The 72,089-nt window shown below is 47.6% G+C and overlaps 1 protein-coding gene, 1 long non-coding RNA gene and 1 pseudogene across 2 annotated transcripts; 1 reads left to right on the top strand and 2 right to left on the bottom strand.

The window, feature by feature from the left end:
* Positions 1-11,799: 11,799 nt before the first annotated feature.
* Positions 11,800-36,337, top strand: LOC136525948 (uncharacterized; annotated as a pseudogene).
* Positions 36,338-57,823: 21,486 nt separating this feature from the next.
* Positions 57,824-60,348, bottom strand: LOC136525178 (uncharacterized). Its single transcript, XR_010776450.1, has 6 exons — positions 60,082-60,348; positions 59,572-59,792; positions 59,219-59,493; positions 58,931-59,149; positions 58,533-58,847; positions 57,824-58,447 (listed from the first exon to the last, which is right to left on the bottom strand). It is a non-coding gene; the product is annotated as an uncharacterized lncRNA (long non-coding RNA).
* Positions 60,349-60,478: 130 nt separating this feature from the next.
* LOC136525947 (probable flavin-containing monooxygenase 1) lies at positions 60,479-60,978 on the bottom strand. Its single transcript, XM_066518763.1, has one exon. The coding sequence runs from the start codon at positions 60,956-60,958 to the stop codon at positions 60,479-60,481; it is 480 nt and encodes a 159-aa protein (XP_066374860.1). The 5' UTR covers positions 60,959-60,978.
* Between the last annotated feature and the right edge of the window lie 11,111 nt (positions 60,979-72,089).

The raw sequence follows: 72,089 nt of genomic DNA, 5'->3' as shown, positions 1-72,089 counted from the left end.
GAGGCAACAAATCACGAAAAGAGCGAATAAACACTAAAAGAACACTAAAGGAAAAGGACTTTGCCCTAGCGGAGGATGTCCGAACCTTGGGCTTGAAAGAGGCAGGAGTGATGTCTGCTAAGCACAAGCTTGAGTCATAGCCTAGCAAGTACTTCCTAGGCCGATCGTGTCGACCTATACGACTTCACGAATAATGGCCTAGACCCTAGCTCGACTTAAGCAAACACCACGGAAAAACTAGGCTAGCACTCACGAAGCGAGTCCGTTTTCCTCGAGCTTAAAAAGCGGCGAGGGAGAAAGTCGGCAAGACACGTCCATGTCACATCCTCGGTAGAGACTGCACTCTAATGGTCGATCGAGTCGACTCACATGGTTCCAAGAACACGACATAGACACTAACCTTGCTAACTAGAAGTGGTCGTCCTGCCTTTGATCCGATCGTCATGGCAAAAGACGGGATCGAACAGAGCGGGCTAAGGAGGAGGGAAAAGGGTTCTAATCTCTCTCAATCCATATGCCACTGTAATTGACAAGAACCGAAGAAAGGGTGGAACAGAAAGAGAAGAAGAGGAATGGTGGTCTGCTTCTTCCAATCCTCAAGCCATGGTAAAAGACAGGGCATCAGAAGGGAGTGACACAGAGAAGAACACCAACGAAAAGACAAACACCTGATTCCACTTGTAGGGTACCATGACATCGTTGCGCTAAATGGCACTAGACACCCCTAGGGATCTTAGCGGTGCGGTTGTCATCGCGAGAACCTAAGGAATGCTATGGTCTAAAATAGGTACAACCATACAAGGGGCTCGAGCACAAAAGAGCCAAAAGAGGGGAAAAGATACGGGATTCACCTTCCTTTGATCCAATCGCCATAGCAGTCGATGGGAATCGAAGAAATAGAATCAAGAAGCAACAAGGAACACCAAGGGGCACAAACAAGCGAAAAGGAACTGGTTCCATGGTACTTCGATCCACATGTCATGGCCAAAGACATTAATCGAAGAAGTTGGAACAAGAGGGCTCAATCCACATCTTACTGGACCGATGAGGATCGAAAAGAGAAAAACAAGAGAAGACAGAAGAACGGTCCCCGTATTCTCTCGACCACACGCCATGGGAGTGGGCGAGGGTTGAAAGAAAGAAGACAAATCCTACGGTCTCTCGATCCTCACCATCTCGTAGGGCACCACGACCTATGTGCAACTAGATCGGCACTTGCAATTCCCAGGGTTCATAGTGGTGCGGTTGTCACCGCGAGAACCATAGAAATGCGATAGTCTAAGTGGCACAAGCATACGAGATGGTTAGGAAGAACAAAAGAGCAAAGGAAAGGAAAAGTGCAAAAGAGCAATGGAGCAAAAGAGGTAGAGCACGATGATCATAGCGAGGTAACTCGCGGTCATGAGCTTTTCCCACACGAGTTGGCTTCCGTAAGTTCCATAATGGTTGTCCCCTAGTTCGTCTTCTATAGACTAGGTCATGATGGGCTCGTCGTGTGTGGGTAGGAAGCACACCGATATCAAGCCCATGATGGCCACGTCCTAGAGCCGTAGAAGGGGCCGATGCTCATGGTACTAGAAAGTCAACTAAGAGCGAGGGTTCAGGTTACGCTCGACATCTCGGCCACGGGGGGACGAACCCATGACCGAAACATTCGAACGAGGCATGAACCCTCAACCGGCTCGAAGGCTCAGTCCACATACAGACGACACCACACAAAAGAACCGACAACCCGAACAACACAAGAACAAGAGCTAAACTGACACGACGATGACTAGACGGAGTTGCATATATCCATAGCATCACGAGATAGACCGGCGGCGAAGGCACGGCACAGGCATAGATATAGATGACAAAAAGAGGGAGATAGACCGGTGCGAAGGCACGGCACATGCACTGTAGACATAGATGGATGATTATGTACCAAGTATGAACAATGATAGGGAGATTCATAGATATGTATGAAATGGCAAGTACAAGAATGGAAAACAAGTGATTTGCCGACGTCGGGAATGGCGCCGGTGAGGGTTCAAGGGTTCGACCTTGCGGTGGAGCTGCTGCGGCGTACTTCGGCAGGCTACAGCTAGTTGTGGCTTGCTGCGGCCTGCTGCTGCTCCTTACGAAGGGCAAGGACAGGGCGAACTACAGGGCCATGGCCTTTCGGCGGCAATGAACGAGCTCTGGCGGGTGGCGGCGTCGTCCAGCTCCCCTGCGACGGTGGAAAACACGGCACGAAGGCCGGTTTCAGACATGGACACCGGCGAGATCATTGGGGAGAAGGAAAAGGCAAGGATTTTAGGCGTTGGTGGCTCACCGGCTGTTCGGGCAAGGCACGGATTAGCGGGGAGGTGCTGCGGGACGGCGACGATGTACGCGTCCACGGCTCGAACGAGGAGACAGAGCACAGCGTTGCGGTGGCATGGATTCAGTGAAGACGAGGCATTGCAGTATGCGCTTATGCTTGTCGTCACGGGGTTGAGGCTTGGCGCAGCCATGGCCTAGTGGTGGCGCTCCAGCATGGTGTAGCAGGGCAGCGAGGCCGATAAGGTCGAGGTCGCAGCTCCGGTCGTGGTTCCGTGTCGAAGCAGGGGCACGTCGTGGTCGGCTTCATGGTCGAGGACGGCATCGGTGGTCGTGGCCGCGGGCTCTGCTGTGGCCGGTTAACGCTGTGTCGCGCCCTGTCGAAGCCCTCGTGGTGGTGAGCGGTACCATGTAGAGGAGCCCGACGCGGTGCAGCTCCTAGAGATGGGTACTACAGAGGCGGGGCATAGAGGCCAGCGAGGCGTGGTTGGCGTGGCTCGGCGAAGGAGAGGAAGGCGACGGTGGCTCATGGCGACGCGGTCGTGGCCGTGGCATGTCGACGTCATGGCCACGCTGGTCGTGCAGCCGCACGGCGAGGACAGGACGGCATAGGCGGGGAGGACCATGGCGTCTGCGACGAGAAAAGGCGAGGCTTGACTGCCACGGCGAGGTGCTCGGCGCGGTGGAACACGGCGTGGCGGATCGGCTTGGAGCAGCGACCGGTAACGAGGCCGTGGTCTCCACGTGACAAGGGGGTTGGCGATGGGGCTTCAGCAGGGGCACTCGGCGTGGAGAGTAGGGTCAGCGGCCGTGGCTACTAGCAGGCCGGCGGCTTGGTGCTCGGTGTCGGGGCGTCTGGGAAGGTGAGGCCCGGAGAGCGCGGCGTGCACGGACGACGTCGCGGCTTGGCGAGGCGGCTCGCAGGGGAGGTGGCGGTGGAGAGCCGGGCGGTGGCTGGAGGTGGTGGCGCGGTGGCCCGGCAAGGACGGAGCAGGGGCACGGCCATGGACGAGGAGAGCATAGCGTCACGGGCTTGGTGAGGGAGCACGCGGTGGTCGTCGTCGCGGCTGCGCGGCCGGTTCAGAGAGGAGGCAGAGGTGAGCTCCAGTGGCGCGGTTTGAAGAGGAGCTCGGGGTGGCGCAGCCAGACGACGGCGTGGTCGGGGTAGCTCAGCTGGAGGCGCTCAAGGTGGTGCGATGGCGGCTACAGGGAGAGACCGAGCGGGCGGCGGCGGCTAGCTCCTTATAGGCGCGCGCGAGCTAGGGCTTTAGGCGCCGACGGTGATGCCTCGGCGTCCGTATCGCGGCAGGGCATGTGGCGAGCATCGAGCAGAGGGGCGCGGACGGCGAGGGCGCGGGGCTCTCCCACCGAGCGGCTGCGGCGGCTCGGGAGTGCAGGGGCACGCGGCTCCTAGGGTTAGGCAGGGGTGCGCGATAGGCCTGCGGGGGCCGATGGGCTCGTGGGCTTGCAGGGGCTCGCGGCTGGGCCGATCAAGCCGGTGTGCTGCTGGGCTGCACGACGGTGGGAGGTAGCTGGGCCTCACGCGTGGGATGGGCCAGAGGAAGGAGGGCGCGAGCTGGGTTGCTGCAGCTCCGAGTTGGGCCAGCGGCGTGAGCGGGCCGGCGGGAGGACGACCGAGGCCCAGCTCTGAGTTGGGCTGGATGAAAAGGGAAAAAAGAAAATGGGTTTTTCCTTTTTGGCTTAAAGAATTTGGCGGGGGAAATTCAAAGGGATTTGAGATGGATTCAAAGGGAAAATTTGAGAGGAATTCAATGAGAGGAGGAGAAGGGATTTTTCTCCAATCCTTGCTAGGGAAAATATAGGAGGTTTCCCATTTATGATAAAAAGGGATTGAGAAAGATTAATTTTTTTAGATGGATTCAATAGGAAGTTGGGATGAATCCCAAAAAAGATCCAAGGGGAATTGCTACGAATTTGTGCACTCCAAACTTTGAACAAGCTCAGACACAAAACCGACTCAACAACGACACACACCGAAAGTTTTTAAAAAGCTCGTATTTTTTGATGCACGAAAACCTAGGTTGTTACGCGCCCCCCACTGGGGCCCGAGGCTCTTGTCCAAGGAAGAGGCGACGAGAACGTGGCGGAGATGGGTGCTGCGGGTAGGACGGATAGTGGAGCTTGCCGCCCTTCCCTGGAGATACCCGAGGGGGAGGACCCGGACCTCCTTCATAGCCTCCTTGCTAGCACGGTGGCTGGGCCCCCTGTGTCCCTGGCCTTTCGTGTGGAGACGCCAGGACCCAGGGAGGTAGGGGCCATCGGGGATCACGACACAGAGGATGCCAAAATTGTCGGTGCTATCGGGGGCGCCTCACCGGCCTTTAGCTTGCGGCATCGACGTCGGCGCCTCCTGCCGTGATCCCCTCTTTTGAACTGCGTGCAGAAGGGCGGATTGCCCTGCCCTTGGTGGAACGCTCCACTAGGTACGCCGTTCTTCTGTTTTTTTCCATGCTGTGCTTGTCGACATTGTCTAACTGCCTGGGCTTTGTTAATCTTCGTGATGCAGGGAACCCCTTCCGGAGCTTACGGTCCTGAGGCCCTCGAGAGGCGATGCGTGCCCCTCCGCGTGGCCGGAGTTGTTGGGGGATGGTGTTGCCTTGGGGGCGATGGCCATGTAGGCCTCTGTTGTGGCCTTGTGCTCACCCCTTGCGGATGAGCTCGGACTGGGTGAGGACCGCCTCTCATGGCCCCATCCGACAAATTCTGTTGAAGCGCTGCTTGTGGTGGATGATGCGAGTGAGCGAGCCATGAGGGAGGTTGCTTCCTAGAGCCACGAGAGGATTTAGGCGACCATGGCTGAGATGGGCGACGCGGCCGCAACGGTCGCTAGACTGAGTGCAGAGGCCCATCGTCGGATGATCGATGAGGTAAAGGTTCAGGCGCAAGTAAGTTTTCTGGTCCTCGGTCTCTGCCATGCTTGTTCCATTGTTGTTGCAGCCATCTGATTGCCCTTCTTTTCTATAGGACTAATGAGGACTTCGATGGAGAAGTCTTGATTCTTGCGCCTGGCTTTTCAAGCACAAGCACATGGTGCCACCAACCATGACCATCTGGCCATGGCGAAGGCCGAGGTGCAGCGCTTGCACGGGGAGTTGGTGGCCTCCTAGAGATGTGGGGAGGAGCTAGCCCGCCGGGAGGCATAGTCTCGGTCTTAGGTTGAGGCTTTGATGTCCTAGGTAGCCGGTCTCAAGGATGTGATGGCTATCTAAGAGGCCGAGCTTACCTCGATTGGCGTTGCCCGGGAAATGGCTGAGCAGGGGCATTAGCGCCTTGAAGCTGAGTGCTAGAAGCTATGCTCCACTTGTAGCGGCAAGTTCCCTTCTGTTATGCGTTGTATTTTTGTTTTGTCATTGTGTCTGGTTGTGAACCAGTTATCTTTTCATAGGATTGCGCATGAAGGCGCTCTCGGATCAGGATGAGAAGGTGACCATGAACCAGAGGATGCCGGAGATGCACAACTAGCTGGCCATGCTGACTGCCTCCGGATGGGCTCTCTATGAGGTTGTGATCGACGTCGGTCGAGGGAGGGCCCTGCTGCCACTTTGCCTCGATGAGGCCCGCCTCCATGTGGATTCCTAGATTTCCAAGGGATTTTGCCATGGTGCTCTTACCGCCTTGACGTTGGTCGGCTCGCACTACAACGGTGTTGATTTTGAAGTCGTTGGGTGAGGGCATGCTCTAGGGAGGTCCAAGAGCGAGGTCCTTGCCATCAAGAGTGCCACTGCCCAAGGCATGGAAGCCTTTGCGAGCAAGATATCGGATGCAGGCATTCACCGTTAGCATCAATCTTTTAGGGTGTAAGGTTTTGTCGAGGACTCCTATGGCTTTTTGGTTGGCTGACTTGTAATGGACATGTTTGGTTTTTGTGCGGAGGATAGGTGATCAGCACATTCTTTTGTCATCTAGCTGCCTTTTCGCTTTCCTTTTCATTCAAATTGGAATGTGCTTCGTCCCCTTTGGTCCCATGCTCATGGGTGCATGTTTTAGCCTAGGGGTTGGCCCGTGAGGCTAGAATAGTGCATACCTTGTTGGAGCGGTGTGACGTCGAGGGCCGGTCACAGATCCGGCTTGATGCGAGAAGAAAGTGGGCAGGTGGCTCGTGGCCCTTTCCCTCCTACCCCCTTTTCCTTGAGCAAGCAAGTTCCCTGTTCGTGCTAATGAGAAGTCGAGGCTCGGGTCATCGATTCATCGCGGCGAGGGGCGTTGTCTGAAAAAAGTTCATGATGGATGGATCGCTGGGACGATGACAAATGATGTTGCGCCATGGATCATGTGTGTGCCTATGAGTGTAGCCCTAGTGAGTGAGTCATGTTCGGCCACGAGCGCAAACCAGAGTGAGTCACTCGGGAGTCGAGCGCTACTAGGTCATGCTGCATGGATATCATGTTACCTTGTTTGCTCTATATGGGTTGACCATGGGTTTCTACGGGTATTGGTGAGCTCGTATGTGTATGTGGACGTGCTTGGGTGATGAGGCTAAGGTTAGGGTTGAAAGGTTCTTATTTGGTTTTGGTAATTGAGTGACAACCTAGGTGGACTAATTGTGTTTATGTGAGATACACAGGTGATTAGTCCACAGGTACATATGTGTGAGCAACATATGTCATGAAGGTGAAAATAGCTTGGAGATGTTGCAAAGCTCACACATGTGATGATGAAGGAGCTCATTGCACATGAGACATGACATTGAGTCATGTAATCAAGGTGGAGAAGATCAAGACAAGACTTGGCTTGATGGACCGGTTGCAAGCGTGAAGGACAAGTCGAAGGCTTTGGAGCGATGGACCGCGTGGCGGTGAAGCTTGAGCAAGACTTGGCGTCGATGGACGAAGGCAACGGTGAAAAGTAAGTGAAGTCAAGATCAATGAACCAATATGATCACGTGATGATATGGAGTGGATCATATCATTGTTGATCGTGTTGGCGCATGTGTTGCATCGACATTGGAGGAGATGGAATGGAATACGCAAGACAAAGGTATAACCTAGGGCATTTCATTTCACCAGTCATAGGTGTGTAGAGAAGTTTATGACCAGGTTTAGGATAGATGGCCATACTATCAAGAGGGGCAAACCTGTTTGTATATCGGTCATCTAGTGCCACTCGAGTGATCTAACTTTGCATCGTCGCTAGGATTGAGTGGCGTGGCAAGTTGAGTGGCTAATCCTTTGAAAAATGATTGTGAAAATGCTAACACGCATACACATGGTGGTGTACACTTGGTGGTGTTGGCACATTTATAAAGGAGATGAAGTTGGAGTTGATGTGGTTCACTCGATGATGGAACGGAGTGGAGAAGGGTTCGAAACTCCACCGGCGGAGTGTTCGCCCGTAGAGTGCGGACAGTCCGACGGTGCCACCGGCACCCTATATAGATAAGATAGGGTCTCACAGAGTGGACCGGACGCTGGTCACATGGTGACCGAATGCTGGGGTCCTATGTTCGGTCAGTGGCAGCAGAGAACGCGCAGGCATCGGTCTTCGACCGGACACTGGCGCTGAAAGTGACCGGACGCTGGCACGGTGTGTCTAGTCAGGCTAATGTACGGTGACGTAGGCGACACAGAAAAGTTGGAGAAGGACCGGACGCTGACGCTGCATCCGATCATGACCGACCAGACGCGTCCGGTCGTGACTGGTACCTTACTGGAAACGACCGGACACTGGGGTTGCTGCGTCCGGTCAGTTTGAGTAGTTGCATCCGGTCATCTCTTGACTATTGAGATCGGATGAACAGTGTTTGAAGCTAGTGACACGTGGTAGGTATCGGGCGACCAGACGCTGGGGTCCTATGTCCGGTCAATACGACCGGAGCGTCCAGTCGTCCCGAGTTTTGCCCAATGAAGGGGTAACGGCTAGTTTAGCCCATGGGCTATAAATAGCTGGTGGCCTCGACCATGGCTGGTGCTGAGCACCTCGAGGGACTTTGTGTCTATGCTTTTGAGTGTTTGGGAGCCCTCCATCTCACATATGCTTGATAGTGGTCATCCGATTGTGTGAGAGAGCGATTCTAGTGTGATTGCATCGTGAGGTTGCATCGAGTGGCACTAGGTGATCAAGTTGCAAGCCGGTAGTGTTTGTTACTCTTAGAGGTTGCCACCTCCTAGATGGCTTGGTGGTGGTCTCCGTCGAAGCCCGCAAGAAGCTTGTGCAGTGCTCTGGAGAAGAGATTTGTGAGGGGCATTATGCTCGCCCCACGGGAGCCGCAAAGAGCAACTCTAGTTGAGCGTGTCATTGAGCTACCCTCACTTTCGGGGTAGGTTCTTGCGGTGCCTGACGTGTGGGCTTGGCGGGTGATGCCAATTAGCCGCCGAACCACCAAGTGAGCGGTCAACACAACGGGGACTAGCGTGTTGGCAAGCACATGAACCTCGGGAGAAAAATCACCATGTCAACCTTGTTCTTCCCATTGGTTTGCAATCCCCTTTCACAAGCTTGTATTTATATTTCATATACATTGTGCTTGTATAGTTGCTCTTGTAATTAGTTAGCTTGTGTAGCTTACTAGTTACCTTCTTGCTTGTGCAGCATAGAAGTAGCTCCTTTGCATGGCTAATTTGGTTTGTATAACCTTGTTAGTCACATTACTTATTTTGTGTAGCTAAGTAATTGCGCTCTCTAATTTGGCATTGGTTGTCTTGTTATTGAGCATTGCTAGTGAGCTTAGGTGGCTTTGTGCTTTGGCTTACTAGCTTGTGTAGGAGCTCTCTTGTTGCTTGAAGTACTAGTGGCATAGGTTTATGTGACCTTGCTTCTAGAATTGGTTAGGTGAGCTCTAGATAGCCCAGCACCTTTGTTGCTTAATTAATATCTTTGGAAGGTGCTAGAGAACATAAATAGAGGGGTGTAGTCTTGGCTAGACCGATAGTCTTAATTCCACACTCGGTTAGTCAACGCAATTAATTTTAGAAAGGACTATTCACCCCCCTCTAGTCCACCATCTCGACCTTACAAGGGTGGATATCACTGACCGATGTACCGGAAGCTAACAATGAACTGGTTGTCATAGCTCGGGGCAGAGTTGTTGCTCGAGCCGCTACAAGCCCCTGAGCGTTTGCATGTGATGGAGTTGTCGTAGTCCCTAGGCCACGAACTGAGGGGGATACTTCTTTACCACTTTGAGCGGTCGCTAGCGTGGGTCATCCTTTTGGGTGGCCTTGGGCCAATCATTGCTAGCTTGACTTCCTCGAGGGGCCTATGAGCCCTCGAGGGCTTCTTCACACCTGGCTCATTATAGCCTCTGACTGGGAGGGCTCACGCGTTTCAGCCCTTGAATCCTCTTGGTGCAACGGCGTCATTGTCGCCATGACTCCGCTTCTAGGTGGAGCTACCGCTTATGATGAGGAACTGCCATGACCTATCACTGTGGAAGCTAGCCTTGAGCGCAACGCGGTTCGATCCACTTGTCGCGGCATGTGGTGCGCTCGGGGGGCCTGCTTCCTAGGATGCACGTGCCTTCGAGCAACCGCTGACATTCCTCTGAAGTGTGTCACATAGCTTGCCCATTATGCAGGATCAGATCCTGGTTTTGGGCTTGACCCTGCATGGTGTGGTGCCGGTTAGCGGCTCGATTACTAATGACAACGCCACATGGCGACAAGTAGCTTCATTGTTCATGCACGCCCTGGCTCATCGTGTTTCGATGGTAGAGACACTGTCTGGGGTGAGATTCTTTTGTAGTGTCTAGCTCTACCACGTGGCGAGTCTGGACAGGGTATGAGAGGATGACAGGCGTTGCCCTATCGGTTCGGGCAATCTCGTGGTTCCTTAAAAGGATGTGGCCTCCGCGGGCCATTCCTTGGGTGAGATCGTAGTGAGGCATGGATGTTCGGCTTCCCAGGTGGAAGTCTCGGCTATGGCCAGTAATGAGAGGGCATTAGGCCCCTCACGCAAGTGCACTATGAGATGCAGCCCCTAAGGGCAGTTCTGAGAGTGTGTTCGTTGTGGACCACAGGATCCAGACCTACGGGACGGAGGTCCGAGTCGCATCTGAGGGTGAACATGGACGTTGACCCTTTGATGCTGATGAACTCATAGTTTTTGCGGTGGATATAGACGTCGTGGGCCATTCCACTAGCGATTTCACTGGCAGTGCGAGGAGCCATTGCTTCCTTCAATAATCGAGAGTGCGCGATGGTCCCCTACCTAGCGCGCCAACTATCAGTTTTTTATAAACCAGACTAGTAAAACTTATACGATTGCCACGCTACTCTAGGAAGATGATGGCAACATTCAATAGACATGAGGATTTATATAGGTTTAGGCTAGGAGCCCTACATCTAGGTTCAGATATGATCAAGTGTGTGTTCCTCGCTTGAATGCTCTGAAGTTCTCACAATAGGGGGTGCAAGAATGGTGAAAGAGATGGAGGGACCTATGCTAGGCGAAGGGCTACCCGAAGAGAAGCTCCAGGAGCCCTACTACAATGGTGAATGAATGGAATGGTAGAGGATTTAGAATATCTAGAAAGGGTGCCCTGGCTGCCCTTATATAGAGTTCAGGGCCTGGGCACATACAAAGCAGTAGGTTCTCCTGACCGAAGGGTCATGAGCTTGAGGGAGGTCCTAGCTAACTTGGCTTGCAAGCTATGCTAGTCTTCTGGTGCATGTCCGATCGTGGCTATCAGTCATGGTCTTCTGGCCGTGTTGTGATAGGGTGTGGCGTGGCGCTATTGTGCTATCTATGGTGGCACTGTAGCCTCGATGATGATTCGTCAGTCCGTCCTATGCAATGCGGTGTCTGTCGTGCCCTCCGTCATCGTTCCTGGTCTCCAAGGCCATCGTTCGCCTGGTGGCTTTACGGGACTAGGAGCCATGACCCTGATCGTTGGGGTCAAGGCATTCTACCGGTCTAGATGGCCTCTTCGTCGATTTCCTTTGGCAAGGGTGGATGGGATCGTACAAGCATCTAGTCGGTCCATATTTGGACGATGGGTGTTGTACCCATTGACACCATGGTGCAGTGTTGTCTCATCGGTGCGGCATGGCATAGGGATGGTGTCTGTCCGGGCTGAGGTGACTGTTGTCCCTTCGGTCCTTACGGGGTCAGTGCGGACCTGCTTGCTCTTGTCAGAGCAGGCACGCCTAGCTATGCTCAACCTCCCCCCATCTCTTTCAAGGGTCATGACGGGGAGAGGTCGTGTACGAAGGTGGGTGGAAGAGGTCGGGTATGACCCCAACCTTGGCGGCTAGCTTGCCCCGCTTGGCTTTCTCTAGGCCTTGGTCATTTGGGTCCATGCTGACTGTTGTGCTGCAGGCCATGTGGCCTGCTAACTAATCAGTGCCTTGAGACACCCTAGGGTTACAACCCTGACAACTAGCAACTTGCAACTATGAGCACCTTGGGAGACAACCATGCATGGCGAGGAAGAAAACAGGGAGTATAGACTTTTACTACTAGCCATGAACATAGTTTCTACAAATTGCATGTAGAAGGGGGCATCATCCAAGGATGGCCTTCATAGAGCTCTGCTAGAACATGAATGACATTATAGCCAATGAAGAGAAGAAAACTCTTTCAATGAACGGAACTACTGTGACATGTTTGCTTCTGAATTCCGATTATCTCAATTCTCAAACAATAGAAAAACAAAAATAATCTAACACCTCAATGCCTTGTCGGAATCACAAGCCAATAGGGGCATACGACCAGGTTTTTGAATGGAATTATAGAAGACTGGATAAATTAATCAAACACTTCTAAATTTACGGAATAATTTGGCACGCGTACCTTCACTACAAGCTTGCAGGCTCCAACAGAAGCGCCATCGCCAGCTGTTAGTTCGTGGATGCTAGGAAGGAAAGGTTTTACAAGAGAAAAGCACCGTGCAGTGGTACTAGTGCAAGGAATTCATGTGGTCTAGATGATATTAACTGGGAAGAGGAGATCAAATATGACCCAGGCTTAAGGAAGGAAATTAATGCTTATCATCCTAATCAGAGAGAGAGAGAGAGAGAGAGTGAGAAGGAAATATTTGGAGAATGGACCATGCCAACCTCGCATGTGCAATTTTCCCTCTACCCTGATTGGGGAAAAAGATAATCCAAGAAGGTTTCAACCGGAATGGTTTGACGAGTTTGGAAGTTGGCTTGAATATAGTGAATCAAAAGATAGAGCATATTGTTTCTGTTGTTTCTTGTTTAGAGAAAAGAAGGATGCAGGATATAAAGCATTTGTTGTCGATGGTTGGAATGGTTATCACAGGAAAGAGCGGCTAAAGTTGCATGTTGGCAATGTTGGTGGATGACATTATATTGCAATGAAGAAGTGTGATGATTTGTTACAAAGAAATCAGCACATATATGTTGTTTTGCATAAGCAAAGTGAAGCATCTAAGAGGGCTTATTTTACTCGGTTGAATGGATCCATTGATACTGCTAGGCTATTATTGAAGCAAGGCTTACCTTTCCATGGCCATGATGAGTCAAAACAGTCTTTGAACAAAGGGAATTTCTTGGAGGTTTATGATTGCTTAGCACAACATGATCCAAATTTAGGGAAGGCAATGGGTATTGCAGGTAATAGTTGTATGGTGGCTCATGACATCTAGACAGACATTGTTGAGTGTTTTGCAAATGAAATTATTCACTCTATTCTTGAAGAACTTGGAGATGATGTGTTTTGATTGCTAGTTGATGAGTCAAGAGATGTTTCTTGCAAAGACCAAATGGCATTGGTCTTAAGGTATGTTGACAAATGTGGAATTGTGAAAGAGAGATTTGTTGGCCTTGTGCATGTGAGTGAAACAACTTCTGCTTGTCTCAAGTCATCTATTGATTCTCTATTTGCAAAATTTAAGTTGAGCTTAAAACAAGTTAGAGGTCAAGGATATGATGGTGCTAGCAATATGCGAGGTGAGTTTCTCTGGGTTGTAATAATTGATTATGCAAGAAAGTAGATCAGCATATTATGTTCATTGTTTTGCTCACCAACTCCAATTAGTCATTGTGGCTGTTGTGAGAAAGCATAAGGGTATTAGTAATTTCCTAACCATGATTCATAGCTTATTAAAAGTGGTGGGTGGATCAGCAAAGAGAAGGGATGTGATTAGAGATATCAACCATGAACAAGTGACAAAGGCCTTAGGTTGTGGACAACTAGAAACTAGGAGAGGGTTAAATCAAGAGTAATGTCTTCAAAGACCTGGAGATACTCATTGGAGTTCACAGTATAAAACTCTAAAAAGTTTTGTTGACATGTTTCCTACAATTGTTAAAGTGTTACAATTTGTGAAAAAAAGATGATAGATGTGGGGGGTATGACCCCGGATACCCACGACAAACCACATGGGATGCGCCCTCTAGGGCGGCCCAACCCACAAGATGAAGCCTTGCAGGGCACGACTCTGGTCGACGCCTTCCACAAGACATCTGGAAGATATCCCAAAGATACTATGAGATCTATTAGGATATGTATGATCCCAAGATTCATGTAATCAGTTATTACTTTCTGGTTATCTCTTAGATCTAACCGACTTGTAACTCTGCTCCCCAAACTATATAAGGCGGGCAGGGACCCCCTCCAAACACATGCAATATCATACGATAGCTAATACAAACCAACATACCATAGGATTAGGGTATTACGTCATACTGACGGCCTAAACCTATCTAACTCGTGTGCCTCTATTGCCTTCTTGTTCTTGATCTCACGCTCCTCTGCTGATCAATCTACCTTCATGGGATACCCCTCGGAGGACTGCCGACGATATTCTATCGATAGTTGGCGTGCTAGGTAGGGGTGTGTGCTTGATCCATGGTGAGCCAGATGGACCTCAAATCAATAGCGCGTTCTCGTTGTCAATCTTGTGGAGATCCATGTCGGTCCATGACGACAATTCATCGCTGGCTACATCGGCCCCCGCGACTGTAGATCTGATCTCGGAACCACCTCCGAGGTTGCCTTCATCAACAACTCACTACCCACTTCCTCGCTACCAGAGGAGGCAGATCAACAACAACGATCAATTGCATCCATCGATCAGATCTATTGGAGGCTGCTTAGGAAACTCCAGGGGTTATGGCCCTACCTTTCGGGTTCACCAACATCGCCGCCACCTTCCAAGATGCCCTAAGGGGCAAATTCATCAACCAAGTTGAAGACGTCCATCCTCTCGCCAACCAGATAGTGCCATACGCCGCCGACCAGTCGTTCTGTCTAAAGCTAAGTCACGCTTTAATATTTTTCTAAATATTCTCCAATCTTCGTTAATCGCCATGATGTTTCTCCGAGCTGTTTTCTCCATGTTTGCTCTCTAAACAATTTTCTGAACCCTCGAACAGTCATGCTGATGTTTGGACGCCTCCAGAGATGGCCCTGTCTCCGGCTCCTCCCTACACGTGCATGAGCGTCTACCCTCTACGTTATGGGTGGTCGGCAGCGGCTCATTAGCGACGCCTGTTCCTCCTACACGTGCACGGGCTCCACGCTCCGTGTTATGGTTAACAGGCTAGCTAGGGCTAGAGACTTAGCTACACACTAACTGTTCGGGTGGTTTATATTAAATACATCTTCACACCAACTAATCGCCGAGCTACTTACGCTATTTCATCACCATTGCTGATTTTTCTCTGGAGTTCATATATTTGTACATCATGTACTACCCGTTCTACATATTTGTATTGTAGGATCATCGTCCAAGGGATCAGATCACCTGGTGCTCGGACTTCTCCACCGATCAACTGGTCAGACCGCTAGGTTCATGGACTTCGTCGCCGACCAGTTGATCGGACTGTTCGCCGGTTGCTTCTACTCAATGCTCACTTCACCGCCGACCAGTTGACCAGACTGTTCGTCGCTTGTGCTTCATCGCCAGCCACGCCGGTTACTCCTCGGTGCTTGGATTCTTCGTGCTCGAGGACTAAGTGGGCACACTTCACCGCACGGACATCGCCAGCTATGCTGGGGACTCCTCGGTGCTCGAACCTCGCCAGCTACATTGGGGACTCCTCGCTCCTCGGTGCTCGGATATCGCCAGCGACGCCGAGGACTCCTCACTCCTCGATGCTCGGTCATCGCCAGTGACACCAGGGACCCCTCGCTCCTTGATGCTTAGACATCGCCAGTGACGCCGGGGACTCCTCGCTCCTCGGTGTTCGGACATCCCTAGCGACACCGAGGACTCCTTGCTCCTCGATGCTCGGTCATCGCCAGCTATGCCGAGAACTCCTCGCTGCTCGGACGTCACCAGCTGCGTCAAGGACTCCTCGGTGGTCGAACGTCGCTAGCTACACCGGGAACTCCTCGCTGCTCGGACATCGCCAGCTATGCTGAAGACTCCTCGGTGCTCAGACCTCGCCAGCGACGCTAGGGACTTCTCGCTCCTCGGTGCTCGGTCATCGCCAGTGACGCCGAGGACTCCTCGCTCCTCGATGCTCGGTCATCGCCAGCGATGCCGGGGACTCCTCGCTCCTCGGTGCTCAGTCATCGCCAGCGACGCCAGGGACTCCTCGCTCCTCGGTGCTCGGACATTGCCAGCGACGCTGGGGACTCCTCACTCCTCGATGCTTGATCATCGCCAGCGACACCGGGGACTCCTCACTCCTTGGTGCTTGGACATCATCAGCAACGCCGGGGACTCCTCGATGCTCGAACATCGCCAGCAACATCGGGGACTCCTCGCTCCTTGGTGCTCGGACATCACCAGCGACGCCGGGGACTCCTTGCTCCTCGGTGCTTGGTCATCGCCAATGATGCTGGGGACTCCTCGCTCCTCGGTGTTCGATCATCGCCAGCGACGCCGAGGACTCCTCGCTCCTTGGTGTTCGGACATCACCAGCGACGCCGAGGACTCCTTGCTCCTCGGTGCTCGAACATCGCCAGCGACGCTAGGTACTCCTCACTCCTCGGTGCTTGGATATCGCTAGTGACACCGGGGACTCCTCAGTGCTCTCTTGGTGGTTGGATCTTGCTACGTCTCGTCGGTGTGGTATCAAGCTGCTCCATGTTGTTTGGATCAGGGTGCTAATCTTGGGCAGCACATCTAGGGTCTTGATACGCACATGTCAGACGACATCAACAAGCTTTCAGACTTCTTTTTCTTTGACCCTGCTACAAGATTCATTCTTCATCTTCCAGCAGGCTCGGAGACTAAGTGGGCACACTTCACCTTGCAGTGAATGTGCTTATTCTCATCTCGTGGCTATGCCCAGGGACTGGCTACCTGCTTGGCTGGTCTTCTACTTTCTAACCCTAGCACCATGTGACTACGTCACCTACTATCAGGCTCGGGGACTAGCTATAGGGGTATGGCCCCTGGTATCCATAAGACAAGATATGGGCCACACCATCAGAGATGGCCCAACCCACGAGATCAAGGCGTGCACGGCGCTGCTTGGCGTGCACCGCAAGCTATTGTATACTACCAAATAGGATACTGTCGATGTTTTACCACCGACAACCCGTCACGGGGTACTTGGGACGGTGATTTGTTTGGAGGGGTATCGGCGTTTGCAGGAACTCGATGGTAAACGCAGGGAGACAACGATTTATACTGGTTCGGCACGCCGGAAAGTCACGGCGCCCTACGTCCAGTCTGGTGTGGATAGTATATTGCGCCCTGCGCTATTTGTTGTGTTGCGAGGTATGTTGTGGTTGTGAGTTCTATCGCTTATGTGTAGGTGCCGATCTAGGGACCCCTACCCTCCTTTATATAGTCCAAGAGAGGCGGGAGTCCTAGTTGGTTACAAAGTAGAGATCCTAGTAGGATTACGTGTAACTAGTTCTAGTAGGATTACATGTAGGGAATCCTAGTTGGACTAGGTCTTCTTCTCTCTTCTCCGTGGGAAACCCCATGGGTCCTGCATCAACAGATACTTTCCTTGTAACCCTGCCCCTCTAGACTATATAAGGAGAGGTAGGGGTCCCCTGGTGGACATGATCGATACATCTCATACTCAATACAATACACCAAAGACATAGGACATAGGGTATTACATCGATCAGACGGCCCGAACCTGTCTAAATCGCTGTCTCTGTGCCTTGTGTCACCATCCGGTTCCTGATCACGCGCACCTCCACTGATCAATTTACCATCGTGGGATACCCCTCGGTGGACTGCCAAGCATCTTTTGTCGACAGTTGGCATGCCAGGTAGGGGCTATGCGTGTTGTTTCCTTGTCGAACAAGATGGCTTTTTCCGCAGGCTCTTCGTCCCTTCCGCAGCCTGGCCAGATCTTCACGGTCGGATCGATCTCCTGGATCATCAATGCTGACAGAGTCAAAGAGCTCCTTGAGCTGGTGCAGATCATTTCTACACAGACCACCCTCGCGCCTGCAACTACAGATCTGATCTTGGAACCACTTCTGAGGTCGCCTTCATCAATGACATGCCCGCTTCCTCGCTACCAGAGAAGGCGGATCAGTAATGACGATCTGATCGAATCCATCGATCGGGTCGGTCTGAAGCTTGCCGATTGCCTCTCCATCACCGAATCGGCCCTGGATACTTTGGTTTAGCACCGACCTCCCTCTAATCTAGATCTATCGGAGGCTGCTCAAAAAACTCTAGGAGTTACGGCTCTGCCCTTCAGGCTCACCAACGTCGCCGTTACTTACCAAGACGCCCTGAGGGGGAAATTCACCGACCAGGTGGAAGATGTCCATCCACTCGCTGACTAGCTCGCCGTTCAGCCTTCATCGGCCGTCAACATGCTACACATAGGCCAGTGCCCCGGAGCGTCCCTCTAGACCACCATGGAGGAAAATCTGAGCTTTGAGTCTCAGGGCTCTACGGAGACCCTCGCCCAAACCTTCAACGAGTAGCTCCTTTTCCCACCCTTCCGGGGTGGCGCAATCTTCAACGTCAGCGTCGACAGCCCTCCTCAGAATGGCAAAACTAAGGAGGAACACATCGCTCATGAGAACCGGAACGTCAACCATGAACAGCGTCGAAGAAACGAGGCAACTATCGCACGGGCTGAGGCTGTTCGAAATAATCGGCTCAACTCACAAGGAAGGCCACTTCCACTCCACCGCGACCTCGACGAAAAATTTCTCCGCATTGATGGCCATGATGTCTTCAAGACTCCAAGCGCCAATCTGGCAGTGGTCGCCAATGAGCTCGCCCGCCTCCCATAGATGCCCAAGCTCACCAAGGTCGCCGCCATGCTTAAAACGACACACTGTTAGGTTAATGACATTCATGAGGATCAGAGACCTTCGTGCTCCACGAGCACAATTCGCCGATCAGCTGTGCCGAGATCCAATCGCCGCCCCAGTCAAAGCCGTTTCATCGACCAGTCACTGCCTCTCTAGGGAGGAGCCAGGGGCCACCACGCCATTGTTATGACGACCGTCCCGATGACCGATGCCACAATGACTGCCGCTTCGACGACCGCAGTTACCATCATGACAGCGGCTGTGATCGAACAGAAGGACCCAAGCCTGGCCAAAATCGTCACCACCGACCAGAACACATTGCTGTCGATGTCAATCAACCTCACGCCAAGCGCAACTATGATGAGCAGTACCAAAAGATCCTTGATGGCCCGTGCCCTCTTCACAAGAATGCCAAACACAAGATGAAGAACTGCCTCGGCTTGGCTAAGGAATTTTAGGACAAAAAGCTAGAAGACGACGCCAACGACAGAGCCAGAGACCGCCGACCACCTAGGGGTAACAACAATGCCTTCTAGAACCACGACAAGGTGGTTGCCACCATCTTCGGGGTCCTCGCCACCACCGAAAGTCGAAGAGAACGGAAGCTCGCTGCACGACGGGCGCTCTCTGTCACTATGGAAGACGACACTGCCAACCCCAGCTTTTGCCCATGGTCCAAGGTACCCATCACCTTCAGCAGGGCTGACCAGTGGGCAGACATCCCCTACACATGGCGTTTCCCCCTTATCCTCGATGCAATCGTCCAGAAGGTGCTTTTTAGAAAAGTGCTCATGGATGGTGGGAGCGCCCTGAATCTCCTCTTCGCCGGAGCCCTAAAGGAGCTAGGCCTTGGGTTATCAGATCTCGCACCCTCTGACTCCTCCTTTTAGGGTGTGGTACCTGGCAGGGCCTCCAAACCGCTGGAGGAGATCACCCTACTAGTACAGTTCGGCACATCAAGCAACTACTATAACAAACCGGATTTTTGGAGAAGCCAAAAATACAAACTTTTTAAAACTTTTCATGCAAATGTGTGAAGCATATAGATACTAGGTCAAACAAAGAACAATTTATAAATAAATTGTTGCACTCATATAGAATTGTTTGTAGGAGAGTGCCTGTGCCCGTGAGTCAGTTTTGGGTTGAGTCTTGTTCGAGTTGGAGAGCACAAGTCCATAGCAAACTCCCGTCACATTCTTTTACGAATGCATCTTGAACACTCTTGGATCCTTCCAAATTTCCTAGAGTTTCTCAATCTTTTTGGAATCCACATGATCTTTATTGAAGTCTCTTTTACTTCCTTGTATCAAATTGGCAAAATCCCAAAAGGAAAAATCCTTAACTTTTATCCCAGCTAGCCCATCTTATCACCATGGCGATGCTCCTAAATCCTAATCCAACCATCTGCACCATCTTGCATGCCACTGTACTTGGTTCTTTAATCATGTGAGTACGCAGCTGTCTTCCTTGTCTACCATGCTCCAAGAACGGAACACAACAGCACGCACTGCCTTGCTTGGCCAGACCCAACCGCAAGCAGCAGGCTGGCATGAGCCTGTGCATGGTGCTATGCTCGTTCCTTGGTTACGAGATGCATGTACGTATAGAAGCAGCAGCTGTACCGGAGCCCAGTTTCCAATCTGACCCAGCCGAGCGCCCAGCCTGCCCAAGCCACCTTCCTCCTCGGCAGGCTTTGGCCTAGCCCAGCACGACTGGCAGAGCGAGGCACGCGCACCAGGCGCCGCCGCTCCGCGTCGCGTGCGTTTCACGCGCAACGCCCGTCCGAGACCCATCGATCAGCCGCAGTGCCCAGCGCTAGCTGCTCCGTGCCTTGGATGAAGGCCATGTGCTCCCCAACCGCACGGACATCGAGGATCACCGTGCACCGTGCGCAGCACCTTCCGAACCCTAGGTCACGCCCATGAGTTTCCCAGGTGCCGCCACCGCTCTCGAAGGCAGAGCGCGCGGGCCTCGATTCCATGCCCCACCTTGACGTCAGCACCCACCTACCCTGCTTCTCCCTCCATGATTGGATGAACGCCACATGGCCACTGGTATGGATGTCGAGGCACCAGCCATCCATCCTCTAGAAGCCCTAGCTGGCACGCTATAAATACCCCTGACGCCGCCTCGCTCTGGAGCTCCTCCCAGCCGCCACCGCCTTTGCTGCACCCTCCTTCACCACGGCCTCGCCCCAAGCCTCACCACGCTGGAGGCGCACCATGGTAGCGCCACATCCCTGCTCCACGTCGCGACCAAGCCACCGGTAGGAGCCCGTCCCTGCCTCGCCGAAGCCCCTGGCCATGGCAACGCCGATCGCGATCCCCTGCTCCTTCCCCGCCTGCGACACGAGCACGTTGATGACCACGCCGTCGACACTGTCATCATCTGCCTCGAGCCTGGCCATCGCCATACCACACCGGCCCACTCTGCCTCCAGCCACCGGCTTTGGAACGCCACGACGTCGTCCTTCATGGCTCACCGAGCTAGTGCTCCACCAGCATGACCTGAGCAGCGACCGAGCCTCCTTTACGCTGCCGCCGAGCCATTCGCGACTACACCACCGGCTGCCTGACCACCAGGAAGTTGTGACCTTGCCGTACCATCCGCGATGAGCCCCTACCCGATCCACGTCCTCATCATCACGCAGTCGTGGCACACACCGCCGTGTCTAGACTACCGGACTATAGTGCCCCGCTACATGGGATGCCGACCGTCTACTTCCCCTGCACTCGGCCACCACCGCATGATCTACCTGCATCGGGCCCTGCCTGCACCACGCGGACGCCCGGCGCCAAACCCGACGGTGAGCACTGGACTCCCAAGCCCCCACCTTTGTTCATGCCTTTGTTGCCTGCCTGTCCTAGCCTTCGACGTCGGCACTGCCTTGAACTGCCGCGACGCGGAGCTGCGGATGCCGCAGCCGTGACTCCATCCACCTCGCCGCCAGCTTCCTCCGAGACCTCAAGCCCCTCGGCATTGCGTCGCTCCATCTGGTACGCGTCCACGTCATCCAGAGCCCGCGTGTCACGGCCTTGCCTCGATGCCACGACCGAGCCACCGTCTGCTCGAGGATCGTCTTCCGCCTTGACGCAGCAGGTGACCCCATCGCGCGCGCCGCCACGGCGACCTCACCACTACGATGTCATTCCTCCATCCGCTCACCCACCAATGACACTTGAAGCATGAACCGCGATGCCTGGCTCAGCACCGCGGCATCTGCATGAGCCGTTTCAGCCTGCTGCATCTCACCGCGGCCATGACCTCGGCAACATTAGTGCTGCTGCTCGGCACGGCACTATGACACCTCACCACAGCCTCGATTCACCTACACCGTTATCCTGTCTCCATCAGCACCACGGTAAGCCTCCCCGACTTGCCTTGCTGTGACCTCACCGAGACCTCACAGCCAAAGCCGCTCGCGCACGAGACGCGTGCCGCGGACGCGACGTCTGTTTAATCCCTTCCCATGGCCAAGCTTCCATCTTCCCGGTGTAGAAGCACCACCCTCCGGTCCAATCTTAACCTCGCATCGGTCACAGTTTGAGACACACAGACGCCGAGCATTTGTTGTCTCCACGCCCCATCACAGCCCAATGAAGCACAGCACATACAGGCCTCAGGCGCCTGCATGCGCGGCCACCATGGCATGACCATGACGTGGCTAAAGCCATCACCTAAACACCCATGCTGCACAAAGCACGTCACCACGGCCATGACCACATGCTAGCCTCGCACGCGCACTTGCAAGTGGTGACGCATGGTCGTACCTCTACACGCCGTCGCGTGAGCCTCGGAACCACACCACCATCGCCGATTCGCGCGCCCATGCGTAGTCCTATGCTGAGCCGCATGTGCGAGCGACCACCATAGCCACCAGAGCTAAACCATCGTCTTCTGACCAAGCCGCGCCACGTTTTGGCCAACCGCGGCCGCGTCCGGCCTACTACAGCAAGCTGTAGCTAGCTCCGGCAGGCCATAACTGGCCGTAGCTGGCCACAAGAAGCCGCAGCCCTTTGGGACAAGTTACAACAACCTCTGGCCATCCTCATATTCGTCGCAAGGCTGAATCCTAGTCGAATGCCATCCCCGACGCCGACAAAAGCCCTTCCTTGCTCATTCTTACACTCGTTCATACACTTATTCTACACGATCTTTATCTATCTATAAATGCCTACATTGTGCCCTTATGCAGGTCTATCTATCTACCTTTCTTGCTATGGATATGTGCTACTCCATCAATCGTCGTCGTGTTGTTGGTTCTCGTGTTTGTTCGTCTGAGGACTGTACCCTCGAGCCGGTCGAGGGATCGTACTTTGTTCGACCATTCCGGTCACGGGTTCATCCCACCATGGCCAGGATGCCGAGCGTAAGTCGCTCCCTCGCATTTTAGTTGTCTCTGAAGTACTACAATTATTAGTGACCCGATTCAGTGTGGACTCCACAATGGTGTGGATATCAGCCACACTCAGTGAGCCCTTTGTGGCCTAACCTAGTGGACAAGTAGGGATACGATGATTGTAGAATGATGGATGCCAACTCATGTAGGTGAGCTCATGGCCGCGAGATGCCTCGCCATGACCATCGGGCTCTACCTCTTTTCGCCTGTGTTTATCCTAGCCATCTCATATGATTGTGCCACCTGGACCATAGCGTTCCTTTGTATCTAAGCGGTGACAACCGCATCGCTGTGAACCAAGGGAATAGCCTTGTGCCGTTTAGTTGCACAGTTGTGGTGCCCTATGAGTTGGTTTGGATCGTGGGACCGTGTCTCTTCTTCCGACCTTCGTCCGTCCCATGATGAGTTGGTCGAAAGAGTGTGGATTCCGTTCTTGTCTCTCTTGTTCTCAATCCCCATCGATCCAGTAAAGATGTGGATTGAGCCTTTTGCTAGATTGGTGTTTATTGCTCTTTTGATTTCATTCATTCGATTCTCGTCGTTGTTATGGCAAGTGGATCAAAGGAATGTGAATCTCGTGTTTCTCTCTTTTGGTTGGTTCTTTCGTGCTTAAGCTCTTGTATGGTTGTACCCATTTGGACCATAGCATTTCTGTGGTTCTTGCGGTGACAACCGCACCGCTAAGAACCCTAGAGATGTCTTAGTGCAGTTAGTGCACCTAGGTCCTAGTACCCTACAAGTGGATTGGGCACTCGTGACCTTTTGTGTGTTGCTCCTTTCCGATGCCTCATCCTTTGCCATGGCGTGTGTATTGGAAGAAGTAGACCATTGCCCTGCTTTTCTCTCTTGTTCCACCCTTTCTTGGTTCTCGTCAATTACAATGGCGTACGGATTAAGAGAGACTAGAACTGTTTAGCCGCTCCTTTCGATTCACATCAATCTATATGACACCGGATCGAAAGACCGCGAGCCATGGTGTTTGCTTAGGATGAGCTGAGGTCTTGGCCATTTATCTCAAAGCCATACAGGTCGACCAAGATTGACCCGGGGAAGTACTAGCTAGGCCTTGATTTAAGCTTGTGCTTAGCAAATAACCACTCTTGTTTCTTGGCCCAGGGATCGGACATCCACCGATAGGGCTAAGTCATTCCTTTTGGTATTCCTTCGGTGTTGTTGATCTTCCTGCGTCTTGCCGCCTTTTAGAGTATTGATTGTTCTCTTGCCTGGTGTGTGTCGCTCTGTGGAGTAGTTGCATCAATCGGACCGGAACCCATGGGAGAAAGAGAACATGACTGACAATAGGACTGTGGAGTGGAGTTGATCTGGGAGGAGGAGACCTTACTGATCAACTACACCGACTAACGAAGATTTGTACCACTACTACCTCGACATCGCAGGTGTCATGGCAGCACCCTCTTTTAGAGAATCCTATTAGACATTGCATAATATCTAGAACTGCTAGCGCTTTATATTTAATCATTTGCTAGTATATTGATGCATGCTACTACCTGAGCCATTATCACCCTAATGCAACCCACTCTACCATGACACCCTGCTTTGCGCATTCGCTCACTTATACATGCTGACTTGCCTGCTTGCTTGCATATTACACCACTATACTTATTATTAACTCCACTTCGCATTATATCGGGGATGTGATGCTGGTGGTGAACCCCTGGGAATGGTTTGGCTTGGGAAGCCAGACTCGGTGGTGTATGAGCGTGCTGCGTGTGTGCCTTGGGTGCGTGGAGAGTGAGGGTTGCGTCGACCGAGCTAGAATAACGATGATCTTGGGGCGAGTCTTGCCATGTGGTGCTACTTGGGCACTTGGATATGGAATACCTATGGCAGGGTAAATGGTAATTGGAGGTGGCCTTGGGTGTGAACCTGTGATGGGAGGAGCCCAGGGTGGAGGTGCTATGGTGGCACGTAAAATGGAAACCCTGATGAAGACATTCTAGCTTGGTCAATCCCTAAGGACTTACTAGTACTTAGACTCACCGGGAATCCTTACATCCCACTCGCCCTATATGGTGCGGGACGGTCGGACTACTTGGTAGAGCGATGCCACTACTGCTAGGTGAACATGTGCAAGGAGGTACGGGGCACATGGTTTTTCCCCACACCCTTCCGAGACTTCAGGAGGCCTTGTGGACCCGGCTCTTGACATCCGGAGAGCCCCGGCTCTGTCTACGACTCACAGTATCAGCCATCTCAAACTAGACTTGGGATGTTCCAGGGCTGAGAGGTAGGGTGGCATCATTCTAGGCTAGCAAGTGACCAGAATTCTGCCTAGGAGATTCTAGACTCCGAGGATGGATAATCTTGTGGGTATGTAAAACCTCTGCAGAGTGTATGGTTGATCGATCGATACATATGCCGACTTGTCGGCTATGGACCTTTCCTGGGTTTCGCTTAAACTAGATAGGAGATGAGTCCCTCTTTCCTCCCTCTAGGGTTTGGGGTATTACCTGGTCATGAGCCTTGGGGCTGTGGGCCGTTGAGACAAGTGCCGAGAGGGAGTCGGCCTGTCGACCTGAGTGTGTAAGATGAGATGTGGTGAAGGTGGAGATGGATGGGCTAGTGGATGGATATGGATGGATGTGGGTGAGGGTGGATGGGAATGTGTCAAAACTAGATATCTTTAATATATTATAGTTTATTTACTTCTCATGCGCTAAGGATGCAAACCACAGCTAAATATTAGGATCGCCAGATCCCTGGTTTTACTTTTATCTTTTCCACTAAAGCTCATCGGTGCTGACCATGGCCTGCACACATTTGGCGGTGTGCAGATTTCCTGCTTCTCAGAGGCGTTAACTTTAGAAGGATTAGGAGGTCTCGTGCCTATGCTCAAGTTTGGTTCGAAGATGGAATCTACGTAGCACTACGCCAACTCTGATGACGCCCGTGAAGGAGGAGCCTTCACTCGATAGACTTCCGCTAGATTAACTCTGTAATAGGTGTGTTCCTCAGTGATGTAATACCTTTTATCTTATAATCTTATGATGTATGACTGTGATATCAACTGATATAAGATAATATGATGGAATCGACTATTGGTTTCATCATATTATAATTCATTCTGTGGATTTTCCCTTCGCGGAAAATTGAGGATGTTTCAACTACCACATCGAACACATCAACTTCTACATCACCGACTTCAACACCACCTACCACGCCATACTTGGTCGGCTAGCTCTGGTCAAGTTCATGGTTGTACCGCACTACGCTTATCTAGTGCTAAAGATGCCTTCTCCTGCAAGAGTTCTGGCCCTATGGGCCAACCTCTCCATCGCTTACGCCTGCGAGACAGAGAGTCTCACTCTCGCTGAAGCCACCGACCTCTCCATCCAGATAGCCAGTGTGGTCACCAAAGCCAAGACATTGCCCACCGATGACATGGAGATCCTAGAGCTAGAGCCTCCCTGTGCTTCCGCCAAGTCCAAGGAAATAAAGGAGGTCGGCCTCAGCCTCAATGACCCTTCCAAGACCGTGAAGATTGGGGCTCACCTTGACCCCAAATAGGAAGGTGCGCTCATCTCCTTCCTACTTGCCAACACCGATGTGTTTGCTTGGAAACCTACAGACATGCTGGGGGTACCACGGGAGAAGATCGAGCACTCCTTAAATGTCTCGCTGACTGCCAAACCGATCAAGCAGAAACTCCGCCAATTCGCGCCAGACAAGAAGGAGGCTATTAGGGTAGAAATAAAATAGCTCTTAGCTGCTGGATTTATAAAAGAAGTGTATCATCTTGAGTGGTTAGCAAACCCTATTCTTATTCGAAAAAAGAATAAGGAATGGAGAATGTGCGTTGATTACACTGATCTTAACAAACACTTCCCTAAAGATCCCTTCGGTTTGCCTCAGATAGACGAGGTTGTAGACTCCACCGCCGGCTACGAACTGCCATCCTTCCTTAACTGTTACTCTGGCTATCACCAGATCACCCTCAAGGAAGAAGACCAGATCAAGACATCATTGATCATGCCCTTTGGTGCATACTGCTATACCACCATGTCCTTCGGACTTAAGAATGCCGGGGCAACCTATCAAAGGGCCATTCAGATGTGTCTCGATCAATAGATCGGCCGCAACATCGAGGCTTACATCGACGATGTGGTCATCAAGTCTAGGACCGTCGACAATCTTATTGCCGACGTTGAAGAAACGTTTGCCAACCTAAAAAAGTACCAATGGAAGTTGAACCCTTCAAAGTGCATCTTTGGAGTTCCATCCGGTATACTACTGGGCTACATTGTTAGTGCTCGTGGCATCGAACCCAACCCTAACAAGGTCTCCGCCATCACCAACATGAAACGGCCAACATGCGTCAAAGATATATAGAAACTTATAGGCTGCATGGCTGCTTTAAGCTGCTTCATATCGCGCCTCGGTGAAAAAGGGCTACCGTTCTTCAAACTCCTCAAGGCCTCTGAGTGCTTTTACTGATCGAAAGAGGCAGATACAACTTTCAAGCAGCTCAAGGTGTTCCTAACAAAGCCTCCGATCATGACGGTGCCACGGCCAGACAAAACTCTCCTGATCTACATCGCCGCCACTTCCTGCATCATCAGCACAGCCCTCGTGGTCGAACGCGAGGAGGCCAGGCACGCCTATAAGGTGCAACATCTGGTATACTTCATCAGCGAGGTCCTAAATGAGCCCAAAACTCATTATCCTCAGGTCCAAAAGCTGCTATATGCCATCTTGATTACATCGCGTAAGCTCCGCCACTACTTTGAGTATTACAAGATCATCATGGTCTCTGAGTTCCCCCTGGGGGACATCCTGCGTAACAAAGAGGCCAACGACCGTATCATCAAGTGGGCTATCTAGCTCGACACTTACTCCATTGAATTTAGAAGTAGGCCTACGATCAAGTCTTAGGCGCTCATTGATTTCGTCGCTGAGTGGACCAAAATTCAAGAGCTCATCACCGCCACTTGCCCCGAGCACTGGGTGATGTACTTCGACGATGGCCTTAACATCAACGGTGCTGGTGCGGGCATTCTGTTCATTACACCCACAAAGGATAACCCCTGATACGTTCTCTGGATACACTTTTCGGCCTCCAACAACGCCTCCGAATATGAAGCATGTCTCCACAGACTACGTATAGCCATTGAGCTTGGCGTCAAATGCCTCATGGTATACGGGGACTCCACGCTGGTCATCAACTAGCTTAACAAAGACTGGTCTTGCTCCAGCGAGAAGATGGATGCATAATTCGCCAAAGTCAGGAAGCTTGAAGGAAAATTCTATGGCATCGAATACCACCACGTGGTCCGCGACCAAAATCAGCTCGCTGACCATTTATCCAAGTTGGGCTCTTCTCGCACCGCGAGTCCACCGGGGGTCTTCGTTCAAGATCTCCTGGTGTCCATTAAGGAAGATAAGGAAGTATAGGAAGTTCCCCCCGCTGAGCCACTGGTACTATCGGTACCTTTGCTGGTCACTGATTGGAGGGAACAAATCATCAAGTACCTCACCAGCGCCGAAGTACCCACCAACAAGACTGAAACCAAATGCCTAATTCGACGAAGCAAGCATTACGTGCTGGTAGACAGCAACTTGATGAGGAAAAGTGCCAAGGAAGGGATACTGTAGAAATGCATCACCCAAGAAGAGGGAGTGAAGCTACTTCTCGAAATTCACTCTGCTTCATGTGGCAATCACGCGGCCTCGAGAACACTGGTCGGCAAGGCTTTCTGAGCTGGTTTTTACTAGCCCACGACCATCTCTAATGCAGAAAACCTCGTTCGATGTTGTGAATGGTGCCAATTTTTCACCAAGCAAATACACGTGCCGGCACAAGAGCTGTAGACCATTCCAGCTTCCTAGCCCTTTGCATGCTAGGGACTAGACATGATTGGCCCTTTTAAGCCAGCGCCAGGTGGCTTCCAGTACATATACGTCGCTATTGATACGTTCTCCAAGTGGATTGAGTACAAACCACTCGTCTCGGCTACTACAAAGAAAGCAGTCGAGCTCTTCGAAGATATCATCCACCGATTCGGTCTCCGGAACAGCATCATCACTAACCTCATAACTTCATTTACTGGCCATCACTTTTGGGACTTCTGTGAAGACCATTGCATCTCCGTCAAATATGTCTCCGTTGCTCATCCTAGAGCCAACGGCCAGGTCGAATGGGTAAACGGCATGATCCTTGATGCCCTCAAAAAGAGACTATATGAGAAAGGAGAAAAGCGCCCGGGCAGATGGCTCAAGGAGCTGCCAGCAGTAGTCTAGGGATTGCATACTCAAGCTAGTCATAGCACCAGTGTGTCTCCATACTTTTTGGTCTATGGTTCAGAAGCCATACTACCAGCAGACATTGCCTTCCGAGCACCTAGGGTAGAAAACTTTGATGAAGAGCAGGTCACAGTTGTTCGGACAAAGGACGTTGATAGGGCCGAGGAGGAACACCTAATCACCTGCATTCGCACAGTCAAGTATCTAGAAGGCTTGTGGAGGTACTACAACCACAACGTCAAAGGTCATTCATTTGCTATCGGTGACCTCGTTCTCCGCCGAAAACAAAAAACTAAAGGGATGCACAAGCTTTCCTCCCCTTGGGAAGGGCCTTACGTCGTCAAAGAGGTCACCCAACCAGGGTCTTATCGCCTATGTGACTTAGATGGAATCGATGGTCCTAACTCATGGCACATCGAGCACCTTATACGTTTCTATCCTTGAAATGCTCCAGATATGTACTCTCCACTTTATGTTGAATAAAGTTTTGGTCTCCATAAATTGTCTCCACCTTTTCTCCATTATGGTTTAACCCCCATTTACGGTCGCTGAGCACTATGCTACTCCATAATGAACTCCAATACGAAATAGACATAACTGCGCCGACCATGATTCTCCAACTCTCCAATGTTAGCGCCGAACGGTTTCCTCCAATATCGCCGAATGATTTCTCCAAATCGCCGACACATTTTCGCCAAAAATCACCAACTAAGTCTTCTCCAAATCACCGAACACTTTGCTCCAACTCTCCAAGATATTTTGCCGATCAGTAAGCAACATACTTTCTTTTCTGTTCTCTTCAGAGAAGACCCAGTCTCTGGTATCTCCCTACACGTGCCACGGGCTCTGCGCTCTGCGTTATGGGTGGTCGGCTGTGGTTCCTTGGTCATGCCTATTCATCCTACATGTCCATGGGCTCTGCGCTCAACATTATGGACTATGGGCTAGCCAAGGCCGAGAGTTCAGTACAGAGATAATTGCTCGGTCGCCGCTTATACTATCTATATCTCCAAGTTATTTCGATAATCGCCGAGCAGCACATGTTTCGCTCTATTCTCTATGGAGAAAACCCAGTCTCCGATCTCTCCCTACACGTGCTACGGGTTCTATGCTCTATGTTACGGGTGGTTGGCTGTGGTTCCTTGGTCACGCCTATTCCTCCTACACGTGCATGGGCTCCGCCCTCAATGTTATGGACTATGGGCTAGCTGAGGCCATGGGGGTCAGTATCGAACTAACTGCTTGGACTCTACTTATACTCTGCATAAATGCATCATGGTCAACACTACGAGGATTTTTTCCACCGAAAATACAAGCAAACTGCATATACATGAACCTCGCAACATTCCTCACATACATAAATGTTTTTTGCGCTTTCGCGCATTCTAACTACACTGTTAGGATATTACAGATGGCGATCTCTGAGCAGATCACTGAGCTCCGCCATCACTGTCAGTCTCATGGAATAGGTCTATATCGTCGGCCAGTTTCTTCGTAGAGTCTTCTACCTAATCCTCCAGCTGCTGGGTCTCCACATCGCTCAGTCCTTCGGTGAACCCACCCCCAATCGCCTGAAGGTCGATAGCCGGGTAATGGGACCGAACCACCACAAGGACGTGAGTAGCGATGGATAGTACGGCATCACGGTTGAAGCTTTTGAAGTTCTCCCACACTGTCTTACACCTCTGGATGATGGTGTCCGAATGTTGCTACCAGCCGTCGAGCTGAATACCTGTTTCCAGGTCGACATAGTCAAGCACTGGTTTAATTGCGGCGACTACAGCGTTGAAGTTATCCCTTTGGGTCCTAGCCTCCTGCACCAGCGCATCAAACTATGCCTTGGCTTTATGATGGTAGCCTACAAGCGTTATAATGTTCCATCATACAAGGAAACTACTTCAACAGTAATTCTGACCAGGAGGTATTCACCTTCCAGTTCCTCGGCTAGTTTGTCTGCTTGCTCAGACTCCTTCGCCTTCTCCTAATGAAGTTGTTCGACGGCTTGGCGTAGTTGGCCAAGCTTTGCATCTTGCTCTACAAGCGCAACAGTTACCACTAAAAACATGTCTGTTTGTCAATACCAAGTGCATTCGCCAATATAATCTACCTGCTTTCTGCTCGGATACACTTCTGAGCTCCTTGGATTTCTGTTCCAACTGCTCGGAGACGCTCCTCAGTTGTCTAGAGACAGCAGCCAGCTGCTCGAACTAGCTCTGCATCTGTGTGGACTAGCTCCGCAGCTGCTCGGACGTAGCCGCCAACTGCTCGGACAGGACCCCCTTCTGGTATTCTAGGTCCCGCGCATTGGACTCTACAAGGTCACGTTCGCGCCAGGCCCTCTAGATGTTTCTCTCCGAGACATTCACCGCATCTTTGAGTTTTTCATTCTCCTCAGCGAGGGGCTCCATCCTCTTTATCAGCTGGCGGCACTGCTCGACAGTCCATGTTATCTCCTTCAAATGCATAATGACAATGTCGAAATGCGGTTACAAAAGTCAAAGAGGAGCATTTTAGACGCAGTACTAACCTTGATTTGCTTCATCACCCCAGTAAGGGCGGTTTCCAGTCTCTTGAACTCCCTGGTGGTGTCCTCCTCTTCGACAATTACTATGTCATCACCGCGCTTTTGGAGGATTCTAATAGCTTGGGGTCGAGGCTCCTCATGCTCGATCTCCTCCACCTCATCCTCCTCTGCTGCTACCGGAGGCACCACCTGGAGACTCGGTGGCTGGATAGCGGGTCTGACCATTCCCTCCGACGCCTTGGGGAGCGCCGTCTACTCCTTCAGCACCGCAAGATTCTCCACCCCAGATTCCAACACGATGCTGGTAACTATAGCTTCTACTCCAGAGGGCCCGAAGGCGCCTACCGTTGTCGAGGGTGCTGCCGCTAACTCGTTCGTTGTCGACGACGACTGTTTGCCGCCGTCAAGTCTGCCAACGGGGGCGATTGGCTCCCCCGCGTGCTGATGAGTACCCGGGGACTCTAGGATGGGATCCACTGGCATTCCTTCCGTCTCGGAGCCAGCCTTCGGCTGCTCGTCAGTTTGGATGGGTGGGATTGGATCCGTCATACGGCTTGCTCTGCATCAAGTCAGCTCGTCAGTCACCACAAAAGTTAAAAAACTCCAGCAAAGAAAATCTAATACAAGAATACTTACGGTTTGGTCTGTCAGCTCAATTTCATGAACCGGCGGTGCCTGCCCGAGCCCCCAGGTGCAGTCGTGGGGTCAACTCCCGTGCTCTGCGGGGGAGGTCTCGGCTCCTCCATAGTAGACCTCTTTTCTGTCTGCTGCTCTGGGGCCCTCTCCGCCTGTTGCTCCGGGTTTGCCTCCGCCTATTGCTCGGGGACTTTCGTTGCTTGCCCCATAGGGACTCCTGTCGTCTACTGTATGGGGACTCCCATCATCTGTTGTACGGGAACTTCCCTTATTCACTGCTTGGGGACTTCCCTCATCTACAGATCAGGGACTTCTTTGCCTCCCCTTGATTGACTCCTCATGAGAGTGCTGCGCGGAGGCTCCTTCATGCTCGGTGGAGGATCTGTTGGAACTTCATCGTCATCTGACCAGTCAAACATAGCGGTCCTCTGCGTTCGACTGGTCTAATCATCGCCAAGCGAGATGCCGCCCAGTTTGATGGAAGCAGAACCCGCTATCTTCCTCCTATTCTGGGTTGGCTCATCTGCCATTACCCTCTTCCCTAGGCTTTCTCCGACACCGAGGGAGAACTCTCTGTCCGACCAACATCCATGCCTCTGGAGTTCGACGAGATACCGATGTCACTTCCTTCATGTTAAGTTGGTGGTCGTGCATCCACAGCGGGTGGCCAATTGCCCTTTGGCACACTTGAAAAGTACACCGCCCTATCATGTGAATGGATCTTTGTATAGGTAAATCAGTCTGCTGCTCGGTAATGAAGAAGGATAAAATGCATCAGGAATACATAACTGAGATATTTACCTAAGGAGGCAGATTTTTGCAGTTGAAGGGCCTCGTATACCCTGACATGTTGACAGAGGAAAACGGAGCAAATAGTTTTGCAGCCCGCTCTTCACAAACATTCCTCGACAGCATCTCCGGCCTCTCTCGGGTACCGTCGGTTTCCCCTTGAACTTGAAGGCTGGATGCGCTCTCTCCTTACAAGGCTGCACGTGGCGTACTATAAAGCTTGCCACTACCAATCCACCGTTGGTTCTCACGCCCTTTATCAAGGCCAGAAGCTCCTTCACTTGCTCCATGTCAGCGCTGTTCGGCGTTTCCAACTAGCTCCTCTAGTTCTCCGGGATGTGGTCGGCGTTGCAGCGAACGACTGGGTGGCTCTGTTTCATGTAGAACCACCTAGCGTTCCACCCCTTCAAAGATGTGTTCAACAGTACAGTAAGGTACTCGCCCGCCATCCCATCGCGCAGCTGAAGGTGCACCCCGCCGACTACTTTGGAACCACCGTCGCCTCTCTTTTTTAGCCAGAACAGGTAACGGAAGAGATTGAAATGGGGGAGGATTCTAAGATATGACTCACATAAATGGATGAAGATTGAAATGTGCAGAATGGTATTGGGATGGAGGTTGCACAGACCAAACCACCCAAAACTCCAACAGATCCCTCAGGAATGGGTGAACAGGAAATCCAACCCACGCTAGAAATAATCCTCGAATACCACCACTTCATCGGTATGCGGGGTTGGGAAGGGCTCACCGAGGGCTAGCCGCCATCCGGTGGTAGCACGGTCAGGAAGAATGCCATCCTCCACCAATCTGTTAAGCTCTGCCTCTCCCGTTCGTGATGGCACCCACTCTTCGTCCCGCCGGGTGCCGACGCTCGCCTTCTTAGGGCTTGTATTCTTCGATTTGGTAGCTCCTTTCTTCGACGCCCGACAAATGTGGAAGCGAATCTAGAAATGCGAGGATTGAGGATGAGGATGGGGAGGCAGAGTGGCAAAGGTATGAATGTAGGATGCAGCGGCGCAGTTATAAAGCACTTTCCCCACCCTCTCGCATTCGAGGGTTTTTGGGAAACCGTGCCCGTAGTTTGCGCCCTTCCGAATTCTCCGACGCGGATTAATGGGCCACAGCCTAGGCTTTCGCGTAACTACAGCCCATGTTGCTCATTTATCGCCGCCGTTGGTTATTACTCGCTGAATAATCGCCGACTTCTCCGCCATTTATTGAGGCTCAGTAACGATTACTGTACAACCATTACTCTAGTTTTTTCTCTATGGTGGAGTTTTTCAGATATCTCTGTTCATGACTAAGGGACTGGTTGCCTACTCGGTTGGTCTTTTTAATATTTTTCTATTTCTAACCCTGGCACCACGTGACTGCGTCACCTACTGTCAGGCTCGGGGACTAAGTGGGCACACTTCACCTTGCGGTGAATGTGCTCTCTCTCATTTCAGGGCTGCGCTCGAGGACTAGCTGCCTGCTTGGCTGGTCTTTTGCTATTTTTCTACCTTGGACCCTGGCACCATATGACTACGTCATCTACTATTAGGCTCGGGGACTAAGTGGGCACACTTTACCTCGCGGTGAATGTGCTTGCTTTATTCTAGAAGACTCCGCACCTCTCGATGCTGAGGAAGACTATCTCCCTTCCTCGTGGTCGGACTCTAAGTGGGCACACTTCATCCACTACGAAGAAATTTTCGATTATGAACTTGAGCTCCTTACACCCTTATGGCAAGTCGTGCTTGGGTTATGCTGCTCGGCTATGATTTGTGCTGCTCAGAAATAGTACACGCTGCTTGGCAACCGCTCACAACTGCTCGGCAACTCATCACGGTGGTCGAACCATGAGTTTGACTGCTCGGCTTTGTTCGCACCTGCTCGGACAAGCTCAAGACGGTGTCGCACAACGGGTACAAGGCACTCGGGGACTAGCTGTGGGGGGTATGACCCCGGATACCCACGGCAGACCACATGGGCTGCGCCCTCTGGGGCGGCCTAGCCCACAAGACAAAGCCTTGCGGGGCACGACTCTGGTCGACGCCTTCCGCAAGACATCTGGAAGATATCCCAAGGATACTATGAGATCTGTTAGGATATGTATGATCCTAAGATTCCTGTAATCAGTTATTACTTTTCGGTTATCCTCTCAGATCTACTGACTTGTAACTCTGCTCCCTGGACTATATAAGGCAGGCAGGGACCCCCTCCAAACACACGCAATATCATACGATAGCTAATAAAAACCAACTGACCACAGGAGTAGGGTATTACATCATACTGACGGCCTGAACCTGTCTAACTCGTGTGTCTCTATTGCCTTCTTGTTCTTGATCTCACGCTCCTCTACCGATCAATCTACCTTCGTGGGATACCCCTCGGAGGACTGCCGATGATATTCTGTTGACAATAGAGATTGGAAAAATAGAGACCAAGCATCAAATCTTCTAGTGTACTTTCAATCTTTTGACTTTGTATTTTTCTTGCATCTCTTGCTGGACACATTAACCATCACAAACACTTTGTCATTAGCATTGCAACGCAAGGATCAAGACATTGTGAATGCTATGAAGTGCTTGAAATCACCTAGATTGAATTTGAGTAACCTTAGAAGAGATGGGTGGAGCAAATTATTGGATGAGGTGAATGAGTTTTGTGAGATTCATGATATTATAAGGTTAGAGATGGAAGATGCATATATTGATCCCAAAAAGTCTAGTAAGAAATCTAGAATTACAAACAAGCATCATTATGAAGTGGATTGTTTCAATGATGTTATAGATTGGCTAGTTCAAGAGCTTGATAGTCGCTTTAATGAGACAAGCTCTCAATTGCTTATTTGCTCAGCCGCTTTCAATCCAAGAGATTCATTTAATGATTTTAATGTGGACAATTTATTGAACCTAGCAAAATTATATCCTAATGATTTTAGCTCTGGAGATTTGAGGGATCTTAGGCACTATCTGTGCCTCTATATTGCTGATGTGAGAGAAGACAATCGATTCTCTAACATAAATACTATTAGCGAGCTTGCACAAAAAATGGTGGAGACAAAGAAAGATCAATGTTATCCAATGGTTTATAAACTCTTGAAGCTTGTACTAGTATTGTCAGTTGCTACTACAACAGTGGAGAGATGTTTTTCGGGTATGAAATTTATGAAAACATCTCTTAGTAACTGCATGGGCGATGCACACTTGAGTAATAGACTTATTTGCTACTTGGAGAAGGAAGAATTAATGAAAGTTACAAATGATGCCATGGTTTACCGCTTCATGAATATGGAAGGAAAAGGATGTAGATTTGATCTATAAGAGGTATGCATCTATTTTTTATTTTTCAGTGAATCATTCTATAGATTCATTTGATCTATAAGAGGTATGCATCTATTTTTCATTTTCCAGTGAACCATTCTATAGATTCTTTGGTTAAAACTGAATGGTTTATTCTCTTTTTTATTTAGGTCAACGAGGATCTTGTAGTTGAGGATATTACACTTTTGCCAATGCCGACAATCTTTTGTTTGTAATTGTGGCATTCTCTAGCTATATTTTGGTAAATGGTAAGCACTATTACCACTACCTCATTGTTGATGTACATTGTTATTATCTTATTAATGCTAAAATATTGTTTGCAGTGCTATTAAGGTATACTTTTATATGAACATTATATTTATCTAAGTAATTTCTATGAAGTAAGCCCGTAAAACCGCAACCCCCTGCATATTTCTCTAGCTCCGTGACTGGCCATGAGGCGCGTGCGGATGCCACGATGCCGTAGGCTGAGCAGAAAGCTGAAAGGGCGCCGTAGGCGATCAATCTGTAGCGTAGATCGATCTACTGCAAGGAGCAGCTTCTAGACTTTTGGCCTGTTGACTGTTGCAGCGCTACGCTGCTGGTCGCGTTAGACTTCTAGCTTGTTGGTGACTTTTGGCAGCTTCTAAACTTTTGGTGGGCTTCTTTTCTGAGTAGTGAGCTGGGCTGCCGGGGTCGGGTTTCAATTTTACTGGGGTCTTGGGCTCTTGGCTGACTAGAAAACGGAGGGTACAGGTACTTCTCGGAAGTCACCGGGGTCGGCCGACCCGACGACATACTGTAGATCCGCCCCTGGGCCAGGCCCTGCGATAGTGTCGTGTTGGGTGCTGGTGACATATTCCACTCGTAAATGACCTGCAGGGCCTGAAACCTATGTTTTTCTTCTTTTTTTCTCCCTCTAATTAGAGACCTAGAGCTAATATTTGGTGCAAGCCTATGTAAAACTTACCATGATTTATATGGATTATGTTCTACATAGTACAAACTAAGCAAAATTTTAAGTTTTTGCGAACTTCCAATCCATTTGTGATGATAAATTGATAATTATGTGTTGTTTTCTCTCAAATTTTTTATTTTTTATATGTTAGCTTCTTATTGAGGACGGACGTTGCCAAATGTCGCAGATCGTTTTTTTACTCCGCCTGCAACTTATCCTGACCCGTTGCCATGCCTATGGTAGGTTAGCATGGAGGTGGGTGGTATTTCACAATGTAGGGAGACAACTGGTGGGCGGGAAGGGGGGCACGACAACGAGGTCACCGATGAAACCGATTTAGCACAGTAGGGGGCAGTTGCCCTGTAAGTTTGGGCTTGTTTGACTTATAAGCCATGGCTGAAAGTACTGTTGGCTGGTTTGGTGTGAGAGAAAAATACTGTTCGTTGGCTGATAAGCCAAATACGACCAAGCGAACAGGCTGAGTTGCTGCAGGGCCGTGTGGCAAGTAAAAGCTGCAGGGGACGACCAGTGGCGGATGGAGTGAAGACAGGGAACAGGGATTGACGGCGAGAGGAAGAAGAAGCCTAGGGCGCATATAGACGGTTGGATCCTAATCCCATGGTTACTGTTCATCGATTGAAAAAAATATGTATCTGAGAAAAAGACATCTCCCTTTTGTATCTCGTGCGAAAAAAAACAGATGAGTTGTTACAGTCAATTTGGAAAGAATTGGCCTACCATCTCCGGTTTTATCTATTGTTATTACTACGAGCAGGGGCGGAGCCAGGAATCCAGGACAGGGGGGCAGCATCAACAGCAAGTAAAATATAACAAGCTGTCACGGTGTACCGTTGATCGACCTTATAGTCATAGTCACATATTAGGACAATACTGATAATGTTATGCAAAATGCAAATAAGATTACGTCTCTATTAATTTAAATTAGCTCTACGAGACTACGACTACCAGCAAGATCATATGCCTTAATGATATCATGATTACTGATTTTTTTGGCCAATGCCTTCTCAATATAAATTACCAACCGATTCAAAGAAATTGTGAATTTTTTCCTCTTCGTATCACCTAATCCAAAAGAGGATTTTGACTAAATGAGGTACAGATCAATCTAGACTCTAGAGATTAGACTGAATAAATCATAAACAAGTACTATTCAAAAAGACTAAAAAAGGTTGTACCGTAAAGATTGAAAGGCAGAAAGAAAAAGGCAGCATGCCTGGTCTGGGCGTCTGGCTGTTTGGGCACGGGCGTACGGCGTTGGCGTCTTGCCGTCTTGGTGACCGGCGACGACGATGTCGTGATGAATCGGAGGCTCGCCGTCTCGGCCTCTGCTTGACTGCGGCCGCCAGGCGAAGAGAAAAAACCGAAGCAGATGAACAGACAAGATGACGCGTCATGTTGAGCTAGGGACGGAATACAAAGGGGGTGTTTGTTTGCGTGGCCCAGCAGAGCCACTGAGCCTAGGAATGCAACCCGTGCTGTTTGTTTGCCTGGGCCAGCGAGCCAAGCCGGCACGGCCATTAAAGCACCCCCGGGCCTGGCCGCGGGGCCGTTTCTCCTGGGCTCGGCTGGAGTGGGCGCTCGCCTGGCTCATTTTGGCCCGCGGCGGGTGGCCTCGGCGGGCTCGCTCGGGACGCGGAAATGTCCGTGCGCGGCGCCGCTAGGGTTTTCGCCCTCCCATCTATCCCCCTCCGTCCCTTCTTCTCCGCCGCTTATCGCTCACTCCTCACTCTCTCCTCTCTCGCTCCCTCGCTCTCGCTTCGCCCGGAGTTGACGGCGCGGTAGCAGACGCTCCCGGCCCTTGTGGTTGGAGAGTTCTCCCGTTGCCGTCGTTGTGGAGGAGGCGGCGTTGGTGGTGTGCCTGGTACATCTCCGTCTCCGCTCCACCGGCCGCTTCGTCTCCTACGGTGAGTGGTGGTGGTGGCCAGTATTCCGCGAGCCTCTTATTCTTCCTCTGCTCCTGATCTGCTTCGTCTTCCCGCGGTCCGGTGCGGTGGTGCTTGTTTGCCTGGACATTTCCGCCTCGTCTTCCTCTTCGCTCGTAGCAAGGTGGTATCCCCTCTCGGTTCCTTATCTTGCACGGATCTGGATTTATGTGGACATGGTTCCATCCAAATGCTTCAATTTGAGATGACTATGTGCAAATCCCTGGTCACCCAAGGTATTAATGACGTAGATCTTGAGGATTTACTTTGATTTCCTGTTGGTATTCGTGCGGATTGGAACTTTGGTTGGTTAGGGTTTACTGTTACTTGATGGATATGGATTTCGTTTGATGTATGTAGTCGATGATGTGTGTAGTAGTCCATGGGGGGCTCCTTTTTTTTGGAGCAGTCGGGCCTTCTACACTTTGTCCATTTCTTTGTTATTACTATATGCGAATGCAGTTCACTCTGAGGCCAGCAATGGCACGCCTGAGTTGTAAAAGTTGTGTTTCATGCCTACATGTAGATGGACCAGCATTCTGTTATGGCCACTCAAGCTACCGCCATGGTTGTTGTCATGGCAGCTTTTGTGTTTGTCGACGGGGAACCCTACGGGCCCCCCATAGACCATACTGCAGGGAGGTAGGCCTTGGTAACAAGGCCTACAGCCCAATCGCCAAGAAGAACGCGGAGCAAAGCAACGTGCAAAACTGAAACTCCAACGCAAACTATACAAGGAAAGGCGCCCGAAGCGTAGCTTAGGACTCTGACCTTGTATCTGAATAGGACACAAACAACGCCTCTCAGTGCCTGGACTATAAAGGGCTGGTGAGGGTACCCATTGTAAGGGAAGAAGGCATACCCGATACTCAAAGCAATACAACGCAAACAGGCTAACGCCAAAACTAGACGTAAGGTTATTACTCGACCAAGTCGAGGACCTGAACCAGTATAAATCGTGAGTCTCTTTGCGTAACCGCCGAATTCCGCTATTCGCCGAAGCCCGAACAACTGTCCCGGGTACCCCCGTGGCAGGCTATCGGTGGTAAAACATCGACAGCTAGCGCGCCAGGTAGGGGCTTTCGACGAATTTTTTCTCGAGAGTTCGGCGGACCTCAACCTCAAGATGACCTTTTCGGCGGAAACAACCTTTGTCTTCGGATCCTGGATCTGCAAGGCTGACGGCGACAGCAAGCTTCGTACCCGTCTCCGAGAAGAAAAAGAATTCGATGACGAAGTTCAATACAAACTCGCCGAGAAGATGACGAAACTCTCAACTTCGGATACAACTCGGAATAAGGAAGAAAGCGGATACGAAACTGACTCTGAAAAAGAGATACAACCCGATTCCAAGACAATCTTCACGGCACAAGAGCCAAGCCTAATTGGACTCGGAGACACAACAACGATCGCGAAGGGATACGACCCGTACAACTCAAAGAAGAACTTGGGAACTTACGGACTGCGCAACGCGGCATCAGTCTATCAACACTTTACCCAAAACAAGATGAACTCAGCAAGAAGAATACTCCTGGAGGGAGCACAAGAAGGGATGATCATGACAGTGACCCCGCAAGATTGTGTGGTGCATTGGCCAGGTTCTTTCACCTCAAGCAAAGTCCAGACTGGCACGCGCGTTGAAGAACTACCTTATCAAGAGGGAAAAGAACTCGGATCCAGTCTAGAAGCTACAGACAGCTCAACCAAACGAAGGATGGAATACCGTACAAGAAGAGCTCGGAAGAGGTATACTGCATACATGGCGGAGCAGTTAGAACAACCTTTGGAACCACCACAGATACCAGATATAAAATCTTCAGACAAATCAGAAGGCAACATCTCGCCAGATAAGAAAAGCGACAGCAACAAAAATGATGAGCAAAGACTAGCAAGGCTAAAGAAGAACAAATTGAAGGCTGGAAGGAGGAACTGGGCTAAACAAAGGAAGCAAATCTAGAATAAATACAAAGCGGAGCTAACGGAATACAACAGAAAGAAGGCGGAAAAAGAAGCCACAAAAAATACAAAAAGGGAAAGAATTGAAGAATTAACAAAGGATTTGTACACCCTCACGAATAACGGGAAAGCAAAGGAAGACCAAAAGAAAGAAGTCGAGGGGTCAGAAAAACAAACCGGCGAGGAAATTCCACAGGAGCCACAAAGGGAGCAGCCACCCAAAAAATCGAATTTTCAAAGGATAGGACCAGTAGAAAGTGCTGATATCAATGGAAGGAAGGAACACTACTCAAAGCAACAAGAAAAAGACAAACCAGAATTGAGCCAACGCTATCAAGAAATATCAAGAAGATTTGACAAAGAAGATGACTACGGAGAGTCTGAGTTAAAAGAAGACAGGTCTTATTACAGAAGGGCAAGATCGCCAGATTACGGAAGAACAGAACCATACGACAGATTCCCTTGTTTCGCAGGAAGACTACAAACTTTAAAGCTACCGCACAAGTTTAAACCAGCAAATCATTCCAAGTATGATGGCAAAGTCGAACCAAGACAATGGCTAAGGGTTTACTCCCAATCTATTGAATTAGCTGGAGGAGACGACGACATCAAGGCTCTATTCTTCCCAATGGCCCTCGAAGCAATGCCGCTACAATAGTTTGACAAATTGAGGCCAAGATCAATCAGGTATTGGGAAGACTTGCAAGAAGCTTTCTGCAACAACTTCGCAGGCATTATTACCCATCCAATGACTGCAGCCGAATTGAAAGGAGTAAAGCAAAGGAGAGGAGAAAGTCTAAGGGAATACTATAGAAGATTTGGAGAATTCAGGGCTCAAGTCCACGACATTACTGATAGGGAGGTGATAGAGGCCTTTGCAGAAGGAATCTGGGCAAACTGGCAATACAAGGACTATTTCAATGAGAACCCAAGAACAAATGAAGACTTCAAGAGGGTTGTTGAGAAGCTAATTTCGTCAGAAGAAAGAACCTGGCACAGATTTGCTAGGGATAACCCAGAGAATAGAAGACCCGATTACAGACAGCAAGACAAAAGACCAAGGCAGGACAATATGGTGGCAACCATAGACAACAAAAAAAGATACAATGGCAACGGCAATGATAGCAATGGTAGCAATCACAATGGCAACTACAACAATAGCAACAACCGTAACAACAGCGGTTACAACAGTAATAGCAACTATCAGAGTAACAACTACCGAGGAAGAGCGCCGGAAAACATAGAAAACATGCCGTGTCACATACATCCAGGGGCCAGACACAAGTTAGTTGAATGCAGCACTTTTCAGCGGCAATTCATGAAGAGAGAAAACAGGAATCAAAACAACTCGGAGCCAAAGCAAGAAGAATCCAAGAAGGAGGAAAAGAGAGCTGAAGGAGATTATCAAGAACCCCAACGCCAATTAGCGGTGATATTTTTAGGTGTTCCTAACACACGAAGCAAAAGACAAGAGAAACTAGCTCACAGAGCCATCATGGCAGCTGAACCAGCCATCCCAAGATATCTAGATTGGTCAGAGTACCCCATCCACTTCACAAGAGAAGACCAATGGACCAGTGCAGCAAATGCAGGATGCTACCCGCTGGTACTGGGTCTGACTATCGTAGGAGTAGCAGTAACTAAAGTACTCATCGATGGAGGAGCCGAGCTTAACATAATTTTCGCAGATACTCTCAAAAGGATGAATCTGAATTGTGAAGGTCTAATGACACCCATAAGCACACCATTCTACGAATAGTATCCGGCAGAGCAGCTATGCCCCTCGGACAGATAACCCTACCCGTCACCTTTGGCACACCAGACAAATATCGGACAGAATTCATCAAATTCGAAGTTGCAGACTTTGAATCATGCTACCACGTAATACTTGGGAGACCAGCTTTAACAAAATACATGGCAGTACCACATTATCCATACCTACTGCTCAAGATGCCAACAACAAAGGGCGTATTATCATTGAAAGGAGATCTAAAGAAAGCACATGATTGCGACGTACAAGCAGTACAAATATCCGAAAGATTACAAGATATAAAGGAAGGAAAGGAGATTGCAATGCTGGCCAACGAATTGAACCCAGATGAGATTAAGATACCGGCTAAGAAGCCAAGCAACTTTGCACCACCAAAAGAAGCCGCTACCAAGACTATTGACCTACTGACTTGTGATCCGGAGAAGACGGCAATCATCAATGCAAATCTCAACCCCAAATAGGAACTCGCGCTCACTAACTTTCTTCGGGACAACAAAGATATTTTCGCTTGGAAGCCAGCAGACATGCCAGGGGTCCCAAGGGAGTTGGCTGAGCACATAATTGATGTGAACAAAGGGTCCAAACCCGTTAAGCAGAAGTTATGAAGATTCGCTCCAGACAGAAAAGCAGCAATCAAAAAAGAGATCACCAAGCTCATGGCAGCAGGATTCATCAGAGAAATAATCAACCCGGATTGGCTTGCCAACCCGGTCCTAGTAGAGAAGAAGAATTCAAAAGAATGGCCCATGTGCATCGACTACACAGACCTCAACAAACATTGCTCAAAAGATCCATATGTCCCACCAAGGATTGATCAAATCATCGACTCGACAACAGGATCAGCTCTGTTATCCTTTCTAGATTGCTATTCAGGCTATCATCAAATATCCTTAAGAGAAGAAGACCAAAGCAAGACTTCATTCATTACACCCTTTGGGGCATATTGCTATAAATCAATGCCTTTTGGGCTAAAAAATGCAGGGGCAACATATCAAAGAGCAATTCAAACTTGCTTGGGGAGTCAAGTCGGAAGAAATGCAGAAGCATACATTGATGATGTAGTAATCAAGACAAAAGAACCCGGATCATTGATAGAAGACCTCGAGGAGACTTTCAAGAATCTAAAAGCATGGCAGTGGAAGCTAAACCCCACAAAGTATGTTTTTAGGGTACCATCAGGACAACTACTCGGGTTTCTAGTCAGTAACCGAGGAATTGAAGCAAGTACAAAGCAGGTTAAAGCCATCATGGATATGAAACCTCCAAAGAAAGTTAAAGACATACAGAAGCTTACAGGATGCATGGCAGCACTCAACAGATTCATCTCCCGACTAGGAGAAAAAGGGCTACCTTTCTTCAAATTATTGAAAAAGGCAGGAAATTTTGAATGGACAGAAGAGGCAGAAGAAGCATTCCAAAAGTTAAAAGAATACTTGGCATCATCACCAGTAATGACACCACCAAAAGACAAAGAGGACATGATGCTATACATTACAGCAACCAAGAACGTTGTCAGCACAGCAATTGTGGTTGAGAGAGAAGAACCCGGACACGCATGCAAAATGCAAAGACCAGTCTATTACATAAGCGAAGTACTAACAGAATCAAAAGTGAGATACCCACATGTGCAAAAACTACTTTATGTAGTGTTGATATCATCAAGAAAGCTGAGACATTATTTCCATGAACACAAGATTACAGTGGTAACCAATTTTCCACTTCAAGACATTCTACGCAACAAAGATGCAACAGGTCGGATATCAAAATGGGCAGTAGAACTCGGTGCTCTCAACCTAGACTTCAAACCAAGAACAACAATCAAATCTCAAGCATTATCCGACTTCATTGCTGAATGGACAGAAATCAGTCAAAAAGAACCCGAACCAATACTTGATCATTGGAAAATGTATTTTGACAGTTCCCTAAAGTTAGGAGGAGCTGGAGCAGGAGTACTATTCATATCACCAGAAGGGAGACAGTTAAAATATGTGCTACAAATACTTTGGCAGGCAACTAACAATGAGGCAGAATACGAAGCATTAATACACGGTCTAAGAGTTGCAAGCTCGCTTGGGATCAAAAGACTACTTGTCTACGGTGATTCAGCTATAGTAATCAATCAAGTCAACAAGGATTGGGATTGTACAAAAGATAATATGGATGCGTACTGTGCAGAAGTCAGAAAATTAGAGAAAAACTTCCAAGGGCTCGAAATCCATCATGTACTAAGAGATTCCAACGTTGCAGCAGATGTGCTAGCCAAATTAGGATCAGATAGAGCAAAAGTACCACCCGGTATATTTGTGGAAGAACTCATAGCCCCATCCATCAAACAACTCGGAAACACAGAAAAAGAGAAGGAGACAACAGATCCAATGGAAATAGATCAAATAGAAGAACCAAACCAGCCAAGACAAATCATGGTCATACAAAGTGATTGGAGACAAACATACATTGATTTTATCAAAGAGAAGAAACTACCCGAAGACAAAGCAGAAGCAACTCGGGTTGTACGAAGAAGCAAAAACTACGTTCTAGTGGGGGATAAACTATACAAAAGAGCATCATCATCAGGAGTACTGCTTAAATGTGTTCCGATAGATAAAGGAAAGGAAATCTTGGATGAAATCCACTCAAGATGCTGTGGAAATCATGCAGCCTCTAGGACACTAGTCGGCAAAGCATTCAGAACTGGTTTCTATTAGCCAACAGCACTCAAAGATGCAGAAGAGCTCGTTAGAACATGCAAGAATTGCTAAATGTTTGCTAGGCAATCACATGTGCCGGCTCACAACTTAATATGCATACCGCCGGCTTGGCCGTTCTTATGCTGGGGGCTGGATCAAGTCAGACCAGTCAAAAAAGCAAAAGGAGGCTTTGAATACATATTTATGGCAATCGACAAGTTTACAAAGTGGATTGAATACAAACCTTTGGTCAAATATAGTGCAGAAAAGGCAGTGGAATTCATACAAGACATCATGCATAGGTTCGGCATGCCCAACAGAATAATCACATATCTTAGTTCACCATTTATAGCAAGAGAATTCCAATACTGGGCAAGAGATTGTGGGATAGAAATCAACTTTGCATCAGTAGCACACCCGCAGGCCAATGGACAAGTCGAAAGAGCAAATGGACTCATATTACAAGGTTTAAAACCAAGATTATATGAAGATTTGAAAGATTATGGTGGAAAATGGATCGACGAATTACCAAAAGTAGTATGGGGTCTAAGAACCCAGATCAGCAGAGCAACTGGATACTCACCGTTCTTTTTGGTCTATGGATCAGAGGCAGTACTACCAGCCGACTTAATATGGCTATCTCCAAGAATAGAACAATATGAAGAAGGCGAAGCAGAAGAAACAAGGCAGTTAGAAATTGATTCAATAGAAGAAATAAGAGACAGTGCAATCATACAAAATGCAAGATATCAGCAAGGGTTACGAAGACATTATGACAAAAGTACTCAACCCCGATCACTAAAGCCAGGGGACTCAGTACTACGACTAATCCAGAAGAAAGATGGACGACACAAACTACTCAGTCCATGGGAAGGACCCTTCATCGTGAAGACAGCAACAGGACCCGGCACATACGAGTTGATGACTCCAGATGAAATACCTATAAAGAACACTTGGCATATCAGCCAGCTCAAAAGATTCTACAATTAAGTACAACAGATTGTACTCAAGTTTCAAGAGAAATAAAACAGAGATTATTCAAGAAGAACAGCTTCAAATATGAGCCCTATCCAACGGACAGAACCAACCCGTAATTAGGTTGGGGAAAAAGGGGCTTCCCTATTAACAGCCAACCCGGAAATGGTTGCGCTACACGGGCAATCTTGTCACTCAACCATATGGAGATGGTCTGACTGACGGCCAATGGCCAAATAGCTTCTTGGGTAAGGAGACCCAAGCTAGCATTTGTCACTCTACCATAAAGAGATGGTATGACTGATAGCCCTGTCCAACGGACAGAACCAACCCATAATCAGGTTGGGGAAAAAGGGGCAGCCCTGCAAACAGCTCAACCCGGAAACAGTTGTTGCTATACGGGCGCAATCGCTTACCCCAAGAGCTGGTACGATTGCTTACTTACCCTGCAAATAGCCAACCTAGAAACGGTTGTGCTATACGGGTCCGGTCACCTACCCCAAGAGTGGTACGATCGAATACTTCGCCCAAGAAGCGGCACAAGCACTCCAACAACTCGGTCGCCTACCCCAAGAGTGGTACGATCGACTACTTTGCCCAAGAAGCGGCACAAGCACTCCAACAACTCGGTCGCCTACCCAAAGAGTGGTACGATCGACTACTTCGCTCAAGAAGCGGCACAAACACTCCAACAACTCGGTTGCCTGCCCCAAGAGTGGTACGATCGACTACTTCACCCAAGAAGTGGCACAAGCACTCTAACAGCTCGGTCGCCTACCCCAAGAGTGGTACGATCGACTACTTCGCCCAAGAAGCGGCACAAGCACTCCAACAACTCGGTCGCCTACCCCAAGAGTGGTACGATCGACTACTTCGCCCAAAAAGCGGCACAAGCACTCCAACAACTCAGTCGCCTACCCCAAGAGTGGTACGATCGACTACTTCGCCCAAGATGAGGTGGCACTGCTTAGCTTTTCTGATGTTGTTTTGGTTTTCTGTCATCTGTGCAACTTGGGCTATTTGTTGGCTCTTTGTTCTTCTTTCTAGGCAAACAAATATGCCCCTATGTGTTTCATTGGTCTAGTGCTTACTTGAATTAACCTTCTTTCCTTTCGTATGGTCCAGTGCTTGATTTTTCTTGCATATTCAATTGATCAGTCTCATGCAGTGCCACCGGTGAGTCTTGTTAAATATGAGAACTTGAAAAATCTGAGGCCGCTGTCCATTTTTTGCCTGTGATGTCTTTCATGTTGGATGGATGAGGATGCATGTCATCTAGTTTGCTTTTTGTGTCTTCTCCTTGTGATCTTACCACTTCTCAGTGTGGTAGAACACAAAAAGAAGGCATCCAAAGCATACTAGTCATTTGTGACCATCAACCACATGACTGAGGTCATGGAGATCAATGCTTGCCAATGAGGTTTACTTTATTTTGCAGAAACTTGTTTTACTTGTGAAACTAAGGCAGCAATTTTAGGTTTTGCAGAACTAAGATGACTGCATGCTATGTTGTGTTCATCGGTCGTAAGCCTTTGGTGTACTTGACTTGGCCTCAATGCCAGGAACAAGTGCATTGCTTTTCTGGTGCTTGTTACAAGAAGTTCAGGTCCTATGATGAGGGCTTTGCTGCATTCAACTCAAGAAACAACTCAATCCCAACCTTAATAGCTGCTGGTGACTTTCCTCAGGAAATTCCAGCAGCTGTTGCAACATCAATCTCATTGAAAAGTGTTGTAATTGTCCTCCTGCTTATCTATGTTTGTGTGCTATGGAAGAAACTTTAGCATGTGTAATTGTTGAACTAGTGGTGGTTATACATGGTTTAGTTTAATTTGTAATGTTTAGAGCACAAATAACAATACTAATTTGTCTTTGAATTCGTACTTCATCAGTTGCATATGTTAAGTTGTATATATGTTCATCCTAATGTCACTTAGATGCTGTTTATGTTAGATAATTAGGTATTTTTATGGTCAATTTAATCCAGAAATATAACATCAACAGGTTCGTGATGGCATATATGTGCATGTGTATATCTCTAACGAACGCTACAGCATGCAGAGATGACATACAGATGAATACAGTAAAAGCGCAAAGTACAGTAATCACAGAGATTAGATTGTACCCAGCGGAGGGTCCCATGCTGAGGGCATCGGAGGCTCCATTCGCACTAGTCAACATAGTGTGTTGCTCGAAGTCGCGGACCACAGTCGGTGCAGGACGATGTTCGCAATGCAGTCCCACGAACGGATCACCAGGAAAAAGACGCCTTACTGTTCTGCAGGCAATCACCGGAAAGAAGACGGGTTCCGAGAGCGATCACCACCAGGAAGAAGGCGTACGTGGATGAGTAGTCATGGATCGCTTCCCAAAAACCTAATCGCTGCACACCCCGTGCAAGGTTCTCAGGCGGGTGAGGGTTCCGGAGGCGAGGGAGAAAGGCAGCGGAGAATCCCAGGAGACGGAGAAGCGGAAGGGACGGTAACTGACGCAATCAGTTCGCCTCCACCATCAAAGGGAAAAACTCCCATAATTAAGTGGATTAAGTGGCAAAAGTAAGTGGATTAAGTGGCAAAAGACTGGCCACGCCTCGGCCCGGACGGCGGCAGGACGTGCGTGCGCGTGTGGCATGCCTATGTCCTTTTTTCAGCTTCTCAATTTAGATGAATAATTTCCAACCATATAAGCTGATTCAACGTTCAGTTAAAATCCCGTATGGTATTAAACTATGCAATGCTTAATATTACGTACATAGAGTTTTATTTGATTTATTAAATATATTATGGGCTAAGCCCATAATATATCCAACAGTTTAGAGGTACTTGTGCACACCCTCAGCCAGCCAGGTAAACAAACACCTTCTCAATTTGACAGTTGAAAGTAGCTAGGAAAAACTGACACAGTGTGCAGGCAAACAAACACTGGGACACGGTCAGCCAGCCTCAACCGGTCCAGGTGAAACAAACAGCACTGGTTGCACCGGTCGGGACGGGCTGGTGATGATCAGGCTGGGCTCACCGGCCACCCTAAGGAAACAAACACGCCCAAAGAGTCGCAAACTGCACGATACGCCAAGCAGCCGGCCGCCATTTATTTACTAAGCCTATTTGGGCTGCACATAAGTGGGCTCCAAGCACTTGTTGGGCTGTAATTGAGAGGGGGCAGCCTCTGTAAATAAATTAATAAGCACTAATTTAAGCATAGTTAATGAAGGATTACGAGGATGCTGGGGGTGGGGGGGGGGGGGGGGGGGGGGGGGGGGGGGTGGGGGGGGTGGGGGTGGTGGTGGTGGTGGGGCGGGGGGGGGGGGGGGGGGGGCGCAGGCCGAGTACCGGGAGACGAAGGTTGCGCGAAATTCTCAGCCTCCCAAGCGTGCAGCTCGGGAACACCACAAAAAATTATTAGGCCGTGCTTTATCAAGCCCTATGACAAGTGACTGTACTTGGCCTAATTTCCCCAGGAATATATGATGTCCCGCCACTTGTTGACGTACGAGGTAACTGTTGGAACGTAATTTGTATATTCCGGTTTAAACTAAATTAACTGAATGAGTACGTATGTCAAACTAGTTAAATTCAGCATCTACGCTAAAATAACTCAAAAAGAAAGATCCAAGCTAGCCTTTCAGGGCCTGTTTGATTGCCGGATAAAAAATTCTATTCCTACGTTTTTCTGTAAATTCCTACGCGATTCCTGTAAATTTCGTACGTTCTACCGCCCGCCCACGTGCTTGACGCGCTCCCTCTGAACGCGGCAGAAAACAGCGCAGGCGACACACTTCCTGTTGCATGCGACCAACGGAAGGGACGCGTGCAACGTGTCCGCCTCCCACTTTGCCTGGGCAGGCCTACAGTGTATGCATGTAGCTCCAGCCTACTAGCCGGCATGCTCCTGCCCCAACTGTCCTGAACGCGGCAGAAAACAGTGCAGGCGACGCACTTCCTTGCATGCGGCCAACGGAAGGGACGCGTGCAACGTGTCCGTCTCCCACTTTGCCTGGGCAGGCCTACAGTGTATGCATGTAGCTCCTGCCTACTCGCCGGCATGCTCCTGCCCCAACTGTCCTCACGCTGCTGACCCCGGGTCTACAGTGCGCATGCGCCTGTGCATGCATGTGGGGGCCGCTGCGCCCAAGGGGACCACCTCCATCTATGCCCACTTTTCGCGTTTGGTGATGCAACACTTGTAACATAAAATATTTGCTGCAACATACGTCCAAAACAGATGAAACATTTTCAAACATACGCGTGCAACATATGTGTATGGCCACTGCGACATATGCAACATTTAGATAAAACACTTGCAACATACGTTTGAAAAACAACTGAAATATTTAAAACATATACTTGCAACATGCGTGTATAACCAGTGCATCATATGCAACATCTAGATAAAACACTTGTAACATACGTTTGAAACAGCTGAAACATTTAAAACATACACTTACAACGTACGTGTATAGCTATTGCAACATATGCAACATCCAGATAAAACACTCACAAAATACGTGTGAAACAGCTGAAACATACATGTATAGCCATTTTAACATATACAACAACATATATGCTTTTGAAACATTCAGATAAAACATATGCAATATATATCAGAAATGCATAAAACATACAGTTGCAACATGTGCTCATCGACTTGCTGTCCTCCAATTGAGGCTCATCGTCAAGGAGCTCGAGGTCAGCCACGGTTGACAGACAGATGGATTGCCGCCGCAGCGGGAGGCGCAAGGCACGGGCAGGACCGCACAGCGAGGCGCGGGCGGCGTGCGATGCAACTATGCAAGACACGGGCGAGGGCGCGCGGCGTGAGGGCACGCGGGTCAGTCCTGTCGAGAAAAGGACGGAGCCCTGAGTGTATCATTATTGTAAAATTTAGCATCCCTATTATTTTGCCAGTAAACAAGGTGCCTGATATCTGTTAGTTCAATCTCATATTTTCATGAATGTATATTTAAAAATTTAGCTCGCCGGTAGACACGTGGTGCCTGAAATCTAACAGCTCAATTATTATTTAGATATGCTCCTAGAAATATGTAGGAGGTGCGTACGAACGTTTATAGTATTAGGAGGGGTGCGGGATTCTAGATAATTAAAAAAGAAATTAGATTACTTTATATTTATAGTTATATGAATGAAACTATCTTAAATTAATCTTGGTGAATGGTTTAACACATCGATATGGACAGTTAAATGCATGTTAGTGAATGAAGAGACAACTATCATAATTATATGTGCTAGTTGACTATAATTACAAGTTCTAGTGAATTGTTGATGTGAATAACTTGTATGTTGAGAGAAATCTATAGTGGGGTTTAGCTTTATAAGAATATAAGATGACTATAATTGCAAGTTCTAGTGGACTGTTGATGTGGATAGCTTACATGTTGAGAGAAATCTCTAATGAGGTTTAGTTTTATGAGGGTATAGGATGTGTGAATGTCTACATCTATATTGTGTTGTGATTCTAAAGTAACCATGAGTAAAGGGCGTCCGACCAAATAAAAGAAATTGCCATTACATATAAATGTATAATACAAACTCACGCGGTCACGCCGCCGTATTTTCATGAATTTTTCTTATGGTAGCAGCATAAGTGGGCCCAATTAGAGTAAACAACATGGGTCTATCCTATTCAAATGAGTAATTTGGTAGCCCAGCTTGAAGTTGGTCCCTTATCCTTCGTATGGAGTAGTTCGTACAGTACAGTACAGCTTTCACTGGATGCCGGCGTAGTCCGTTGGACCGTACGGCTGCAGCCACTCTGCGAGGAGGCCGGCCTTCCTCTGGGCCGGTGGCCCATGTCCCGGCAGAGCTGGTCGTGGTACCACGTGGTGACGGAGGCGATGCACGACTTAAGGAAGAATCCCCCACACGCGCGCCTCGCCCACCGGCCCCACCGCGCCCACTCTGCCACGTCGCGCTCCATGTCGCGGACGGGCGGCAACCGGACCGCGCCGTCGAGCAGGTGCGCCACCCACTTGGCCATCATCCCGTAGGGGTAGATGCTGGAGCCGCTCTCGGCGTACCCGACGACGGCCATCTGCGGGACCCGCGGGTGCACACAGTGCCGGTAGAGCGGGAGCACCACCGCGCATTACTAAATAAAACTTTTTTTTTTGGGAGCGGTTTCGCCAACCACCCTATTAAAGGATGACTACAAATCATATATTTATAGGGGCGGTTCTCAGACCGTCCCTACAAATAAATTTATAGAGACGTCTGGTGTTATCAGCCGCCCCTACAAATTGATTTGTAGGGGTGGCTGATAACACCAGCCGCCTCTACAAAATTGATTTGTAGGGGCGGCTGGTAGGGCGGCTGTAGTACCCGCCGCCCCTATAATACCTGTTTGTAGGGGCGGTTCAGTCTAAAACCGTCCGTACAGTGCATTTTTCCAAATTTTAAATTTACAATTCAAATTCGACCAGAACACACATATATATATATATATATATATATATATATATATATATAATTCAAATCTGACCACAAACACAAGAGTATTATATAAAGTATAATTACAAGTTTAATTCACAAGAATATATACAATCCATTGTTAAATAGACACCATGATTCCTAGAATTTTCTTACGTTTTACCACGGACTCGGAGAAGTGCAGATCATTCATTTCATATGTCAAAATATCACTGATGTAGCGCAGTGTATTTACTAGTGCACTGTCCCTTTCTTCACAAGATCGTTCACAAGATCTACTAACGACGATTAGCATTGGTCGAGAACCTTTACTCCTAGTCATAAGAATTTTTACCTGGATTCTCTCCGAAGTGAGAACAGGACCACCATATTCCCATTTATAACGACCCAAGTGATACATGGACTGATTTAAAATGGCTTCAAAGCTACAATTTACGTATGTTACGTCGTTCTCCTGAATCTGTAAGTGTTGGAAAAATGTGGTTATGAGAACCATGCATATATATAGACATAACAATTAATCTGGATATAAATTATGAGACTGACCACATCATTCATGTTGTCCTCAGCAAGCTTTGAACAAAACAGTCCAATATCGTGGTGGAGGCCCACATTCAAAGCAGCAATCCTCATGGAGGAGTACGTAGGAATATTGTACCCAATATTTTGAAGCGCCCTTAAACATGCTTGCACAACATATTTTTGCGCAGTAATGTCATGAGGTTGACCCCTGCTCGTCCTATCGATGTATAAAACCATACCTTGTTGGTTACCCGCCCTAGCGAGAATAGAAAAGCCAATTCGACATTGCTTGATTCGACCATCTATAGAGAATGTATCAACATTGAGGAAATCAATCCCAAAATTTGAGTGTCTCTCTGAACCATGGTATAGGATGAATTGTCTATATTTAAGAATTATATATGTCAGAACAAAATATCTATAGAGGTGTCTTTAAACATGTTACTTACTATGCTTAGATATGGGTGGTTTGTCCTTCCCAATGCTAGTTGGAAACCCAGATCATACACATAATTATTTGGCAGATCCAGCGAAGGGAGTTCCGCCATATCTTCTCCTAAATTTATGTCAAGGAAAACAATTATAGTAGAGAAACATGAGAGGATAGGAGTAGAACAAGTAGAAGCAGAGGACAGGAGAGGAGAAGAGTAGAAGTAGTAGGACTAGAGAGACCGACCGACCAAGAAGATGATCGACCAAGAATATGCAGCATGAACTAAGAAACTTTCTGGCACTAGCATGAAGGTCAGATTCCATAAACAGATTCTACAAGGCCTTAGTAAAAAAAGAAAGAAACATGTCGTGCACAACTATCAAGGGGCTGTGATGGTATGAAAACATGTTAGACAGAGTAAGAGGGTTAAAGAGCAAGATCTTCCAAACTCTCAAAGACATTCTTCTGCACGTGCATAGCATTAATGGCATAGGGGACCTCTAAGTCTGGCCAATAAGACAGATACTGAAAGAAGATCGATTGTTTCTTGAAATGTATGATTTCGACAGGAGGTGTGCTTCTATTTCTATTCGTCCCATCCGGATTCTTCTTTCCATAGACGACGTGTATGTTTTTCACCATTCTATACACGTGTTCTCTGTTATGACGTCTCTCCGGAGGGGGTTCAATCTCCGGGGTGTTGTCATAAAATCTAAAGAACAATTTGCTACGGTACTTATGACTTATCTTTAAGAAGCGCCGGTTCCTTAGGTAAACTATCTTCTTGATACATCCTGGAACACCCATGTAGTACCATCCAAGCAAACCAAGCATCCCGTCTTCCCTTTCATCTATCTAGACAAAGCAAATAACGCGGGGTAATCATTGATAGTAACAAATATTATTGCTCTACATATTAAATCCTCCTTTCGGAACACATCGTACATCGGCTTCCAATGCCTAGGGATATGGCAGTTTGTGACACCGGTCTCTAAATGTGTAGGAAATCATTGTATGACCATGAGAAAGAAACCCTTAGGAAGGGGATGATATTCAATACAATGTCAGAGATGAAGCTCTTCCTTCAGGACTATGCTGTGTATCACCATAGGCCGTACAACGTCACTCATTCGGACTAGGACTTAAGGTACCACGTGATATGTAAAAACGGTTGTATGTGGAGGTTAAATGCACGAAAGAGACAGAGTGATGGCAAGTGGAGGATCAGTAAAGTTGTCGAACCCCACACTTGCCTAACAAATAGGGGGAAGGAAAATCATCAGCAGCTCACTGTACATTACCTTGTCCGTCATATATTGGGGCTCGTTGATGACAATAATGACATTTTAGTCTCTTCTTTACAACAGTCCATATCTAGATTCATTAAGTACAATGTGAAGTACGAAAAGGCTTGGCGTGCTAAGCAAATTGCCCTGGCGATTTGTTGGGGTAGTTGGGAGGAAGCGTATAACAGGGTGCCCTGCATCTTATGTGCACTGTATTACTACAACCCTAGCTTGAAATGGTTTGTGGACACCAGAGTGATGTGTTTTTGGGACCCATTGAGGCATGTCCTCTATCATGTGTTCTGGTCATTCGCGCAAACAGAATATGTATTCTAGTTTTGTCGGCTAGTCGTACTTGTTGATGGCACTTTCCTGACAGGAAAGTACAGGGGCATCTTGATGATGGCTGCTGCTATTGATCCTGAGGACCAGATAGTACCCATGGCATTAGCTTTGGCAGAGAGAGAGAGAACAATGAATCGTGGTCATGGTTCATGCAGCTTCTACGTGTACAAGTGCTTGGCCTAACTCGCACTATATGTTTAATCTCGGACCATCACCCAGGGCTTCTTAATGCTGCAGTTGAGCATATAGAGGGTTCCCGCCTCTAGTGCATAGATGGTGCATGAGACACTTTGCCGCTAATTTCTGGCAGCGTCAGAGGAAGCAGGAGGTATGTGACAAGGTAAAGGCTCTATGTTGTGTACGTACAGAGCACCAGTTCAAGGAGACAAAGAGAAAACTAGACAAGATGATAAATGAAACAGGAAAGACCTGGTTAGAGGCTCAGATGGAACAAAAGGCTCAGTTAGCATATGATGAGGGAGGTTTCAGGTATGGCATCATGACCACTAACTCCTCTGAGTCCTTCAACCGTGTATTCACTGAAGTTCGATTGTTGCCTATGTCTGGAATTGTTGAGTTCTCCTTTCATAAGTGCAACGAATATTTTGTCAAGAAGTGGGAACTTGTGTAGAGGAATATAGCTGAGCAGGTGCGTTTTGGGAAGGCCGGAGCAGAACATTTGAAGGAGGCCGAGGAATTGGCCAAGCAGCACACCGCCAAGCCGTATGGACCCCGCCGCCATATCTTTAGTGTGTGGGGTAAGGGTGGCACAAGCTTGGGCGGCGAACGTTATGGTGGACGAAACTACTGAGTTGATCTTGAAAAGGTAGAGTGCAGTTGCAACGTCCCTTAGATCATGCATGCCCCTTGCTCTCATATGATCACGGCCTGTAGGGTTCGTGGGTACAACTATGAGGATCTGCCATATATGTCACCCTTGTATCTACGTTCGAACACCGTTAGTATTTGGGAGATGAGCTTTGAGCCATACCTTGACCCGATACAGTGGTCACCTTATAATGGTTATGACTACGTGTTGCATCCGGATCTAACGAAAGTAGGGAAGGGTAGGAGGAAGAAGAAGCGACTCAAGGGGGACATGGACGCTATGAGAGTATACGACGAAGACATGTACGGAGGTGGAGACTTCAACAAGACCTGTGGCAGGAATCTTTGCTCCGTTTACGAAGTCCCTAGTCACAAGGCTAGCATCTATAGAAGACGAGGGCAGCATGTGCTTTCATATTGTTAATGTTACTTTGCATATATACATGTGCTTTCATATTGTGTTCATATTGCATAATAAGTAGTCCAAATTTTGCAATGCTACATAATGTTAATTTGAATATTGTTAATTTGAATACTCTAACCCTTTGTTTATCAATTTTGTAACAGGATGGCTCCTCCCACGCAACACCTATTGTACCTCCTTCTTGAGGTGGAGTACGATGACCCACACCGAGCACACTTCTTGACTGACAACGACGCAGACGTTGGCTACACTCCCACTGTGTTGCCTACAAATCCAAAGAGACAGAGGCGTCCGAAGGATTTACACTCCTGGGACTTAGTTGGTTATGTCGAACGAATATTGTCGTCCAAAACTTGCAGACTTATGAACCAATAAAAATGTTATGTGGCAACTTATCAACTTGTGCACGGACTCTATTTATTTGCTTCATATTCGTTTCAATGCGTCGCGACAGCACTTGTAGTTGTTTACAGCACCGACAGCAACTCCCGTTCAATTAGAATTGAGGCTGGTCGGCTGCTGTCTGTGTCCTAGTCCTGCCGCACTGTGGGCCTTGGCGCGTCACTAACGCGCCGTGGGCTATGGCGCGACAGAACCGGGGCTTAGGGTTGCATGCCAAACAAGAACATCGATCTGCCAAACGTGCCGCGCTGTGGGCGTTGTTATTTTACATTGATCTGATGCTAATTACATAAATTACATGATACTATTTTAAAATACATGGGAAACATGCAAGATATATATGCCAGCCAACCATATTCGAAATAATTTCACTTGATTATGTTCGTTTTAGAAATTCTCAATGCATTCACTATTATTAAAAAAACTTGGATGCATCGGAGAGCGACAAACGGATGGGTCGAAGGGTGACGAACGGATGGGATCACTTAAGATCGACCATGGATAATCCAAGTACATGATACATGGGTACAATACATCAATAGTTCAAAAGGAAAACAAGACAACACAATGAAAGTTCTAGTACGTAGCTACATAGATCATTAATAAAGCATGTAACTAACAGACGGCGTAATAAAAAACCCTCAGTCAGAAATATACTGAGTAAGCAACTCGTCGTCCGAGTACTAATCCTCTACCACAACCCTGTTGCTGTGGCTACGGTCACCTGCATTGCCCTGATTTGCCTATCACCTTTAGTAAGCGGCCTCCGCTTCATTTGTGGCCTCTGCGGCCTGAGTGAAGAACACGTCATCATCCTCCTCTGCCTGTAAGCCCGCCTCTGCTATAGCGATGAGCTCACTCAGTCTGCTAGTGTCGTCCTCAGCCTCCTCCACCTGCAAGCCCGCCTCTGCTAGAGCTATGAGCTTGCTGAGTCGACCAGTATCGTCCTCAGCCTCCTCCGCCTGTAAGCCTGCCTCTGCTAGAGCGATGAGCTCGCTCAATCTAGCAGTGTCGTCCTCATCCTCGCCCCCTCATCAGACAATATAATCGGTGATTGAACGGTGCGACCAACTCGAGTTCTATGCTTATCGAACTTCTTTTCCTCGTACCTTGCATGAGCCACCTCTCCATTATGATCCTCGCTGCATCCAATCCCTTCATTTATAAAATGCAATCAGTTAGCAACGTGATTATATTACATTTAAAATCAGACAACGAAAAATGGCTTTCAAGCACTCACTGGCACATAATGCAACAACATGCTCGTTCAAGACCTGCATTTATACTCTTGTCTCCTCCCTTGCCTCCTTGCTTGCTCTCTCTTCCTCTAACACCCTCCGTCTCTCCAATCCCCATTTGTCAAACCAACATCTATCAGGTTACGAATACCGTGCTTTCTAGCAAACTCACGCATCTTGTCTTTGTGATGTTTAACGAATAGGTTGACGTAGTCAGGTCCATATCCCCTCTTCCGTGCAATTACTTGCCTCCCCTCCAGTTCATCCAAGAACTTAGCTTGACTATCATAACATTTCCACCTGTATTTTCTAGTGCTCTGTTCAAACAAAAAATTATATCATATATGTCTTACCAAAAGAAACAAAATATAATTTTATGTTTACCACAAAAATAACCAACCTCATCATAGTCAACCATATGGCCGCAATAATAGCCTATTCTAAGCTCCGAAGGGACTACGCCATAGTTGGATTTAACACCACGTTTGCACATGACAGGAGGTGCTTTATAAATTACCCTTTATTTCTTCTTTTCCTTAACCTTTGGCAGTTCTTCCGGTCATTGGTTCTTAGGACTATACAACAACTCCTTGAAACGATATTTCACCATTGAAAACACCTAAATAAGGTGATATTAGTACATGAACACATATTGCTCAATATTTGAACACAGACACTTTGCACTTACTTCATGCTTGTTTGGACACACAAACTCCAACGTATTCTTCGGGTTTATCACAGCTCGATCTCCGTAATCGCACAGAGGAGGTTCCTCGAGTCATTTAACTATGGCTAAGTGCTTCTCCTTAGCCGTCATTGAAGGGGGTTAGGGGGAGATGGAACCCACCGCTCGAAGTGCTCTCATGGATGTCGCCCTCTCCACCAATCGTCGAAAAGGAGGTACCTGGGGTCAAATTTGTCTGTATCGTCGATCCACTGAAAGAAAAAGCACCTCTCATGGCCCTACACAACAAAATTTTAATAAAATATTAGTAACCTAGTAATATAAATGAAAAAAAACATACGAAAACAATTACTTACATTAAAACGTCTGCACGTGTAGAAGCAACGAGTCGCTATGTCTAGATGTCTCGATTGAAACACGTCAGCTGGACGACCACAGTCATAGTCAGGGACAGAGAGGTCAGGAGGGACGGAAGCATCTTTGCTAGACTCGTCGGGGTACAATTCTCTAGGATGGGGTACAATTCTCTAGGACGACCCCATTTTCGCCACAACTGTTCCCGAAACATGTCTTCCATCTAATAAAACGGTTCAAATTAAACATCAATTAAAACAACGCAAATTAATGTAAAATATAATCATTTGCATTACAACTCAAATAATATAACGAACACTTATAGCAACAAAAATATACATGGTAAACATACTTCTAACTAAATAATTAACCTTAACAACGATAAAATCAAACTAATATCTTCCTTCAAACCATAGCCCATAATTCCCAAACATAATTTTTCTCCTAACCTTAACTCTCATTCATAATATTTCAATCCAGCATTCAAACGAAAATAAAAAATGCGTCATTACCTTGAACGAGGTCGAGAAGGGAGGGAGGTGGCAACAGAGTGGCGGGCAGGCAGGTGGGCAGGCGTGGCAGACGCGAAGGCGTGGCGGACAGGCAGGCGAAGGCGCGTCAGGCAGGTGGGACTGGGCCGCGGCCCTTTTATCTAGTTTTGCCACGCCAAGATCGGTGACGCGGTAGACCCTGCCACGTCACCGGTCAGCGCGCTGGTCATCGCCACATCATCCCTCTCGCCGCGCCACCATGCATGACGCGGCACAGGCGTTTCGCCGCGCCATGAAAATAGTCGCGGCCAAAAGTGTTAGTTTTGAAAAAAAAAAATTAAACAGTGTTAGATTAAAAAATTTTTTAGAAAAAGTGTTTAAAATAAAAAAAAATCGCAATGATTGACTTAGCCATACGTCATACCTGAGTAGTGCCACCCTCCGACTCGCCGTCGCCGTGCCGCACGGTGAGGTGCCACTCGCCCGTGCCGTCGCCAAACGCCTCGCCATTCCCGGACCAGCGTTCCCACGCCGCCACCTCCTGCTCAGTCGCCCGGACGTAGCTGGCGCCGAGCACCCTGCAGCCGGACCGGACGCGCTCCAGGACGCCGAAGCGCCGCGTGTACGCGGTCATGTACTCCGACACCTGGTCGTGGCGCGGGAAGGAGAGCCCCTCGTCGTCCGCGGACGCCGGCAGCCACGGGAAGTCGGAGAACCGGTAGGCGGACGCCGGCGTCTGCAGCCTCGTGGAGGCCAGCGTCCGGTTCCACACGCCGCCGACGGCGGTGTCGGACTCGAAGACCACGGGGCGGAAGCCCTTGGCCAGCGCGTGCTTGCATGCCGCCAGGCCGCTCGGCCCGGCTCCGACGATCGCAACGCGTTTCTTCTTTGCGTCCATTAATTTGCTTCTTGTGTTTAGTGTTGTCTTCTTGGCTTTCACAATTCGGAAGCCCCGTCTGCTGGTGTGCATGTGTATTTGTAAGTAGCTCTGTTGACAAATGTGGCTATGATGAGTTAGGACAACGTCTGGGCAACTTTCCCTACATTTTCCTCTGATTTCCCGTAAATTGTGGGGTTAGAGCGAGAAACACATTACAGAAACTGATTTTTTTTTATAGAGGCGGCTATGACAATTTTAGATGTGACATAAGAAATCAGTCATATGATATAGAGGCGGCTATGACAATTTTATAAATATTTAGCTAGATTCAAACTTTCTAACCGTCTCAAAAGGCGGTTTTCAGACAATTATTTAAAAAAAAACTACGTGCAACGGCTTAGGTTCACGCATGTGCACGCCCTAGCGTTTTAGAAATTTGGCATACTTCATTTATTTTAAACTATGGTTGTTGCTCTGTCAAAACATGTCTAATGAACAATTTCTAGATATTCTCAATAAAAATTGATATTCTAGATATATTGTTTTATATATTTTAAATAAATTTAACTTAATTAATCGAGTCTTAGTCTATCAAAGGTACTCGTAGTTGTAGAGTGTACAAATGTGTTTACAGGGATGAGTGTGTATGTAGCTACACTATAATTTGTAAAAAAACAGTAATTTAGAATAATACCATAGTGAATTACAATTTAGAATCAGGCACGATAACTAGCAAAAGTTAAAACAGAGCGGCCGCAGTATGCCTTGGTTTGGAATATTTTTTCAACCTCCATGTCTACACACAATGCTCGAAATCACAGCGTGCAGCGTCAACGCCCAAACCCACGTGGAGCCTTCACTCGTGGCCAATGACCCCATCCCTCGTACTTCCTTCGCGTGTGTGAACAAGAAATCGCTCCCTCTCTCTTTCTCGTTCCAACGTGTACTAGCAAATATTCCCTCTATTTTAAATTATAAAATATTTTAACTTTTAAAATACATTGTTTTTACTATTTATTTAAACATAATGTATATGTAAGTGCATTGCAAAAACTATGTATATAGTAGAAAAGCTAAAATGTTTTAAAAATCTGAAATGAAGGGAGCACTATTGTTTGCTCAAAGGACTGAACATCGATGCATATTGAAACCTCGATGCTTTTTTTTTAACAAAACATAGTATCCGGACGCGCTTGGATGGATATACAGAGACAGTCAAAATTCTCCAATTACGGTAATATATACCATAATAAACAATCATCCTTTAGGAATGTGCACGTCATGCACAGGGACGAAGCCTGAAAAAAATTTAGGAGGGGCTGAACGAAAAAATAGAGCCTTTTTTATCTTTTCTTAACCTTAGTTCCTCGTACCTAATACATATATACATAAAATTTTAAGAGAGGGTTTAGGAGGCTCTGCGTGCTCATGATCGGTATTGGCTTCGTTGCTGGTCATGCATGACCCTACTGGCCCAAAATCTGTGAGGCTATGACTGACGTGTAGAGGTTGTATCCGACTAGGACTCTGCTCCCTCTTTTTCTCGCGCGATCACGCTCAAGTGGGAGTATTGCTTCAGGCCGGCTGCTCTTGCACACATGCAACAGTTAGGTCCATCGATAGATATGGAGTATATACAGGCCATGCATGATACAAATGACTAGTTATTAGTTATAGCTAAAACTTAGTTTAAATTAGTTATAGTTAGCTAACAACTAGTTAAAGACTTAGTTAAAAATTAGTCATCTATTATTAGCACTCTTGTTTGGATACATTAGAGCTGATTTTAACTAACTTTTAAATCGGTAGTGTTAGCGTCCGGATGCCTATGCTGCACTCCGTTTCCCGCGCGTGCCGCACTCCATACCCGCGCTCGCGCCAGCACGCCGCACGCCCACACGGGGCTCACGCCGTCCAAACGTCGCTCGCGCCACCAAACTGTGCATGGGGACCCCTCTCACCCCCTCTCACTTTCCATGGGCATCCTATGTGCAACACCCGATTTATTTTTGAAACATGTAGATGCAACACTTACAACATACGTTTGAAGACAGATGAAACACTTCAAACATGCTTCTGAAACACTTAAAAAAACCCTGAAAGACACTTGAAAACCATTGCAAACATATACAACATTTAGATAAAGCACTTACAACATATGTGTGAAAACAAATGCAACATTCAGATAAACACACTTACAATAAACGTATGAAAACAATGATGAAACATTAGGAACAGACGATTGCAATATATGTGTATAACCATTGCAACATATAAAACATCCTGATCTACTTTTACAACATCCATCTAAAACACTTGCAACATACCTTTGAAACACTTGAAACATACACTTGCAGCATGCGTTTTCAACCTTCTTCTTCCGTATGACGCAAAGCAGAGTGGGGAACGGCCAACCGACGCCCGAGGATGGTGGTGCAGCCTAGCAGCGGCCAGCTACGACTGCGCCTCGCCTAGGCCCAGCTAGCGACAACCCCCTCTCCTGGTCGGCTGGCCACATGCGGCGTCTGGGTGCTTGCGCGGTTGTTGCTGGGTTGGCTCGGCCAGTCAGTGGCACCGGCAAGCGGCCAGACCCCGGCGGCGGCGAGGAGGCTCGTCGGCTCATTGGAAGCGACCGCAGCAAGTGGGCACCGCGGTGGAGGCGACCGCGGGGAGCGAGCAGCGCTAGTGCAGCGATGGAGAACGCATCGAGGCGGAGTGGGAAAGTCATCGAAGCATCCAGTTTTTTAGAAGCCATAGAAGTCGTCAAGTGGGCTTCTTGGGCCGGTCCATATGACCAGGAAGCAAGTGTCCAGTCAGACGGATGTTCTAACTGTAGCATTAGCATTTTTTGATAGCTAGCAATTAGTCCTTATATCCAAAAAAGTCTCATAACACCAATGACTTTGGACAAATGCCTTTTTCTAACAATCATTTTATCATTATATGTCAACTTTTTAGTAATATTTTTATTATTTTTTGTTTGACCTAGCACTAGGTCTTTCAAGGAGGGTTGATTTGAATTGAAATTCAAATTATAATTATTGTTACCTCCTTGTGGGCGGGTTTGATTATTCCACCCGTTATTGTTACCTTGTTAGAACCCGTTGTTGATGTAGGTTGCGTCTTCACGGGTTTTGGGGCAGTTATTCCCCGAGTGTCCAACTTCACCACAGACTTTGCAAGTCATTTGCGAGTTCGTGGCCTGAATGGTGGCTTTCATAGCTTTCTTCTCATGGGCCCTTTCGTTCAGTCTTGATAGTAACAGATCTATTTTTGCGGCAAGCATATCCGTCTCCTTCACGGTATGCATGCTTTTTTGTTGTTTGCGTTCTTCTCCCTAGCTTTGTGTTGGTATATTTAACGCACACAGATAAATTCGTATGCGCACGGATATTGCTGTAGCTTTCACCTGAAAGTATTCCAAGTATCGTATCCACAGGGAAACATGTGAGACTAACTACGATCTAACTTAACAAGGGGTAGCGATTAGGTTAAGGTTTAACTTAACTAGGAGTAGCAACAAGGCTAAGGATAAATAGTAGCATAGAGAGGATAATTAAAGTTCTCTAGTTCTGACTTGGGTAAGCATATGTCTTCTACTATTCAACTGAGGACATTACTAGGAAAAGACACCAGCAGAGGATGCTTTCCTTTGCAACCGCATCCTACGTGCGCCTATAGGTGGGAGATGGACTACAAAGGATCAACAAAGCTATATAGTACAAGCTATATAGAACTTATGTCACTCACGCGATCTACCACCTTTTGAAATGCAGGGTGCATCCACGATTAACCTAAGTCTAAGCACCACGCTTACACTTACGATTAATACTCTACTCCTCCTAGGAAGAGAATAAAACACTCAAAAGAGAGTCGTGAACCTAAAGAACAATATAAATAAGATGCTTACTTGAATCAGAAGTTGATTACCAGAGAAATCTCAGACACAAGCTCAGATATAACTTAAATTCACCAAGGTACAAGCTATAGAGAGAGCACCGACATGCTGACACCTCCTCCAAACTCTTCCCTCACTCTCCATCTCACTATTATTTATAAGACTAGATCCTATGGAGGACTAATCTTCTCTTGATAGCTGGCTCTAATCCTGACGAGGAGAATATGAATTAGGGTTTTAGGATGGCTCCCGGGAGGGTGGCAGGGGCTAGTATTCAAAGGTCGGAGCTTCCAACGTGAGCCCTTGGATCAAACCGATTTAAAGGATGGCGTAGATGCAACCTAGGATGAGGTGGAGAACCGACATCGGAGGCTGACAGGTGGGCTCAGGGGCCACTCGGCCTGTAGGCAGCGCCTCAGTCTCTGCGTTGGTGATTTGTCTTGTGAAGTGTTCTAGAGTCTTCCCGCGTCGGTTTCACAGCAGAATTCCGTAATTTCCTTTGACGAATAGGTCCCCTTGATGGTTTTCTGGATAAACCCTGCTGAAAACACAGATTCACCAAAACTCGTAGAATTTATTTGTTTAAACCCCTATACCCATGTTTGGTGATGAAATTAAGTATAAATACAAGTTATGTTGATGATTTATAATTGATGTTAGTGACCGTCAACAAGTTCCTCCAAGCTTAACCTTTGCCAGTCCCTGAGCAAAGCTAAACTCAGTAATGGATTAGGAGTTGCTATAATGTTTTCACTCCTCAAAAGCACACATGCGTTCAATCAAAAATTCTCCTCTGGATTAGAATATACTGATCTGACTTTCAAACTTACCCATATTACCTTCAACCATGGGGCTTCTTAACCTTCACTTGGGTCTTGAGCAATTGAAAGACAGAATGATCAAGTAAAGCACTATATCTCAAGTTCTTTGTTCCACCATTGTTTCGAAGTTTTTATAAGTTTTCAAAAACTCAAAGATTCCATTATATGACACTCTCAAGTCTCTCAATATATGTGGTATTTGTGGATCCTCACCAAGGCAATAAAGATGTTATGCCTTTTTCTCTTCCTACTACTAAGGCTTATGTGGAGTTCATAGGTAGGGAGAAAGCTAGAGCATACTTGCAATACATATATTGTAAAGTCAAACAATGGATCCAAAGAGAGTTGAGTCATACAATCAAATCAAGATGTGCATGTGTGTGAATATATGGTGCTAACCTAATTATACTATGCTCCTTGAAAACTTATCTCTCTTTTGAAACATGAAAATAATTTGCTAGAGAACAGGGGTTATCTTATTCGTCTCTCTTTCTCTTCTCTTCTTTTTTTAGGCGAGCATCTAAGTATCTATTGTTTTAAATATCTCGGACACTTGTCCATTTATTCTCATCTCTTCTTCTCTTTTTTTCTTTCTTTTTTTATGAATAACTTTTGCATAGCCCCATGTCTCTTTTCTACAACAAAACTCTGAGAGATAACAACAAGCACTTGGAGCGTTTATTTGGTGGATGGAAACCCTATCAAGCATGTTTTTGGTGTTCACTCCTAGTGTAGGAGTAAAATATTTTTGGGTGGATCTAGATGGAAAGCATGTTCTTGCGCCTACCCCCAGTGTAGGAGTAGTGCATATTTGGGTGGTGTGTACGTGATCTTGATTTTAAGAGCATGACAAATCTCTCATAAGGGTCAACAAAGCTTGACAAAACTCAATACAAAAGCAAGCAACATATATGTGGAAGTTTTTCTAGCCTCAATAACATGTGTGGCTCTGGTGGGAATTCAAGCTTTGTCATAAAGGAACTCATCATGTAGCATTTTTGTGTTTTTTCTAAAGATAAATCTCCAGAACTTTAGTGTTACTTGGAACAAGATAAACAACATCTCAGACCTTCTCATATCATATCCGTCAATTACCTAGACTTAGATCAAGCATATGGTACCCACAAGTTTCAAGTTCAGAGTAAATCTTTATATCAGATCAGTCGTATCCAAAACTCAGGAGAATTCATGGCTGAAAGCTAGGTACTTGAAAGGAATTACAATAGAGCAACTATTCATCATTTCCATTTAAGAGATTATTCTAAGTCCTCTTTATTTTATTTAACTCTTAAAAATAAATTAAAGCAAACTAGACACATCTTTTATTTTGTTTTCAATTTTACCATTTTCTTAACTATTTAAAAGAAACTAAAACTAGAACAAAGGGAAAGCTACTTACCTGGATACAGGGGGTGCTTTTCCTCCAAGCTAGCTCTTTCAGTGAGGGTTTGGTGTTTTGAGTCCTTTGAACCGGACTTCTCCTTGTGAAGTTTATTGACCAAATATCTCGGTTTGCTCTAAAGATGTGGATTCTTGTGGTGGTGCCTCTAATGGTGATGTCACCTTTTTCCGCCAAACCCTTCTTGGCTTTAAGTTTTGATTTTGGTTTAGCAGGTTTAAAACCTTTACTTGTAGGAATTGGGGAGTTGACTATCTTTCCCCACACTTTGCTTGAAGTGTGTCCTGCTCATAAGACAAGATAGAGATCAAGTGCATGAGCTCTGTTGGTAGGAAAACACTAACAGAACCAAAACTTTATTTATTCTTCTCTAACCTTAGGCACATTGAGTATGATAAAGTTGATGTTATGCGCTTTGTTCATTTATATCATGGGTGATAAGATCAGAAGACTGAGCATGAATGTAGCATTTAAGTTCATTTGGCTAAAAGGGTTAAATTGCTTAACCCATGGAAGGATTGTCTATCTTCACATAATGCATCGGACTTTACATGATTATGACTATCATTTTCTAGAGATAGGATGTGTACTTTCAATTTATTTGGTTGAGATTATGAGATCAAGAAAGTGGTGCTAGGAACAAGCTTAAAAAACTAGACATGTTGAGCTAATCAGGTTTGATCAAGTAAATTTTAACTCAAACATATTTTGTTTCTTATTTATGTGCCTACAAAAATCAAAAAAAACTTTTTAAATAATGATCATTTACCTTAGGATGTTACCCTTGTCATTGGAGCGTAATGTCACCATATGACGAATGGTAGATGACTCGTGATGGTCCTTCCCTTTTTCTTGAAGTTTTCCTTGTTCGGCTAGTCTCGTAGCTTGAGCTATTCATGAGCTTCTTGTTTCCTAGATTTCACCCTTTCTTTCTCATCCTTTTGTCATGCCTTCTTTCTGCTCTTCGATCTTTTGACACCTTGTTAGACTTTTTGCATCACTAAATGTTTTATGCCTGCAAAGGATTAGTGGACAACACATACCCAAAGGAATATACAATTTTGAAACATGGGTTATTTGTCTAGAATTTTGTAATTTTCCTCTATGCTAATGAAAAGATGGTTTTGAGATTATTTTAGTATAGAGATCATGTTCTATACAAGCATTTCTTCAAGGCAAAAGGTAACTTGTAGCTAAAGACAAAGTGAATGATCTTTGATACTTACAGTTCTTTCATCCATGATGAATGAGCCGTGTCTTCTTTGCACCATGTTATTGGAGTTCGACAAGTGCCTTGCTTCATCTCTGATTTGAATTCATCTCATGACCTACCCAAATTAAATTGAGAATTTCCTGTAGGGGTTATGTGGCAGAACCGCCTAATCTAGTGCCCCCAGGAGTACTTGTCTTCCATTAGACACTAAGTACCCAAGAGAGGACACTAAACTACACAGTCTCATCGAGCACACCCCAAGGGAGAACTCGAAAATCCATATTTTTCCATCAGGATCATAAATGAGAGAATAAAGCTTACAATATTCTTAAGTCATTTCTTACATCACTTTATTACAGTACCAGAATATTACCTCAATTGATTATAATAGCGGAATATAACAATGTTATCAGAGTTACAGTGGAAGCAGGATTAATTTAATGACATGGTGGAGCATTAACATAGTGGACATTTTTATACAAGAGATTCTAGCAGATTTTACATCTTTTCTTATAAAAACCTTTAGTGTGGGTTATAAATAAACACTACGGTCATAGCATAAAAGGAATCCTCTCTGAGCCCACCAGGAGGTTTCCACACACAAGGGTCAGCTCTAAGTATCCTCCGATCACCTGCAACAGAGGAAATAAAACCCTGAGTACTCAATTGTACTCAGCAAGACTTACTCGATAGGAGAAAATTAAAAGACTCCAAGGATATGCAAGGCTATCTGGCTTGTGGGTTATTGCATCTACAGAAAGCATTACTAAACGTGTGTCCTTATAGTCAATTTTATTAGCAGTCACAATTAGTTCATTAACTAACAATTTTATGTAAGCACCTATGCTACTTTCAAGCAGGTGGTGAGCAATCAGAACCATTTTACCATATTTTATATTCCAGTTCTTACTATGGTGCTAGACCATAGTGTAACACCTCGGGTGTTTAAATACTAAAACATGTCATGTCATCATATGCATAGCACATCATTCATGTGTTAGTGAAAATTTTGATATGCATACACTAAAACAAGTTTACCTTTATGTTGTATGTGTTGAATTGTATTGTTGAATCAAGTTCAAAGTTTTGTTTGGATTTGCATTTTTCAAAAAACCCTAATTTCAGCAATTAAGTTTGCCGTGGAAAACCCATTTCAAAATCTAAGCACATTTTGGGGTTGAGCCTAAAAGCAAAAGTGTAGAGCTTGTCGAGTTGTACAAAGTTGGTTTTTGGAGTTTTCAAAGTTGTTTTATAAAATTTGAAGTAATTTGAAAAGGCGTAATTCTTTAAATGTCCCCTTTTTGATTCAAATTTGCATTTCAAAATGTAGACCGAATTAGGGGGTGGTTATAAAAGCAAAGTTGTAGAACTTTGAATTTTGACCAACTTTTATTTTTGGAGATTTTTGAGTTGTTACATAAATTTGGGAGTAATTTGGAACTCAAATCGAGTGGCAATTATGTAATTATGGTAAACAGTGCCATCGGGCAGCTGTCACCGCCGGTGGCCTTTCTTCGGCATTCCAGGCGCGCCCGTGGCTGCGTTCGGCTCGCGCTGGCATGGAGAAGCTTCTGCGCGTTGTCTTTGTGTCCTTGGCCGCGTTATAAAGCCCAACCACCGTCGTCGTTCTTCTTCATTTTCTTCCTCTATTTTTCCCGGCAGCACCGTCATCGCTCCGTCGAGCTTTCGTCGTCGACCTAGCATCGTTGCCGTCTCGACAAAGTCTATCCCAGCTTCGCCTATTCCTTGCGCACCCAGCCAACCAGCCTTGGTCGCTTGATTTCGCCGAGGAACACCGCTAGCCGCCTTTCTTCCTCGCGGCCGGTAGAATCTCTGTCGAGCGAGCGCCGTCGTGGCCAGCGCTCTACGGTGAGCCTCTGACCTTGTGAAGCCTTGTTTTAGCTTTGCCATGATGCCGTGGTGCTTCGTGCCTGGTTGATTGACCATTTTGTCCACCGTAGTCGCCGGGACATCGCCGTCGTCGTTGCTTGCTTCGCCGTGGTTGCTGTGAACGTCGACCAACGCCTCCGTTGATCATCCGACTTGGTCTTTGACTCCAACGCGTTTGGGCTGAGCTCCTGGTGCTTCCTGAGCCATTTGTTTAAGCTCTACCGGTCTCACATCGCCAGCGTAGCGTAGCCACACTGTTGTGGCCACCATGGCCAGTGTCGTGCTCGGTCCTAGCCGTGGTTGGTCTCGTTTGTGCCACCAATCGACGCGTAGGGATGTAGGGGTCATGTTGGTGTCTTCGCCGTCGCCGTTGATCTCACCAGCGGCGAGAAATCACCGGTGAAAGCCGCTATCGCCGTAGTCAGCGCGGGAGGTCGGGGATGACAGGTGGGGTCCAGGTGTCAGTGGCGGTTTGATTTGAAATTGGAATTTTTCTATTTTGCAGATTTGAATGAATAGTGATAGTTTTTGTTATTTTTGTATAGAATTAATTAGAGCTCCAAAAATTATGAAATTTTTTGTGTGACCTCTCTGTGATGTAAACTTTTTAGGAAAAAATATTAAATATTGATTTTTAGTATTTTTGGATGTAATAAAAATTGCTCAATTAATTAATAAATGAGTTTCCATGATTTTTCTAGGCTTTATTAATTATCCAAAAATTATGAAAATTGTTTTGCACTTAGTTATCATGTGATGAACCTTTACAAAAATTTTGAACTCAATTGGAACAAGTTGATTTATTTCATAATTTTGAATTAAATAATTAATTCATAAACGCAAATAGTAACCTTTAATGATTTAGGTTTTGTTTGAATTTTTGGATTGAGTGATGACCTGGGATCATTAGTTGGTAATGATCCTTGGCAATTGAAGTAAGTGTTACGAAAAAGGTTTAGTTAGTATGACTTGTAACTGTACCGCGAATGAAAGTTGTATTCAAGTTGTTAATTTTGCATCCATCATCGAGCATCATATTTTTGTATCTCGCATCATGTTAAACATGGCATTGTTACTACGTGTAGTGAACGAAGGTGAGCACATGGTAGTTAATCAAGTTGCGGAGGAGGTTTATCCGTCTGTTGAGGTCGGATCTGATATTAGTGGGACGACTCCGGGACCTGACTTTTTCGCCAACCAAGGCAAGCCCCGGATGCATTTAAACCTACCTTGTGTTTTACAATTTTTTATCGCTTTTGCTTTTATATACTGCATTAAGTGATTAGGAGTCAAGTGGAAACCTAATTGGTGCATTACCAACCTTGTTTTTCCATATCTACCTTGTTACCAGTTTTAATTTGTAAGGCCTAGTTATGCTTAGCCATGCATAGACAGATAAAGGTCAGGTGATTATCTATCACCTGTGTGATATAAAGAGGTTTTTGGTTACGGTCGGTTATTGATGTTGTCATGAGATATGAGCATGTGGAGTAATAAAACTAGACCGGGCGGACTTGATGTGTGAGAGCCACAAGACGTGGATGTCTTGTGAGTGGGTTCTTTCCGCCTGTGTCGATTAAGAACCATCCATTGTTGAACTGTGTGAGATGAGACTTTGTAGTACTAACCACATACTCCGGTAAGCCTTAACTTGGCGATTCTATTACGAGAATGGCTACTCGCGCACTGGGAGTGGAGAGATGGCGAGAATAGCGTGTACCCACGTGGCATTGGGCTAGATTGGTGGAGTACTATATTCTCGGGTGGCACGGATCCGTTCTTGTTTTAGGGGACCTGAGGGTAGGTTGGTATATGTAGGTCAGGGACCTGCATATGTCGTGTGGTCTGGAATTCCTAGCTGGGTTTAATCGGTTTGAATCGTCGTTGCTCCTCGGTTATGGAGACTCAACTCTCTGTTCATCATCGTA

The sequence above is a fragment of the Miscanthus floridulus genome, chromosome 19 (assembly GCF_019320115.1).
Source record: "Miscanthus floridulus cultivar M001 chromosome 19, ASM1932011v1, whole genome shotgun sequence".
Classification (NCBI taxonomy): Eukaryota; Viridiplantae; Streptophyta; class Magnoliopsida; order Poales; family Poaceae; genus Miscanthus; species Miscanthus floridulus.
This window is presented reverse-complemented; position numbering and strand designations above follow the sequence as displayed.

What these genes read in the sequence shown, in the direction of transcription:
- LOC136525947 (XM_066518763.1), bottom strand. Translation starts at nt 60,958, where the DNA reads ATGGACGCAAAGAAGAAACGCGTTGCGATCGTCGGAGCCGGGCCGAGC.